At 35.2% G+C, this 72,089-nt stretch overlaps 3 protein-coding genes and 1 pseudogene across 9 annotated transcripts in view; all 4 read left to right on the top strand.

Annotated features, from left to right (window-relative positions):
• The first annotated feature begins 38,086 nt into the window (after positions 1-38,086).
• LOC112733733 (NADH dehydrogenase [ubiquinone] iron-sulfur protein 1, mitochondrial-like) lies at positions 38,087-42,252 on the top strand (annotated as a pseudogene).
• A 384-nt stretch (positions 42,253-42,636) lies between these two features.
• On the top strand, positions 42,637-44,592 carry LOC112733735 (sugar carrier protein C-like). Its single transcript, XM_025782782.2, has 3 exons — positions 42,637-43,095; positions 43,180-43,809; positions 43,916-44,592. Exons 1-3 carry the CDS (start codon positions 42,637-42,639, stop codon positions 44,375-44,377), a joined length of 1,551 nt encoding a protein of 516 aa, XP_025638567.1. The 3' UTR covers positions 44,378-44,592.
• Positions 44,593-44,690: 98 nt separating this feature from the next.
• LOC112733736 (NADH dehydrogenase [ubiquinone] iron-sulfur protein 1, mitochondrial) lies at positions 44,691-46,958 on the top strand. Its single transcript, XM_025782784.3, has 2 exons — positions 44,691-45,670; positions 46,347-46,958. The coding sequence occupies exons 1-2, from the start codon at positions 45,514-45,516 to the stop codon at positions 46,586-46,588; spliced, it is 399 nt and encodes a 132-aa protein (XP_025638569.1). The 5' UTR covers positions 44,691-45,513; the 3' UTR covers positions 46,589-46,958.
• A 24,084-nt stretch (positions 46,959-71,042) lies between these two features.
• Positions 71,043-72,089, top strand: part of LOC112733732 (nucleolin 2) — a 2,368-nt gene continuing 1,321 nt past the window's right edge. For 4 of the 7 annotated variants that reach the window (XM_072212654.1, XM_072212652.1, XM_072212653.1 and 1 more), the window contains exons 1-2: positions 71,043-71,457; positions 71,908-71,996. In XM_072212654.1, coding sequence (XP_072068755.1) covers positions 71,323-71,457; positions 71,908-71,996 — 224 coding nt within the window. In that variant the 5' untranslated portion in view covers positions 71,043-71,322. The remainder of the gene's footprint in view (positions 71,458-71,907; positions 71,997-72,089) is intronic. The other 3 variants (XR_011870023.1, XR_011870024.1, XM_072212650.1) reach the window with 2 other exon arrangements.

Here is a 72,089-nt window from a genome sequence, read left to right as displayed (position 1 = left end):
ACTGAGATGAATAAAACCTTGGCCAAGGAGATTGAATGAATAAAGGAATGAGTTTCTTAAGTCATTCACAGTTCATTATAATAATGGTAACAAGTTAGAATTTGACAATTAAACCATACTCTAAGGGTTAACTAAGAGTTGGAAAGATGGAAGGAATTATACTTTGTTCTTCTAAGGTTCTTAGTAAAAATATATTACTTCATACTATTGGGTCGTTGAGGAGTGTTGCTAGACGCCAACCTTGATTAGTAAATTTAGTATGACTAATTTACTACCCGCTTAGTATTGAACCTATGGGGTCACACACTAACGAGTGTTCTAACCTTTGCTGTAGAATTATTTAATTATTATTTTGATTTGATCAAATAAATAATTATATTAATTCAAATGAAATATTATTATATTCTTTGCTAGCACCAAGAATATAATTGGAGAAATCTTTTTTGAAGGAGATTAATAGTATGATAATTGTGAATATTATATGAGATTTGAGAATAATTAGTTATTCTGTATCTAAACTTGAATTCTAAATTTGGATGAGATCCTAACTGATTTTATTTTAAATTGAGTTATGATATGATTCATAAATTTGAAAGATTCAAGTTTAAAATAACAAGATATGATTTAAATTTGAATTGAGAATCAAATTTAAAATCAGTAACAAATCTCATACTATATATATGTATGCCAAGAGTAGAGGAATGATGAGAAACAGAAGAGAATAACAAGAGTTTTATTCTTTTGCCTCTACACACATAAATGTATGTGAGCGTAATTCTTGGAGAAGAATTTTATGGCGTGCAAAGAGTTGCAAGAGGTTTCTCAATTTAGATCAGATGTCCATTGGTCAAGGAGTTGATGACAGCAAAGGTTGGTCTCGGTGTGGATACGCATAGTGCCTTCGTACCATCGAAGGAGAAAGTGATTTTTTACTAGCGTACATAGGTATGTAGATCTGATCTATATATTATTATTGGAATAAAGTTTAAGCACAAAATAGATCTTTAGGATTACCTTCTTTTCTTCCGCTGCGTGTTATGAGCACATGGTAATCCTTCAGTGGTATCAGAGCTTTGGCTTTTTGTGTTTAAATTTTATTCCTATTTTCTTAAAGTTTGTGAATTAATAGGATTAATTCAAATTATTTTTTAAGCATGTGATGTATTTATTTCTATTAAGATGGTTTTCTAATAAATTAATAGTTAATTTATTTTAATTATTTAATTGTGATTAAATTATCATTCTTTAAATATAATAGTTATATTATAATAAAATATTTTGTTTAGTTCAATTTATTTATTAAATTTTATTGTAATTTTGATCACAATAAAAAGAATAAGATGCAAAATATCTTTTATTTGTTTCTTATATATATAGGTGTATATATAAAGGTCAAATTTGATTTGATAATTTTTAAGGCTAAACGTTAGTACATGAAAAATCAAATTTTGATTTGATTGATGTGTTTTGAACACTATAATTTTAGAAAATAATTTTTCTAATGTTCTTGATTATAAAGAGCGGCCTGACAACCAGGAGTTTTATTTTCAAGATAATAATGAATGTATACATTTGATGTATTAAGGATTTAATTTTATATTTTTACCTAGACAATCTAGGAGTATAAAATTTAATCTGAGTACTAATGAAAAACTCTCTAAACAATTGAGATAAATCTTAAAAGTTAGGAGTTTTGCTAAAAATAAATTTATCTCTTGTTTACAAGAAACAACCTGATAACCAGGAGACTTGTACTCAAAGATAGAATTTATTTATGCATATAATGATGTATAAGGAGAATTAATTTTATACTCGAACCTAGACAACCTAGGGGTATAAAATATAATTCAGTTAAATAATTATCTGACGACCAGATAATTATTTGAGATTATAATTGTATGGGATGCAATTTAATCATACTTATTTAGACTAGGTATGAGTAACAACTTGACAACCAAGATACTCATTCATGATTCTAAATAATTTTGTCAGAAATATAGATTTTTTATTTACTTTCATATTTTAGATTTTTAAATATGTCCATCTTTCGTATGGCATACTTTAAAAGTAATATATTGAGTACAATTTGAGAAATTGTATTTTCAAAGAGTTATCATTGAGATGATAATCCTACTGAAATAATATCCTCTAATAAAATTGGTAATGTACTTGTGAAGTAATTGAAATATTGCTTTACTGCAATATGGGTTGTTTTGACAACCATGAGTTCCAATTTCAAAAGCATATACCCACTATTTATTACTGAACATCTTGAGAAGATGTATGGTGCCCAAAGTAAGATAGTATGACTATTAAAGATTTTATTTAAACTAGTGGGAGTATTGGACAATATACTTTGAATTAAACAACTTTAGAAGATGGAATGCCATTAGCCAAATGGCTTTAGCGAGAATTGTTCTTACAAGCATTTTTAGAGATTTATTTTGTTACAAATAATTTATAATTGGCCTTAATATGATTAATGTTTGTGGTCTTTTTGGAAAAGCTCAATACTCATATTGAGGATGCATATCAAAATTGCTCTTAAGGGTTGGTTTGACCAATAATAAATATATTGAGTATTTTTATTATAAGAGTTTCAAGTAAAATCTCTAATTATCTAATTGATATTCTATTGAATAGAGAATGAGATTCTCTCCGTGCATAAATACTAATACTCTATGTACTCCATCATATTTAAAGAAACATGAAATTCGATTTAGCTGAGGATCACTGTTTATTAAATATTTGGACTACATTTTAGAAATGTTGTTAAATTAACAAATTTTTCACTAAATCAATTTTTACCCATATGAGATATGGAAAAGGCATAAGCTGAAACTCAAGAGAATTAGAGTTTTGAGATGTCTTATATGTGTTAAGAGATTGCATAACAATAGAATTGATATTAGGTCCAATAAATGAGATTTATTGGTTACCTTAAAGAAATAATGAGATTATTTTTATCACTTTTCTTATGACAAAATGTGTGTGATAAGAGGTTAAATTCCTTCTTAGAAAATGGATTCCATCTTAAAGAAAGAGTAGGAGTACAATTACTTTTATTAGAATTGTATACCACTCAATAGAGATATACTTTCTCCTGAAAGTATTAAATGTTTGATCATCAAACTAACTGTTTTAAAAAGTAGCCTATTTGTATAATGATGCAATTCTATAAAGATAGATATAATGGTTACTTAGATTTTTTTTTCATGTTCAACAAGGATTGTCCTTAAAATAAAATTATGCACTATTGTAGTGGGAGATTTCATGTTTTAAGAAAACGTGATAATTATGTAATAGGCATATTTTACAAAAGGTCAAGCACATGTGCTCAAGAGTTAAGGTGTTTAAGGTCAAAAAGAGTTTTGATAAACACAAATGTGCATTAAAATTATATACATGATTGATTGACTCTAGTGCAAGTGGGAGATTATTGAGATAATAGTATGCCCAAGATCCAATCTATCATGATTGGCTCTCGTGCAAGTGGGAGATTGTTGGGAATAAGTAGTATGACCACAATCCAATCAATCATGTGTCAAATAATTTGTTATTGTTATTATATTAAAATGTTAATATAATAACGTCCTTGATTAAATTTAGAGATTTATCATTATGATAGTGATCATAATATTGAGAGATAAATCTTTTATAATTTAATCTAAATTGTTCTTGGTCATAGGATTATTAAAAAGGACATTAATAATCCGAAAAGATCAATATATATATATATATATATATATATAATGGTCTTCATTAGATGAAGATTAATAGATCTCATTTATTAAATTATATATATATATGGTGCATATAGAGATATGACCATTGAACTGACTCACTTTGAGAATTTCTAATGATTATAATTACCGTATATTTGTCAATAGGATATTCTCAAGATGAACATAATAATAGAGTTTCCTTTGACCTGCGACTGTCATAGTAATTAACAATGTATTTATTATACTTTGATTCCGGACACCTAATACCCTAAGGTGCTAGTTGAATGGATATTGGGTATAATTTAAATACTTGTAGAATTAATGATTAGTCAATAAGGAATCCGTCAACTCTCGGTAAAGAGTTTGAGCTCTATGATTATAATGACTGAGATGAATAAAACCTTGGCCAAGGAGATTGAATGAATAAAGGAATGAGTTTCTTAAATCATTCACAGTTCATTATAATAATGGTAACAAGTTAGAGTTTGACAATTAAACCATACTCTAAGGGTTAACCAAGAGTTGGAAAGATGGAAGGAATTATACTTTGTTCTTCTAAGGTTCTTAGTAAAAATATATTACTTCATACTATCGGGTCGTTGAGGAGTGTTGCTAGACGCCAACCTTGATTAGTAAATTTAGTATGACTAATTTACTACCCGCTTAGTATTGAACCTATGGGGTCACACACTAACGAGTGTTCTAACCTTTGCTGTAGAATTATTTAATTATTATTTTAATTTGATCAAATAAATAATTATATTAATTCAAATGAAATATTATTATATTCTTTGCTAGCACCAAGAATATAATAATAGTATGATAATTGTGGATATTATATGAGATTTGAGAATAATTAGTTATTCTGTATCTAAACTTGAATTCTAAATTTGGATGAGATCCTAACTGATTTTATTTTAAATTGAGTTATGATATGATTCATAAATTTGAAAGATTCAAGTTTAAAATAACAAGATATGATTTAAATTTGAATTGAGAATCAAATTTAAAATCAGTAACAAATCTCATACTATATATATGTAAGCAGATGGACGAAAACCCGAACGAAAGAAAGCTGACCAGGAGTGCCACCTTGTGGTGAGATTGTCATGGTTCCACTGCATGCAACTGTTGGAGATTTGAAGCAAGCTCCATCACTCTCATAGGAGTAAGGGCAAGGGAATCATCAATCCAAAAAGGTCGACTGAAGCCTATTGAAAGAATTGTCTTCACATCACACTTTAGGTAAAGTGGAAGTGCCCACTACTAGAACGAGGACAGGCCTCTCGGATGAAGTAAGAGCGCATTCCATGTCCAATTCTTCAAAACCGTACGTGGAGCTTCTGCCTCATACGGCTCCTCTAGGGATGAAAGTAGGCCCAGCCAAGAGTAGAGGAATGATGAGAAACAGAAGAGAATAACAAGAGTTTTATTCCTTTGCCTCTACACACATAAATGTATGTGAGCGTAATTCTTGGAGAAGAATTTTATGGCGTGCAAAGAGTTACAAGAGATTTCTCAATTTAGATCAGATGTCCATTGGTCAAGGAGTTGACAGCAAAGGTTGGTCTCGGTGTGGATACGCATAGTGCCTTCGTACCATCGAAGGAGAAGGTGATTTTTTACTAGCGTACATAGGTATGTAGATCTGATCTATATATTATTATTGGAATAAAGTTTAAGCACAAAATAGATTTTTCGGATTACTTTCTTGTCTTCCGCTGTGTGATATGAACACATAGTAATCCTTTAAGTTTATATCAAATAAGTTTAGAATAAAAATGTACCTATTATTCAAAAGTTGTAATCGAGTAATTTTTAGTTCTATTTTATTTATTTATGTAATTTGTCTTATTTTTTAATTTCTTTAATTAATAAAATATAATTACTAACATTTTCTAAATAATAATAATTTAACAACTTCAAAATAAGTAAATAACATAAAAAAATATGAAATAATAATAATAATCCTACATACGGGTGTTTATCCAAATTAAACAAGTGCGCACAATCACAATTCTTCAAGGGACAAAAGAATTATAATTATAATGATATATAAATAGATAAATAAAAGATGAAAATAGATAATTCAAAATTCAAAAATCAAATCAAAATATATGATTTAAAAAAGATTTGATGATAACTGAATAACCGAAGATAGATATTTAATCAATTGGATCTGCTAAGTAATTCAACTATAAATAAGAGCTATTCTTCTTTAGTATTCACCTGTTTTGACTGATTGCTTGTGTTAGCTAATACAATAATAGCAGGTAGTTTCATAAAGAAGGGATCTTTCGAAAAAATTTAATGATATACTCTATGGGGTATAAAAATTTTAAAATTTATACCTAAACTATCACAAATTATCGTAATTTATACTTATATTAAATTATAAATAAATTGCTAGAGAGTAGAAACTAAAAGAGTTTACATAAAATAAATAGAAAAATATAAAACGTACGTGGAAAGGATCGGAGTCGCAGATTCAAATCCATTATGTAGCTTTTGGAAACTGAACCATAGGCATAGATGATGATTATTTTTAATACGGAGAAGGAGAAAGTGAACCAAATGAGTTTATGAGTCAGTTCTAATTAAATCTATTCATTAATAATTTGATAAGTTGATTGTGAGCCGGTGAATCAAATTTAAATTTAAAATTGAACTCATAAATTAAATGAATCAAATTTAAATTTAAATTAGTTCAGCTCATTATTAATTCATAAATTGATTCGATTATATATATATATATAATTTATATTTTTAATATTATATATATACATATAAAATAATAGTATATAATTTTGGTGAAAACTCATGTGCAGTCGACTTTACGTGAAGTTGATACTTGAGAGCCGTCAGATGATTTGACTGATTTGACTAAATTTTCATCTAACGGCTCTCAGATATAAACTTCACGTGAAGTCGACTTCACCTGAGTTTTCACCATATAATCGTATATATATTAGTGTTCTTATTTAAAATTTTATAATTATTTTTATATAATTTTGATGTAGGATATAAATAAAAAATTTATAATTAATAGATATACAATATATAAAATTATATTTTTTAGTATAAATTATAATTTATTAATATAAAATTATAGATTATGTTCATGATTTAAGTTAGTTCGTGAGCTCGAACCGGTTCATGAATTTTAGATGAGTCAAGTTTAAACTTAAAAAATAAACTCAATTGTTAATGAGCCAAGCTCAATTTTCATAAATCGAATATGAATTTGGTCTAACTCGACCCAACTCAATTCACTTTCGGCCTTATTTTCAACAGCATAATACTACAAGTTATAGTAATAATAACCTTGTTTTCTTCCTTCAATTTCTCATGATAATAATCAACATTCTTTTTTATGACAATCTTATGTTGACGACCATACGAATATTATTTAGTCGACTTTAACTATATATATTTGTTGGATTTATATTTTGAAAATATAATAAATAAATATAATCTAATTACAAAAAATAAAATAAAGTCAACCAATAAACTTTAATTTGAGAAAAAGAGGTATAAAATAAAATAGGATATATAATAATGTTAAAACAATTTTTCCTTTTATTCATTAAATTTTTGGTGAATTCTATTCAACCCTTTCTAAAATAATATGTAAGTTATTCTTCATGAGGTGTCATATTTTAATTGGTCATTATGTTAACCATAGTTAAGTTATTTTGTAATTTATTATTTAAGATGGTAATGATATAATTTCTTAAAATATCAAAACTCCACACTCTTGTTAATCGAAGCACCTTTCCACTCCTCCATTTTTTCTTCATCACGTAGCTACGGTTATTTCAAGCATTGCCGTCGTCGTCGTCGCCGTGGTGACAAGAAGCTCCGACGTGGTCATGATCTACTGTCCTCTCACGCAATCTCTCTTTCTTCCGCGCATCATCTCCCTTAACGACGTCGTTAAATTCCCATCGGCCATAACTTCGCCGTCCTTTTAGCGTCGACGTCATAGCTATCTGTCCTCTCACTCGATCACTCTTTATGCCGTGGATCACTCCTTACCAACACAATTAATAGTTAGTTAATTAGTTTGGTTATTAATTTTTTTTATTAAAAAATATCTTTATTTAATTACATGATGGAACATATATTCATATGTAAAATATAATATAATAAAATAAATCTACTCAGACTACTTAAAAGTATAATCAAAACCATAAACATACAAATATAATAATAAAATTTGTACTCTAAATAAGTAAACCTATTTTTATCATACATAAATTATTTAAAAATAAATATATTATTAAAATTAATAACACAAATTTAAAATGAGAAAATTTAACTTTTTTATCGTATTTTTTATAGTATTTTTATTTTTTTAATTTTTAATTTATTAGTACTTTATTATTTAATTAATAATTAAACAAATTATTTTGATGAGAAATTATTTTTTGTATTATTTTAGAAAAGAGACCAATATAACAATCTAAAAAAAAATTTAAAAATGATATTTTAAATAAAAAATATTTAATATCAAATTTTTTAAATATAAAAATAAATTATATAAATATTTAAGAGATAAATATAAAATATATATCTAAAATAAATAAAACACACAAAATGAGAGTACTATTGAGAATAGAGAATTATTTTTGTTTGTTTTATTTATTTTAGGCATATTTATTTCTTAAATATCTATCCAATTTATTTTTTTATTTAAAAATTTTAATATTAACTATTTTTTATTTAAAATATCATTTTTACATTATTTTTTAAATTGTTATATTGGTCTCTTCTTTGAGATAATACAAAAATAATTTCTCATAAAAATAATTGGTTTAATCATTAATTAAATAATAAAGTACGAATAAATTAAAAATTAAAAGAATAAAAATTCTATAAAAAAGGAATTATAAAAAAGTTGGATTTTATCCTTTTAAATTTGTGTTATTAATTTTAACAATTTATTTATTTTTTTAAATAATTTATGTATGATAAAAGATATATTTACTTGTTTAGAGTACGGATTTTATTATTATATTTATATATTCCTGATTTTAATTATACTTTAAGTACTCTGAATAAATTTATTTTATTATATATTTTACATATGAATATATTCCATCGTGTAATTAAATAAAGATATATTTTTTTAATGAAAAAATTTAATAATTAGACTAACTATTACTTATGTTGGTAAGGAGTGATCTACGGCAGAAGAGGTATTGAGTGAGGACAGGAGATAGCAACAAGTTGACGCTGGCTATATTGAGAAGGACGACAACATTACTAATTATGGAAATTCAAGGACGTCGTTTAAGAGATGATGCATTGAAAAGAGAGATTGTGTGAGAAGATAGTAGATGACGAATTTCGGCGTTTCTTATTACGACGGACATGGCGATGCTTAGAAGGATCGAAGCTACGTGATGAAGAAAGAATGGAGGAGTGAAAAAGTATTTTAATTAACGGGAGTGGGGTTTTGATATTTTAAGAAATTATATCATTGCCCATTTCATAATAAATTATAAAATAACTCAACTATGGTTAAGATAATGACCAATTAGAATGTAACACATCATGAAGGATAACTTACACGTTATTTTAAAGAGGGTTGAGTAGAATTCACCAAAATATATATATAAAGAAAGATGACCTAACCATGATTTTATATGGTAAAGCAATTACTTAAAGTGAAGAGGAACTAAGATTTGAACAATCCAATTTTAAATTATAACGAAATCTTATTATAAATTGTCCCCTCAATGTCACAATGTAATGATATGTCAATATAAAACTAGACACCATTTAATTGTATTGAAGCAACGAGTTAGGAAAATGATAAATTAAACAAGAGACTACTTAATACCTTAGGCTAAACATAAAGCCTTCACTAAAAAACAAGCATAAGCATGGCAATACGATTACTACAGACTATACAGTCTGCAACAGTTAATGCTGGAAGGACCATATGTTTAGTTGGTTTTTCAATTTTGAAAATGACATTTAGAATGTCTTCCTTATTGCATACAGAACCAGAAATATCGGTACAACCTTGCCATAATGCCATATATGATGAGTGTCCATTGCTCCAAATGATGGAAGTATGGAACTGTATTAGGGATATTATAGGTAGAAACGATGTCTTAAACTTTAAACACATGTAGATGGTTTAAGTACAGATATGAACTAGAGTACTAGACCTATGATTTGATTTTTCGCAAATGTGAAATCTTGAATTTGAGCACTTTTAAGTCTTAATAAAAAATAAATTTATTTAAAATGAAAGTAACGTGATTAAGAATAATTTATTTAGATAAAATTAAAAAAAAATATGCATGTATTGTACATTTATAATCTTAACACACAAAAAATATATCATGGATCTGCAATCCACCCAACAAAAAGTAGAATGTCATAAAACCACAAACAGCAACTTAGCCTGAATGTCATAAAGTTTGAAGTAACCTCATGCATAGTCATATGATAATCAAAAAGTAGAAGCCACCAAAGACGAAAATTCAGATGATAAAGAATCTCTTTACATAAGAAATAGAGCAGCTTCCTTGATTATTATATAACCGGAGGCTTTTAGAAGAAGGGAGCTCTGGCAGGGGTTACCTTTTTCTTATTTACCTGCTTGCTGGTTCCAGCTTTCTCCCTTTGATCATCTTTAAGCGAAATGAAGGGAGGAACTGAATGAACAGATTTCTTTAAAACAGCTTGGATCTGAGATTTCAGATGAAATAGTCAGAGTGTGATAATTCAAATCACAATTTTAATGGAAGGAGTTAGGAGATGGTAAATCAAGATTGTGGGTGGTGCTCAGTTTACTACTTTACTATCAGCACTCGTTAGCCTAAAAAAAAAGTAAACACATCATTAAAGTATATGCTTCAAATTAAAGAGATACAAAATCTCATCCCCCTTATTTTTCTTATTAATAATAATAATAATAATAATAATAATAATAATAATAATAATAATAATAATAAATATAGAAAATTTACTATTTATCTTCAATTCTCTGTGTGCCATAGAAGTCAGGTATCCTGTTTGAATGTTGGCATTATAAGGTCAGTAACATAGTTTGTTCATTTGGACAGATGCATCCAAATTCACTTTGTTGCCAAAATAGTGTTGTCTTTTACATTTGAAATTGAAGAAAGCAATACACGTGCAGCAATTAAAATAACGGTATCTATTAATTTTAAGTAAAGTAGACTATAATTTGAGGATCACATTGAAAATAATAATTGCAGCAATTCTTTCTGTCTTTGCTAAAGCACTTTGCTATTTAAATCTGACAACATATAAATTCTCACATTTTAACCCTGGGAAAACTCATAAGACTACAATTTTCAACGAAAATAGAAAATAAAAAATGTTTAGTATTAATTACATTAGGACTGAATCTATGAAAAAATTATGCCTTTAAGAACTAACAGTTTGATATATCTAAATTTCATTCAAGTTTCATTGACCTTTTATTTAACTTTCATTGTGAGCATATAAACTGAGAAACCAAATCTTTATTCTGATCATTTTTAGCTACTCATTTGACTAGCATTCAATTTAAGTGTATATAAAAATAAAATTGGTATACTCTTTCTCTCTGAATGGTTTATCAAGCAGAAAGTGTTTGTACCATATAAATTCTTAATTAAAATAGAAAACCATGAAAAAGTTGTCCTGCAGAAACACTTTGTTTGATTCAATTTTTCTCATGATTGTGGCAAGAATAAATAGGATACCAAAGATAAAGGAGAATTTGCTAAATGCTTCTCAAAAGATTGTGCAAAGAAAACATATATAAGAAAAAAATTTGTACACCTACCTTGGCCACTTTCTTAGATGAAGAGGAACTCATCCGTTCCTACTTTCAGATCGAAATGAAAAATTTGGTTTGCACCCTAGAATAAAAAGAAGCTAATAGAAGAACTTGAGACTCAATTGGATGAATCTTGTTACTCTCTACTGAGCAAGAAGAAAAGAGAGGGAACGGGTTTACCAATTTCTGATCAAAATATGTGTTCTGTAACGCATACTCAGTGCAGATTATGAGATGAAGCATTTTAGAGCATCTTGTTTTTTCATTACTTCAGAATGAAAAGAAGAAAATAGAGAAATTTGAGACTCAATTGGAGAATCTCGCTGATGAACAAGAAGGAAAGGAAGAGGGAAAAGGATTACTCAGTAGACATTATTGTATGAAGCAGCGCATCTTGTTTTCTTTTTTTCCTAATTACTCCTTCTCTCTAAATGGTTTATCAAGCAGAAAGTGTTTGTGCCATATAAATTCTTAATTAAAATATCAAACAATGAACAAGTTGTCCTCCAGAAACACTCCATTTGATTCAATTTTTCTCATGATTGCGGCAAGAATAAATAGGATACTAAAGATAAAGGAGAATTTGCTAAATGCTTCTCAAATGATTGTATAGAGAAAATGTATATAAGGGAAAAAAAATTTCGTACACCTACCTTGGCCGCTTTCTTAGATGAAGAGGAACTCATCCATTCCTACTTTCATATCGAAATAGAAAATTTGGTTTGCACTCTAGAATAAAAAGAAGCCAATAGAAGAACTTGAGACTCAATTGGATGAGTCTCGTTACTCGCTACTGAGCAAGAAGGAAAGAGGGAGAATGGATTCACCAATTTCTGATCAAAATACGTGTTCTGTAATGCATATTCAGTGCAGATTACTGAGATGAAGCGTATCAGAACATCTTGTTTTTTCATTACTTCAGAATGAAAAGAAGACAATAGAGAAATTTGAGACTCAATTGGAGAATCTGACTGACGAACAAGAAGGAAGGGAAGGGAGAAAGGATTACTTAGTAGACATTACTGTACGAAACGGCACATCTTTTTTTTTCCCTAATTATTCTTTCTCTTTGAATGGTTTATCAAGCAGAAAGTGTTTGTGCCATATAAATTCTTGATTAAAATACCAAACCATGAACAAGTTGTCCTCCAGAAATACTCCATTTGATTCAATTTTTCTCATGATTGCGGCAAGAATAAATAGGATACCAAAGATAAAGGAGAATTTGCTAAAAGTTTCTCAAATGATTGTACAAAGAAAATGTATATAAGGAAAAAAAATTTCTATACACCTACCTTGGTCATTTTCTTAGATGAAGAGGAACTCATCCATTCCTACTTTTAGATCTAAATGGAAAATTTGGTTTGCACCCCACAATAAAAAGAAGCCAAGAGAAGGAACTTGAGACTCAATTGGATGAGTCTCGTTACTCGCTACTGAGCAAGAAGGAAAGAGGGGGAACGGATTTACCAATTTCTGATCAAAATATGTTCTATAATGCATACTCAATGCGGATTATTGAGATGAAGCGTATTAGAGCATCTTGTTTTTTCATTACTTCAGAATGAAAAGAAGACAATAGAGAAATTTGAGACTCAATTGGAAAGTCTTGCTAATGAACAAGAAGGAAAGGAAGATGGGGAAAGGATTACTCAGTAGCATTACTGTATGAAGTGCATCTTGTTTTTTTTTTTTTAATTATCTATACCCAGGACATGTGTTTATTTGGCAGTGGTGCTTCCATCTGATTGATCACCAAACACATTGTCATTAGCAAAATTAAGTATTACCTTATATGACTAGAATTGTTTTTTTTCCCCTAATTTTCTAAACCCTGGACAGGTGTTTATTTGGCAGTGGAGCTTTCTTCTGATCGATCACCATGCACATTGTCATTAGCAAAATTAAGTATTACCTCATATGAGTAGAATTATAGTGCTAAAAAATATAGTATATTAATGCAAAAATTGGCTCTGAATATGCCAATTATTAATTGTTGATGGAAAATTGAACAACAAATATTGACTTATATCCCAATTACTCCTTCCCTCTATATTTATTTTTTGCTTCTCTTAACTTTTTCTTCTGGATAAAGAATGTGTTGTTTCTTCTTGAACTCATTTGTTGATACAGTTGAAAGTTGATGAGAAAATTTTCAAGAACAAACAAACACTCCATTTAATTCAATTTTTCTCATGATTGCGGCAAGAATAAATAGGATATGAAAGATAAAGGAGAATTTGCTAAATGCTTCTCAAATGATTGAACAAAGAAAACCTATATAAGGAAAAAAATTTTGTACACCTACCTTGGCCACTTTCTTAGATGAAGAGGAACTCATCCATTTCTACTTTCATATCAAAATGGAAAATTTGGTTTGCATCCCAGAATAAAAAGAAGCCAATAGAAGAACTTGAGACTCAATTGGATGAGTCTCGTTACTCGCTACTGAGCAAGAAAGAGAAAGGGGGAACAGATCCACCAATTTCTGGTCAAAATATGTGTTTTGTAAAGCATACTTTACTGAGATGAAGCGTATCAGAGCATCTTGTTTTTTCATTACTTCAGAATGAAAAGAAGACAATAGAGAAATTTGAGACTCAATTGGAGAATCTCGCTGATGAACAAGAAGGAAAGGAAGAGGGGAAAGGATACTGAAGTGGCACATCTTGTCCCCCCTAATTTTCTAAACCCAAGACAGGTGTTTATTTCAGGAAATTCGGTTTGCCCCCCAAAATAAAAAAGAAGTCAATGGAGGAACTTGAGATTCAATTGGATGAGTCTCGCTACCGAGCAAGAAGGAAAGAGGGGGAATGGATTCACCAATTTCTGATCAAATTATGTGTTCTGTGATGCATAGTTAGTGCAGATTACTGAGATGAAGCGTATCAGAACATTTTGTTTTTTCATTACTTCAGAATGAAAAGAAGACAATAGAGAAATTTGAGACTCAATTGGAGAATCTCGCTGATGAACAAGAAGGAACGGAAGGGGGGAAAGGATTACTCAGTAGACATTACTGTATGAAGCGGTGCATCCTTTTTTTTTCCTAATTACTCTCTCTCTAAATGGTTTATCAAGTAGAAAGTGTTTGTTCCATATAAATTCTTAATTAAAATACCAAACCATGAACAAGTTGTCCTCCATAAACACTCCATTTGATTCAATTTTTCTCATGATTGCTACAAGAATAAATAGGATGACAAAGATAAAGGAGAATTCGCTAAATGCTTCTCAAATGATTGTACAAAGAAAACATATATAAGGAAAAAAAATTATGTACACCTACCTTGGCCATTTTCTTAGATGAAGAGGAACTCATATGTTCCTACTTTCATATCGAAATGGAAAATTTGGTTTGCACCTCACAATAAAAAGAAGCCAATAGAAGAACTTGAGACTCAATTGAATGAGTCTCGTTACTCGCTACTAAGCAAGAAGGAAAGAGGGGAATGAATTTATCAATTTCTGATCAAATTATGTGTTCTGTAATGCATACTCAGTGCAGATTACTGAGATGAAGCGTATCAAAACATCTTGTTTTTTCATTACTTCAGAATGAAAAGAAGACAATAGAGAAATTTGAGACTCAATTGGAGAGTCTCGCTGATGAATAAGAAGGAAAGGAAGAGGGAAAATGATTACTCAGTAGCATTACTGTATGAAGCGCATCTTTTTTTTTCTAATTATCTAAACCCAGGACAGGTGTTTATTTGGTAGTGGTGCTTCCTTCTGATCAATCACCAAGCACATTATCATTAGCAAAATTAAGTATTACCTTATATGACTAGAATTGTTTCTTTTTCCCCTAATTTTCTAAACCCTGGATAGGTGTTTATTTGGCAGTGGAGCTTCCTTCTGATCGATCACCATGCACATTGTCATTAGCAAAATTAAGTATTACCTTATGACTATAATTAGAGTGCAAGAAATATAGTATATTAATGCAGAAATTGGCATCTGAATATGCCAATTATTAATTGTTGATTGAAAATTGAACAAAAGTTGACCTATTCCCCAATTACTCATCCCAATTAGATAAGCCTAACAACTGGCATTGGCCCCCTAGGATTCATGAAATTTTTCTCATCAACTTTCAACTGTATCAACAAATGAGTTCAAGAAAAAACAATGTATTCTTTATTTAGAAGAACAAGTTAAGAGAAGTAATAAATAAATAAAGTCTAAAATATCATTATAAGTTTTAGCACCTTTTGCATCAGTAGAAGTCCAGGATTCCTGGTGAAACCTCAACGGTCCCATAATCAAAATGCAAAAGTTGCAACGATATATTGTCAGCTATATTTTTTTCTTGTTACGTTTCACATGATAGACAATAAAGATTTATCAAAGGCCAAACCTGCTACGACTTCTCCACATAAATTCAGGTAACCAATAGTACGTTAAATAACATCCATAAGATTTGAAAACTACACATGAAATAATATGTTAGAAACTTACATTAAGGTAGGATATTGTACCTGAATTTGTGAGCAGTTAATATGCTCTCTCATAGCATCAATGTGAACAACATCTTTGTAAATATGCCTGTAGATTGTGATCACCTTATGAAGAACATGTTTGGGTCCAGATGCACGATTTTGGAAAATTAAATCGGTACATGTTATGCAGTATTGGTTTAACTATTTCTTAAGCACGGCATGAGTTGCACAGGAAGATTCAAAGAAAGTCCTTTTCAGAAGAGACTTAAGCCACTCTGGCTGAAGAGCTTTCTTCACTTTCTTAGCCTAAAAAGTAAACACATCGTTAAAGTTTATGCTTCAAATTAAAGAGATACAAAATCTCACCCACCTTATTTTTCTTAACAATAATAATAAAAAAAAATTAGAAAACTCACTGTTTATCTTCAATTCTCTGTGTGCCATAAAAGTCAGGTATCCTGCTAGAATGTTTGCATTATGTGGTGAGAAACATAGTTTGTTCATTGGACGCATCAATGCATCCAAATTCACTTTGATACCAAAACAATGTTGTCTTTTATATTTGAAACTGAAGAAAGAAATACACATGCCGCCATTAAAATAACAATATCTATTAATTTTAAGTAAAATAGACTACAATTTGAGGATCACATTGAAAATAATAACTGCAGCAATCCTTTCTGTCTTTGCTGAAGCACTTTGCTACTCAAATCTGACAACATATAAATTCTCACATTTCAATCCTGGGAAAATTCATAAGACTACAATCTTCAACCAAAATAGAAAATAAAAAATGTTTCGTATTAATTACGTTAAGACTGAATCTACGAAAAAAATATGCCTTTAAGAACTAATAGTTTGATATATCTAAAATCCATTCAAGTTTTATTAACCTTTTATTTAACTTCCATCGTGAGCATATAAACTGAGAAACCAAATCTTTATTCTGCTCACTTTTAGCTACTCATTTGACTAGCATTCAATTTAAGTGCATCTGAAAATGAAATTGGTATACTCTTTCTCTCTAAATGGTTTATCAAGCAAAAAGTGTTTGTGCCATATAAATAGCAATCCATGAACAAGTTGTCCTCCAGAAACACTCCATTTGATTCAATTTTTCTCATGATTGCGACAAGAACAAATAGGATACCAAAGATAAAGGAGAATTTGCTTAATGCTTCTCAAAATATTATGCAAAGAAAACATATATAAGAAAAAAAATTATGTACACCTACCTTGGCCACTTTCTTAGAGAAGAGGAACTCATACGTTCCTACTTTCAGATCTAAATGGAAAATTTGGTTTGCGCCCCAGAATAAAAAGAAGACAATAGAAGAACTTGAGACTCAATTGGACGAGTCTCGTTACTCGCTACTGAGCAAGAAGGAAATAGGGGAACGTGTTTACCAATTTCTGATCAAAATATGTGTTCTGTAAGGCATACTCAGTGCAAATTATGAGATGAAGCGTTTCAGAGCATCTTGTCTTTTTATTACTTCAGAATGAAAAGAAGCCAATAAAGAAATTTGAGACTCAATTGGAGAGTCTCGCTGATGAACAAGAAGGAAAGGAAGAGAGGAAAGGATTACTCAGTAGATATTACTCTATGAAATCGCCCATCTTGTTTTTTTTCTTCCTTAATTTTCTAAACCAGGACAGGTGTTTATTTGGCGGTGATGCTTCCTTCTGATCGATCACCAAGCACATTGTGATTAGCAAAATTAAGTGTTACCTTGTATGACTAGAATTAGTGTGCTAAGAAATATAGTATATTAATCTAGAAATTGGCATCTGAATATGAAAATGATTAATTGTTGAGGGAAAATTGAAGAACAAAAGTTGTCTACTACTCCAATTACTCATATTGTCTGATACTCCAATTACTCATGCCAATTAGATAAGTCTAACAACTGGCATTAGCCCCCTAAGATTCCTGCTAATTTTCTCATCAACTTTCAACCTTATCAACAAATGAGTTCAAGAAGAAACAATGGTTTCTTTATTCAGAAGAAAAAAGTTAAGAGAAATAAATAAAGTCTAAAATATCATTATAAGTTTTAGCACCTTTTGCATCAGTAGAAGTCCTGGATTCTTGGTGAAACCTCAACGCTCCCATAATCAAAACGCAAAAGCTGCAACAATATATTGTTCTTCTGCAAAGGATAACATTTACCAAGGTTTGCTCCGGATAAATGTAGATATATCACCACTACTAAGCTTTTTATTATTCTCTCAATCAAATGGCAACCACGGATAAAAGTTGGAACAAAGTTGCAAGCTTTATGAAGTGAAGGCACTTACACATTAGAGAATGGAAGTGCGTTTTGACGGGGAAGCAGAAGCACCAAATTGAGCATGCGCTTATTGCCCTTAGTGGCATCCATTGTTGCAAACGTGCAATGAAGTTATGCCACTGGGTTAGTGTGATCTTATAAATGAATAAAGGTTTTTTTTTTTTTACTTGGCCTTGGGCCAGAGAACTGACCCGACCTAACACCCAAAACCCGAATTCGCCCAGCTACCCAACCCCCTAATGTCCGACCCTAATCGAAGCTCTTCTCTTCTTCCTCGAAGCCAATGTCTCGTCGCTCCGTCGTTGTCATCGAGACCTCCGTGAGAAGCTCGGGGACTTGATGCGTGCGTGGAGCTGCTGACGTAGTCGGTCCTCCTCAGCAATGCCACTAGCCCCAATTCCCAGCTTTTCTGCTTGTGTTCTGCCATAGTCACCCGACGCCGAAGACCTGCCTCGATGCAGCTCCTGGTGGTACACTTAGGTCTGCCTTGAAGTTCCTGGTCTCATAGCCATGATATGGCCACTGCTGCTCCTCTGCCACGCAACCTCCTGCCAAGTAGTAAGTCTGTCGGCATCCCATCTGCTGAGCATTCTCCCTATGTTGATAGTGTCATTGCTGGTGTCATTAATCGGCCGTTGCAAAGTGGTGGGTTGAAACCGCTCTTCCCCTTCAGCTGCGTGCCTGTCACTGGTTTTCGTTTCCATCCTCCCAGGTAACCCCTCTTCTCTTTGGCATCTTTGAAGGCTGGTTGAAACTGAAACCTGATTGTCTTGATTTCGATTGTATTGATTATGCTGAAGAATTGTGAATTCTGCTTCTGTTCTGATTGTATTCCTGACCTGTACAGGCGGAATAACTGTTCACTGCCTCTGTAGCTGATTCCCCACTGCCATCGCTGCCAGTTGGTGAGCTAAATTGTTGCCTTCTCGTGGAGTCCAAGTAGCTCCCACATCCGGAGCCTCCTCCAACAGTTGGAGAATGTCTTTGATGATTGCGTTTGCTTCAGCTAAGGGCGTTCTTGCTTTAATCACTTGAACCATAGGTAAGCAATCTGTTTCAATTATACAATTCCATATCTGAAGATTTTTAATGAGAATGAGAGCCTCTCTGTATGCTTGAGCTTTTGCTGCTAAAGTTGATGTTGTTTTGAATATTGATGTTGTCCTAGTGATGATTTTTTCTTGCCAGTCTCTGACCACCGCTGCTGACGCTGCCATGCCTGTTTCCCTGTGAAATGTCACATCTGTGTTCACTTTCGCCCTGTTTTGTGGCGGAGGCCTCTAGGTAATTCTCCTACTCTCACCATTCCTGCCTATTATAGGTTTGTTATCTCTATTGAGTGCCTTTGTTGCATTATGGTATTCTTCTAGAAGATGCTCTGAATAGATTATTGCCTTTTGTGGATTGATTTTTGTTTGCTGGAATATGTTCTGATTTCCCGCTTTTCAAATGCACCAACAAACACATCCCAAATTGCACAAAATTTTGTCCTGTTCATTTCCTGTCTCAGTCTTGATTTTGTCAATTGTGTTCATCATCCATTTTTCAAAAGATCCCACATTATACGCCATAGGCGCAATTTGAAGGCTAGATCCAAACCACACCGCTCTAGTCCACGGGCACAAAAGTAACGCATGTTTTATTGTCTCATCTTCTTCCTGGCATATGCTACACGTGGGTGAAACTGCACTTTTGCACTGATATAATTTCGTTTTCATTGGCAGAATTCCGTGCACTACTTTCCATAAAAACATTCTAACCTTTCCCGGAACTAGTAATCTCCAAATAGTCTCCCATACCTCCCTCAAATTCTAACTTGTCGATGTTTTGCTGAGTTTTGTCTCTTCCTTTGTGTCTTTCTCTTCCTTCGCAGCATGGTATCCGGTTTTGACTGAGTACTGTCCGTTATTTCTATACGGCCAAACAAAGTGATCCTTTTTATTAATCAAACTAATGGGCGTTCTGGTTATTAGTTCAGCCACATTACCATGAAAAATGTCATGAATTTTGTTTAAGTCCCAGCCCTCGCCCTCTCTTACCAACTCGCTCACTCTTCTATATCGATTTTCTCCGCCTCTCCCCAACTTGTCTATTCCTACCACCCAATTATCTTCCCAAATATCTATCCCTGCTCCACTTCCTACACTCCACCTTCCCTTCCTTCTGAGGAAATCTCTTCCCGCCAACATACTCTTCCATATCCATGATGTGTTTCCTCCTCTTACCGCTTTCCATAGGCTGCAATTAGGGTAGTAACTGGCCTTTAGTATCCGAGCCCATATTGCATCTTCCTCTTTTAGAAGTCTCCAAGCTTGCTTAGCCAAGTGTGCTATGTTTTGGCATTCTAAATCCTTAAACTCCAAGCCTCCGTTTAATTTACTCTTGGTCATTTTTGTTCAGCTCTTCCAATGAATGCTTCTTTCCTTTCCATTGTTTGTCCACCAAAATCTCGCAATTACTGATTCAATTTTCTTGCAGAAGGATTTAGGGAATTTGATGACGTTCATGGCATAGACTGGAATCGCATGTATAACTGCCTTTATCAAAACCTCCTTTCCAGCTTGATTTAATAGTTTCTCTTTCCATCCTTGCATTTTGTATAGAATCTTCTCTTGTATCCACTCCAGCGCCTTGTTCTTGGATCTTTCTCATCTCGCTGGTAACCCTAGGTATCTTCCAGAATCTTTCCACGATGCCATTCCGGTGATCTCTTCAATGTTTACCCTCCTCTGGATAGATACCTGACTTCCAAAAATCAGTCCGAATTTCTCAGTATTAATTCTTTGTCCCGATGCCTCCTTATATTTGTTTATGATCTGAATTAGTTGATAAATCTCCTCTTCTTGCGCACCTGCAAAAATAATACAATCATCAGCGAATAATAGATGAGTTATGACCGGAGCAGTTGGAGCTAACCTTATTCCTGAAATAAGATTATCCCTCAACGCCTTTTCCATGAGAACAGTAAAACTTTCTGCTGCCAAGATAAAGAGATAGGTGATAGAGGATCTCCCTGTCTGAGACCTCTTTGAGGGTAGATCTTGGTTGACAATTTTCCATTAATTTTAAATCTATAAGTAGCACTTTTCACGCAACTTATCATCAACTTCACCCACTCTTTACTAAAACCGAACTTTTCCATGACCCTTTGCAGAAAATTCCATTCCAATCTATCGTATGCCCTATTCATATCCAATTTGATGGCTATGTCATTGCTTCCATAATTTCCTTTTCTATTTAATTTGTGAAACACTTCCGGTACTACTACTATATTATCCTGTATGAGTCTTCCTTTTATAAAAGCGCTCTGAACTGGAGATATGATGACATCTAGCACTTTCCTCAACCTTCCAACCAAGACCCTTGTTACAATCTTATATATGAAATTACAACAGCTGATGGGTCTGAGGTGATTCAGGCTTTCCAGTTGACTCACTTTGGGAATCAAAACAACAATTGTTTCTCCTAAGTCCTCTGGTAAGCTACCGTCTTCAAAAATCTGTCTCACCACACCACACACTTCTTTAATCAGAATATCCCAATGCTGTTGAAAGAATAGTCCGTTTAAACCATCTGGCCCCGGAGCTTTTAAGCTTCCCATACTAAAGACTGTGTCCTTAATTTCCTCGTCTTTGATCTTTGCCATTAGCTCATCATTCATCTCTCTAGTGATTCTCGTTGGTATATCTCTTATGCACTATTCCAGGTTCCTATCCCCTTCAGAAGTAAACAGCTTAGTAAAATGTGTTTCTACTAACCTCATTATGTCTACTTCTCCTTGTATCCAATGTCCTGCCTCATCTTTCAATTTGTCAATTCTATTCCTCATTATTCTCTGTATGGTTGTTGCATGAAAGAAGGCTGTCTTTTTGTCGCCCCATTTTAACCATTTCAACCTTGATCATTGCCCTCAATATTTTTCTTCTTGTTTCCAAATATCTGATATCTGGTTATTCAGTTCTCTCTCTTCTCTTTGATCTCTATCCGTCATATCGCCCTCTTGTATTTGATGTAGCTCACTTTCCTTTTTTTCTATTTCTTTATTTACTCTTTTAAACTTTCTTCTGCTCCACTCCGTCAACTCCCTTTTGCATCTGCTTCTCTTTCTAGTAAATTGATTCCAACAATTTCTGTTTCCATCATCCTGCTGCCAACTCCTCCTAGTTACCTCATTGCACTCCTCATGCTCTGTCCAAAAGGCCTCAAACCTGAATTCTTTTTTTATCCGATCTCGCGGTTGTGTTTCCAAAATTAAGGCATAATGGTCCGAACTTATTGCCGGAGCAGCTTTTAGGATAACATTCTGGTATATATGCAGCCATTTCCAATTTACTAACACCCTATCTAGTCTTTCCCTAGTGATAAAGTTGTTTCTTGGATTGTTGTACCATGTGTACCTACTTCTTTTAAGGTCAATATCCATTAAACCATTATCATCTACAAACCTTCTAAATGTATCTAAATAAATTATTGGTTGTGGATGAATGCCTACCTTTTCGTCTTGACTTAGAATATCGTTAAAGTCCCCCAAATAAGTTTGAGGTTCTTCCCTACTCCTATTACTTACCGTAAGCTCCTGCCATAGTTTCCTTCGCTTTTGGAAAACTGGGTTACCATACACAAAAATGCCCTGCCATTTCAGAACATTATGAATGTTAATACCAGCTTTAATATAGTTATCACACCACTCGTAAACATCGATATTATTATTAGATGTTCATAACAAACATAGTCCACTGGACAAGCCTCGGGATTCTACGCAAAACATCTTGTCAAAATTAAGCATTCTTCTTATCCTATTCATTTTTTCTTGACTGGCCCTAGTTTCCATTAAAAACACTATAAGCGGCTTTACCTTTTTACATAGATTATACAACTCAGAAATTGTCGGGGCAGCCGCTATTCCCCTACAATTCCAGCTAATGATACTCATGGCTGAGGTTGGGGCATGTTAAGATCCGCCTCCTCAACCATTTGTATTCCTTTAATCTGACCAGAGACATGCTTAGTTAACTGATACTCCCCTGTGCCCAGAGCGGTGATGCTGTTCTTTACTTTCTTGGGTTCCCTGTCCTCTTGCTCCTCCTTCCATTCCCTGTATATTAGCAGTGGAACCTGTTTGTTTTCTCGTTTCCTTTTCAAGTTCAGCTTCAATTCCAACTTCTTAGCTAGTCGCGTTTCCCAATCTGTCTGTGCTTCCGTTCCTTTATCTCCATCTTCATCGCTTGCTAACTCTATATAGTAGAAGTTCTCACCTGGCTTGACATGCTGACCCACAAATTTATGTTCTCCATTCTGAGCTTCCTTGGATAGCTTTCTTAAAGCATTCTCCTCCGTTCCACCCTTTAGCAGTTCTTGATTTTCCTTTCCCTCTGTTCTGGCTTCACACGCTTGTTTGTCCCTCGTTCTTGCTAACATAAATCTTTTTAATTCCTGGCCTATGTTTCTTTTTCTTTTTTTTTTCGGGCCCAACTTCCAATCTTCCATTTTATAGCTGTTCACTTCTTCTTCTTCTTCAGTTATATAATTATTCAGCTCATTTCCTTCAACATTCCATGCTTGCTGATGTAAAGCCTTTGTGTTGGGCCCAATATCCCTTATTTGTCCGTTTTCACCTGATTTCTGCACCTCATACCTCCTTTCTCCCTTCTGGGCCTTTTTGTTATTGGCCCACTCATTGTTCCTCTCTCTTATCTCCTTAATGAGATTGCTGAGTTTATAGGCTGCTCCTAAGTCACGCTATGTATCCCTCTCTTCCTGAAAATCAGGGATTTTTATTTAGTACTTCTTCTACCTGCTCTTCTGCATTTGCCATCTCTTCTTCTCTCCTCATTTGGTTTTTCCAGACACTTTCCTCCCGAATTTTCTGCGGCAGTACTCGCTCATCCCTAATCCTACTCTCCTTAGAGCTTTGTTCTTCACCACTCTCTCTATCAGGGTTCAATTGCTCACGCGCCTGCTCCTCCCTTTCCTCTCTCCATCCTTGTTGTTTTGAGATGCCTCCTCCCATGGTTGGACCTGGTCGTCCTTGGCTTACTCCCAGTCCCGGTGAGTATTTCTTCTTTGTTTGATCCTAGCATGCCATGACTGTTGGATTCTTGCATGTTTTCTTCTCATGCCCTAATATACCACAATTGAAACAATAGCTGTCCAGCAGCCTCTCATACTTGAAAAAGACCCACAATTGTGGCAACTTCTCTCTATCTAACCAGAATTTTGTAGGTAGAGCCTTGGTGATATTGATGTTGACCCCGATTCTCAGATATGGTCTCCTAAGGACTCCATCTACTTTTGGATCTTCAGCTTCAGCCAAGACTCCTAACATTTCGCCGATAAGAATATCTGTCTCCTTATCCATGAAGTCATGTGGAATGCCATGCACTTGAATCCAAAATTTCATGAAGTCATGGTCAACTTCGAAAACTGATTCGCCCCCCTCCATAATATGAGATTGACCATGTTTCCTTTGACATTCCATGGTCCATTCCGAATAATCTGCAGCCCTTTTTTTCCTATCTTTAAAGCTGAATAACATCTTCTTCCATCCAATGTCTGTAACTGCAACACCTTGAGGGTTTTCCCACATTTCCAACAAAGCATTCTTACATGTTTTGAAATTTATCTCCTTGTCACTTATTAACTTACCCACCACATTTAAGCATTCTTTCTTATATCCCAGTTCTTCAGGCTTGTTGAGTTTGATGACTTTTCCTTCGATATTGATCATGTTGTAGGTTGTTAAAGAAGAGTTGTTGTGTATTTCAGGTTTCCTTGTTACGTTACAGCCAGTAAAGAAGAAAGCACAACTTCATGGGAAGTTGCCAAAGGGCAGTCCGACGTCTCCTTAAGGTAAGGCAGTTCACTCGTAAGGCCCCAAGGTAGGCTCGGTTCCGGTAGAGCCTGGAGCGACCTGAAGATGGGGCTCCACCCCGGAAGAAGGACCCCCCTTTCCTTTGACCAACGGGTCCTCGAACCAACCTTCCCGTTTTCTTGCTCGTTAGTGCTTTAGTTTTCAATAAGTTTAGACTTTACTAATAGAATAGAAAGGGCTTTTTTCGCTTGTTTAGTATTGCTTTGGCTTTGCCTTTCCCAGTGGTTTTGAAGGTTCAAGTTGAGCGAGGATTATGTGAGAATATAGATTTGGCAATTGAAACAAGGTTGAAAATAACTCCCTTTTTGGAGAAGAACCCGAAGTTCTTAGAAGACTCTCCTATTGAGAGAAAAAGAGCTCCCTAGAGGAGAAAATAACTTTTTTTTTATAAATGAATAAAGGTTAAATATTCAGATTTTATAAAATTATTTTTAGTTTAATTTTTTTTCCATATATAATGATTTTTGTTTTGTACATATATAGATTTTTTTCCTTTGGAATTTGGATTGCACTGAGAAAAACGGTGGAAGCAATCACTGGGCGGGACCCAACTCAACAACCCACGATGGGCATGAGTATTTGTTAAGAACTATTCTATTATTTTCTACAGAGATCATCAAGAACTACTTAAAAGCCTAAAAAAATCAATAAACAAACATATTCCTCCTAAAGAAATAGTTTCCTTCTTAATAGATATGAACGAAGTAAACAAATATTTTATCCCGTTTAGTTACTCTTTTTTTTGGACTTGTTATCCCGTTTAGTTTGAAATTTATTATTTCTTTTTCGTGGGCCTTTAACTCGGTTCATGTATATATAAAAAAAAGGCTCGGTTTATAACCATGTAGATGTAGACCGAAAAAAAGCATGTAGCTGAATTCAGAATTTTGGCTTAACTAAATAGTGAAGCCTGCAAGGCCAAAGAAATGGTAGAGCTTGTGGACGAGTTTGAATTTGAGACATTTTGTATTAGGGCAAGTGGGCAACAGCTAATAACTCTGTCTCCTTTTACCAAAAAAAAAACCTCTATCTCCTCCTAGCTTTAGACAAAATCATAAAAAATTGTACACTAGGAAAAAAAATCATAAAAGATAATTGTTCATACCCTGGGTCGAGTTATCCGACTTGGGATTATTGGAGACAAAGCGATCGACCTCTTCAGGTCAGACTATCCGACCTCTTTAGAAAAGAGGTCGGCCAAATCGACAGGAAGGCCCAAGAAGGCCCAAACAAAGGAACACACCCCAATCCAAAGACAGCCCAAGCCTACAGAGAGAAGGGCGGTTCCGTTGAAGATAAGCTGACCTCACCCAAAGATAAGATAAGATAGGATAAGATAACTAGCTTATCTTATCTAGAAAGGTCACTCTACAACCATTATAAATACACTGGAGCACCCAGGTATAACTCATACTCTGATTCTACTAAAAACCTGTTTAATACCCATGCTAACTTAAGCATCGGAGTCTCTTGTAGGTACCCCCCACCCTCCGGTGACCAGGGATCAGAGGCGCAGTCAGGCCAACAAGTCGAACACAATCGCTCCGGCCGCAACCAGCCAGCCGGACACGTCATCTCCGACCAGTACAGAAGATCTCATCCGAGATCGACCCACAGTTTTAGGTAACCCTCGGAACATTGGCGCCGTTGCCAGGGAACCTGGAAGTCATCCCATCGCCATGGCAGACGACCATGACAACGACCACAACTCAGATCTAGAGGACAGAACGCCGCACAAAAATACGGATGCCACACCAAAGGATACTCCAGAATCTAACGGAGACAAAAACTCATCACATTCGAGAGTAATAGAAGCACTTCAAGATCGCCTAAAGCAACTCGAAAAAGAAAGCCAGTACCAGCAAGAAGTTGGCAAGGATTTACAAAGAGAGGTAAGGCAACGTCGAGAATTAGAAGATAAACTCCTACAACTTGAAACCGATCTCAAAGCAAAGACTACCCCGACCACCCCTGAGGACAACTCTCGCAAGGATCAAGATCCGTTCACTAGGGAAATCATAAAGACTAAAATCCCTAAAGACTTCAAATTTCCGGATATGACTTTGTATGATGGTACCACAGATCCCAACCATCATCTCAGCAACTTCAGAAGCAGAATGTACCTCACTGACGCTTCAGATGCCGTTCGCTGCAAAGCTTTTCCAATGACTCTCACAAAGACAGCAATTAGATGGTTCGACAACCTACCTCCGAAGTCCGTCTCAAACTTTGACGACCTAGCCAGAAAGTTCCTGGCCAGATTCTCCATCCAAAAAGACAAGGCTAAGCACGCTCCCAGTCTACTGGGTATCAAGCAAGGAGATCGGGAAAGTCTTCGCAACTACATGGAAAGATTCAACAAAACATGCCTAGACATACAAAGCTTGCTAACAGAGGCTGCCGTCATGGGCCTCATCAACGGCCTACGAGAGGGACCCTTCAGCTAATCTATATCAAAGAAATACCCCACATCTCTAGACGAGGTGCAAGAGCGGGTAGAGAAGTACATCAACATGGAAGAAAATTTCCGACTTGAAGAAGCCTCGAAATCCGGTTTCACCTACCGAGATAAAGAATCCAAGAAGAAGGAAGATCGAACGGGCGAAAAAATTAAAAAGTATCATAATTACACCCCTCTTCGGGTGTCCCTTGTGGATATTTACAAAGAAGTCTGTAACACAGAAAAGATACCCCCAGCTCGACCACTCAAAGGCAAAAGAGGAGGAGGAGATCGGAACGAATACTGTGAATATCATTGGGTCCGAGGGCATTCCACCAACAAATGTTTCAACTTAAAAAACATCATAGAAAAATTAGTAAGAGAAGGAAAACTAAATCGGTATCTGGCCACCCGAGATGATGAGCAAAGAAAAAGACGAAAAGATGAAAATGTCGGACAAGCTGAGCGATCACCTCGTACGCCAGAAAGACATATCCATATGATACATGGAGGATTTGCAGGAGGTGGAATCTCCAAATCATCCTGCAAAAGATACCTCAAAGAAGTATATCATGTCGAAGGAAAGGAGGAAGCACCCGACATCCCTGCGATCACGTTCACCAAAGAAGACGCATCCGGTATCATCTCAGGACACGACGATCCCATGATCATCACCATCATACTAGCAAACACCAATCTCCACCGCACATTAATAGACCAAGGGAGTTCTGCCGACATCTTATTCAAAACAGCCTTCAACAAACTCGGCTTAGAAGAAAAGGAGCTTAGAGCATACCCGTATAGCCTGTTCGGACTGGGAGATACCCCAGTACAACTACTGGGATACGTGTCACTACATACAACCTTCGGAAAAGGGAACCAATCCAGAACACTCAAGATAGACTACATTGTGGTCGACGTGAGTTCATCCTACAATGCCCTAATAGGTCAGACAACACTAAATCAACTCGGCGCAATAGTCTCGACTCCACATCTATGCATGAAATTCCCAACTACATAGGGGATAGCCACAATAAAAGCAGATCAAAAGATGGCACGCCGCTGTTATAACGAAAGTCTAAGAGGCAGAGGAGAAGAGTTCCATACAATTGAGCTGGGTGGAGTCCAGAGACGAGAAGAACTCCGTCCACAGCCCGAAGGTGAAATAGAGAAAGTTTAGATTGGAGACACCTCGGACAAAACGACTAATATTGGCACGATCCTGAAAGGAAATGCAAAGGAATTACTAGTACAGTTCTTGCAAGATAATGTCGATCTCTTTGCATAGAAAGCTGCAGACATGCCAGACATAGACCTCAAGCTAATGTGTCACAAGTTGGCGATCTATCCAGGAGCCCGGCCGGTACAGCAGAGACGAAGAAAACTTAGGCCAGAGCGATCCCAAGCTGTGGAAGAACAGATACAAGCACTATTGGAGGCAGGATTCATAAGAGAAGTCAAGTACCCACTATGGCTAGCTAATGTCGTCTTGGTAAAAAAATCAAATGGGAAGTGGTGAATGTGCACCGACTACACCGACCTCAACAAAGCCTGCCCAAAAGATCCTTACCCACTCCCAAATATCGACGCTCTGGTAGATGCTTCCTCCGGATATAGATACCTCTCGTTTATGGATGCATATTCCAGATACAACCAAATCCCCATGTATCCACCAGATCAAAAAAAGACCTCGTTTTTGACCCCAAAAGCAAATTACTGCTACATTGTGATACCTTTCGGTCTCAAGAATGTGGGAGCTACTTATCAAAGGCTAATGAATAAAGTCTTCTCAAATCACATCGGAAAAATCATGGAAGTCTATGTGGATGACATGTTGATAAAGACACAAAGCGAAGAGACATTATTGTCCGACCTGGCTCAAGTGTTCGACACTATAAGGAAGCACGACATGCGACTCAATCCCGCAAAATGCACCTTTGCAGTAGAAGCGGGCAAATTCTTAGGTTTCATGCTCACACAAAGAGGAATTGAAGCGAATCCAGACAAATGCCAGGCCATACTCAACATGAAGAGCCCAACTTGTGTCAGAGAGGTACAACAACTCAACGAGAGATTGGCAGCCTTATCCAGATTCTTAGCAGGATCAGCGATAAGATCTCTCCCCTTCTACGCTTCTTTAAGGAAAGGAAAAAATTTCGAATGGACAAAGGAATGTGAGCAAGCCTTCCAGGATTTCAAAAACTTCCTAGGACAACCACATATTCTAACTTGACCACGAAAGGAAGAACCACTCACATTGTACCTTGCGGTAGGAAGTCGGACAGTAGCCTCAGCACTGGTTCGGGAGGACAACAAATGACAACAACCTGTATACTTCATTAGTAAAGCGCTGTAGGGATTCGAGCTAAACTACCAAAAAATAGAAAAGTTTGCCTACACTCTCATACTGACATCTCGACGACTTCGCCCATACTTCCAGGCTCACACCATTAAGGTTCGAACCGACCAGCCCATAAAAGGGATATTGCAGAAAACAGATCTAGCAGGCAGAATTTTACAATGGGCAGTCGAGTTATCTGAGTTCGACCTCCAATATGAAGCTCGGACAGCCATCAAATCACAGGACTTGGCCGACTTCATTACGAAATTCACAGATACCCTGGAAACCCCCACAGAATGGAATCTCTACGTGGACGGTTCCTCGAATAAGACCGGAAGCGGTGCAGGTGTGATAATAGAAAGCAACCAAGGAACCCAAGTTGAGCTTTTCCTCAAATTTGGGTTTCCGGCCTCAAACAACCAGGCGGAATGAGGCGCTACTAGCTGGTTTGAAGCTGGCTAAGGAGGTTGGAGCTCAAAAACTCAACATCTTCAGCGATTCACAAGTAATCACCTCACAAATAACAGGGAGCTACCAAGCCAAAATCCCACCATGAAAAAGTATTTGGATAAAACCAAGGAACAGCTCGGACAACTCGGGGAATATAAGATCTGTCACATACCCCGCGAACAAAATGCCCGAGCTGACGCACTCTCGAAACTAGCTAGCACCAAACTAGGGGGCAACAATAGAAGCCTCATCCAGGAAATGCTACAGAACCCGTCAATCTCGGAAGAGGAAAAAGTCCTAGCCATAACAAGTCAGGACCAAGGATGGATGACCCCCATAATTAACTACCTCAAAGCAGAAACACTCCCCACAGATGAAAAGGAGGCAAAGAGATTAAAGTGGGAGGCTCAGTATTACACTATCATAAACAACACCCTATATAAGAGAGGGATCTCAATACCGTTGTTAAAATGTGTGCCGACCTCTAACACAAGGGAAGTTTTAGAGGAAGTACACAGTGGCATTTGTGGTAATCATCTCGGAACACAAGCTCTCACCAAAAAGGTACTCTGGGCGGGATTTTACTGGCCAACTCTACAAAAGAAGCTACAGAGTTTGTAAAGACATGTCCCCCGTGCCAGAAACATGCCAACTTCCACATTGTCCCGCCAGAAGAACTCATCAGCGTAACTTCACCTTGGCCATTCGCAAAATGGGGACTCGACCTTCTCGGACCCTTTCCTCAGGGATCGGGACAAGTCAAATTCCTCATAGTTGGGATAGACTATTTTACAAAGTGGATCGAGGCAGAGTCCCTAGCCAACGCCACTGCTCAAAGAAGCCGAAAATTCTTATATAGAAATATTGTCACAAGGTTCAGAGTCCCGCACTCTATCACCACAGACAATGGCACTCAATTCACAGATGCATGTTTCAGAAAATTAGCTGCCGACTTGAACATAAAACACCAGTTCACTTCCATCGAACATCCTCAAGCCAATGGACAGGCCGAAGCTGCCAACAAAGTCATATTGGCTGGATTGAAGCGGAGACTGCAAGAAGCAAAGGGAGCTTGGGCCGAAGAACTCCCACAAGTCCTATGGGCATATCGAACAACACCATATTCTACCATAAACGAATTACCATTTTGATTAGCGTACAGAGTGGAGGCAATGATCCCAGTAGAGGTCGAGGAAGGGTCCCCTAGAATGGTCCACTACAATGAACAAGCCAACTCTCAACTTCAAAGAGAAGAGCTCGACTTACTTCCAGAAATCCAAGAAAGAGCTCGGATCAGGGAAGAAGCGCTAAAACGCCGAATGGCTTCAAGATATAATCAAAGGGTAGTGCCAAGAAGTTTTGCTGAGAATGATCTTATCCTAATCCGAAATGATATTGGAACAACTCGACCTGGAGAAGGAAAGCTGGCAGCAAACTGGAAAGGACCCTATCGAGTTACAGAAGTACTTGGAAAGGGCTACTACAGATTGTCCGAACTCGATGGACGAGAGCTTCCCAGATCATGGCACGCATGCAACCTAAGAAGGTACTATAGCTAGAAGGTCTCGTCGTAGGATGCACTCTTTTTCCTGAAAAGGTTTTTTAATGAGGCACCAAGTTGAGATCCATAAATTATTCAACTGAAAGGGATGAAAAACTCCCGCATGTATATATTTGCATTTCCTTTTGAATAAAATATATTTTAGATATTCTACAAATTCTCAAGATGCATTAATCTGAAGCATTCATCGTCCGATTATAAAGCAACAGATCAGCAGAAAGTGAAAAACAGATTCACTGCACGATCAAGATGGAAGACCAATAAAGATGAAAACGCGATTCATCTAAAGGTCGACCAAACAAAGATAGAAACCACCTTCTACAAATCGGCAAAGATGAACACAGAATAATGTAAGAAGTTATCGAAAGTGATCCGAAAAAGAACCTGACGAGGTCTTATGGATTGCTAAATAATAACTTAAAGACTGGCCGACGTTAAGAAGTCGGACCAAGTCAACCCAAGTTATCAGCAAATCCCTGGAAAGAGGTCTGGCCAACCCTATAAAAGAGAAATTGCTATAACTTAGAAGAGATCGACCTAACGAAGTCGGTCTCCTACAAATAAGTTATAAAAGTAATCCTTGAAAGAGACTTGACAAAGGTCCAAGAAAGAGGATTACAAAAATAACTTAAAAGAGATCGACCTAACGAAGTCGGTCCCCTACAAACAAGTTATAAAAGTGATCCCTGAAAGAGACCTGACAAAGGTCCAAGAAATAGGATTATAAAAATAACTTAGAAGAGATCGACCTAACGAAGTCGGTCCCCTACAAACAAGTTATAAAAGTGACCCTGAAAGAGACCTGACAAAGGTCCAAGAAAGAGGATTACAAAAATAACTTAGAAGAGATTGACCTAACGAAGTCGGTCTCCTACAAACAAGTTATAAAAGTAATCCCTGAAAGAGACCTGACAAAGGTCCAAAAAAGAGGATTACAAAAATAACTTGGAAAAGGACGACATAAAGAAGTCGACCTCCTACAAAAAGAGTTATAAAGTAGTCTCTGAAAAAGACCTAACAAAGGTCCAAGATAGAGGACTGCAAAAGTAACTGGAAAGAGGACCAACGCAAAGAAATTGGCTATGGATCGATAGAAATACAAGCAAGAAGCAAGAAAACCAAGAAACGAGTCGGAACCACCCCTTCATGACCACAAAGGATCCAGCCCAATTCAAAGAGGCCGAAGGATCCAACATTTTCAAAAAATGCTAAGACAAGCACAAACAAGCATGATATGAAATACAATACTATAAAGCTTCGGGGTCAGGACCAAAAGCATAAAAGCCACTTGTTGTTTTTTCAAAATAGAAGTTGCTAAACAAGCAACCAAAAGGAATATCAACAGTCAGCAAAATATTCAAACTACAAATAAAGAGTTTCAAAGCCCACAAGCCGGGCCAACTACATAAATATCCAAAGAAAAATCAGCAAAGATCGGGAGTCTTCCCGGCAGCATCAGTACGGGGAGAAGGAGGCCAAGTCTGAATAGGCACAGTATCCACGGTTCCATCATCCCGGTTCAGAATCTGGAAATCCGGGTCAGACACAACTGGAGGAACTGAAGAGGCTGACACTTTGGCAGAAGACACAGGGGGAGGTTCAACATCATCATCATCCTGGTCATCAGGGACAATCATACCATCCCTCACAACATTATCCAGGCTGAAAAGAGTAAGGTTGGCATTGGGAGCAATAATCCAAACCTGCTCCCTCAAGCTCTCATAGGCAGCAATTACGCTGCCAACAAGATGACCTTGGAGCTCGGAGTAATCAGCTCGCGCATTCTCCAACTCCTCCCTCAGGCGCACCACCTCCTGATAAGATGTCACATAACTGTCCTTATGCCTCAATGTCGTGTCCTCGGCCAACCGCACAGAAGCCGCCAGAGCAAGGGAACTCGCCTTTTCGTTCTCCAGATCCTTCTCCAACTTGGCTACCTTTACCTCAAGCTCTTCCTTCAGGCCCTTCATTCGGTCGAACTCCTGTTTAGCCTCCTCCATAAACTCCTTGGTAGCATGGAGAGGAAGATTCTGAGCAGTTCGGTATAGGGCAGCCCCCATATATGCCATTTTAACACTGTTTCAGGTCATAAAATTCAGATGGCGAAGGATTGACACATCATCCATGGGGAGGGTACAGTAGGGACCGATCTGCTGATCTACGAATTCGATTGCATTAAAATCAGGGGCGTCAAGGTTAAAGGCCTCAATTATTTTCTGTTTCTTGTTGGGAGGAGCACCAGAAGCAATGGCAGAAGTCTGTGAAGGATCATTTAGGCGAACTCAAGGAGTGGGGATCACCTTCCTTAGCCCAGGAGAACTTGGCACGGGCGGCTTCACAGGAACTTGAGAAGATCCCTCTCCGGCCGCCTTGGCCGAGATGTTTTGAGCAGCAGTAGCCTTCTTTGCCTTCTTGTAGGCCTTCATGGAATCATTGTTTTTCGACATCTCTGAAAATACAGAATCAACCATAAATGACGAGTTACAACATAGGAGAAGAAAAGCACAAAAACAAGTGTAAAAACAAGTCAGACAGTACCCAAAGCAGTTCGAACCAAAGATGGATCACTCAAGAATCTTTTTGTATCCAGATGGGGTGGTTCCCCCCACAAATCTTCAAGAACAACTACAAAAGCCCGCTCAACCTCATTAAGCATCTCCCATATATAACGTGGCACTCTCACATTCTTTTGCCACTCTAGAGAAAAAGCAGGCTTGTCATTCTCATCAAGAAAAAAGGGGCGGACCCCCTCAACAGCACGGACTCGGAAGAAATAATTCTTAAAATCTTTAAAGGACTCATCATACATGGCAAAAACTTTATGCCCCTGGGCCGATCTGAAAGAAACCCAGGAAGCTTTCTTTTTGGAAGAACCTCCGGGCTTGGCCGAGACAAAAAGATAGAGGAAAAGAGTTTCAGAAGGTGTTACGCCTAACTCTTGGCAAAGCAGTTGAAATATTTTGATAAAACCCCAGGAATTCGGATGAAGCTGGGAAGGAGCAATATTACATGACCACAACAAGTCGGTCTCGAAAGCAGTAAAAGAAAAAGTAACGTCCAACTGGCTGAAGAAATATTCGTAGGCATAGAAGAAAGGACGTTCCCCCTCGACGAAAGTAGGAAAACAAGCCCTCTCATCAGAGTCAGGAGCTACAAGCTCATAATCCCTCTCCCGAGCACTGCTACCCCAAATCCTATGACGTTTCCTCAGCTCTACACAAAATTCAGCATCCACGATAGAGACACACATTAAGACAAGGGAGTCCAGCCAATCGGACATCCCCTCGGGAACTTTGGAAGGCACTTCTACAATGTTATTGCGAGAAGACATGACGCCGACTAATCCTACAAATAAGAAAAGAAGATTGGATTACTAAAAAACATCTCGGACAAGGGACAAAACGACTCGGCTAAAATGACACAGGCGAACAAGCAGAAAAGGAAAACCCCAAGACTCAAACCAAAGTTCTAGGGCATCCTTTGGAGGAAGAAACAAAGCAAGGTTTCAAGAAATTCCTACAGCCTACGTCCCAGCATTCATCAAACAAGAAAAGAAAGGTTTCAAATGAAACAAAGGAAGTAAAAACGCAAAAGTCATCCAAACCACTATCTTTCTATAGTATATCAGCAAAAAGCATCACCAACATCAGACAAGCCAAGCGAAAATCGTCAAAGACACAAACCTTTTTTCAGAATCAAACAAAATCATCATTCCAAAATCATCATCAGAAGCACAAACAGAAATGATGGCAACATGCAAAAAACCCTAAAAAGCATCGAGCAGCAGGGAAGGCGAAAAAACTCACACAAACGGCGAAGAAATTCCAGAACACGCAACAATCAGGCATGGTAAAAAAGCAGAAAAGATCCAAACTTTCTCAAAATCAGACATAAAAAGTGACAGAAGAAGAAAAATCGAACCTGGAAAATAGAAGAAAACCTCGAAAGAAAGCTGAAGAGCAGAAACGACAGAGCTACCCCGCGAAACGGAAAAATTCGAAGAACGGAAAGAGAAATCCAGAATCACCCTTCTTCCACAAAAGCAGTGGCAGAGCAGGCGTCGCAGGAAAGAACTATGAACTCTAGGCAAGAAACAGAAAGCGAGAGAGTAAAGGGAGAAGTTACGAAGAAGAATGAAGAAGAGAAACCGTTTCTGATGGCAAAATTCAAACCAAAGGAAATGGGGCATTTGAAGTCAATTAATGAGGGCATTAAAACCCTCGCACGTTCCCAAAGCGCTGATATAAAAGCGCGCGTTTTTAAAGAAAAACGTTCCACATTCAAAAAAGGCTCTACAAAGAAAGGAATCGACAAAATGCTTGACTTCGGCTTCACTCAAAGACTCGACCTCAACAAAAAACCGACCTCAAGCAGGGGCACTGTTCATACCCTGGGTCGAGTTATCCGACCTGGGATGATTGGAGACAAAGCGACCGACCTCTTCAGGTCAGACTATCCGACCTCTTTACAAAAGAGGTCGGCCAAATCGACAGGAAGGCCCAAGAAGGCCCAAACAAAGGAACACAGCCCAAGCCTACAGAGAGAAGGGCGGTTCCGTTGAAGATAAGCTGACCTCACCCAAAGATAAGATAAGATAGGATAAGATAACTAGCTTATCTTATCTAGAAAGGTCACTCTACAACCATTATAAATACACTGGAGCACCCAGGTATAACTCATACTCTGAGTCTACTAAAAACCTGTTTAATACCCATGCTAACTTAAGCATCGGAGTCTCTTGCAGGTACCCCCCACCCTCCGGTGACCAGGGATCAGAGGCGCAGTCAGTCCAACAAGTCGGACACAACCGCTCCGGCCGCAACCAGCCAGCCGGACACGTCATCTCCGACCAGTACAGAAGATCTCATCCGAGATCAACCCACAGTTTCAGGTAACCCTTGGAACAATAATTACTATAAATATTTGAGATTCATAATATAACATGGAACGATATATTATATACGCGATCTTTGTATACTTATTTTATATGTTTTACCTCTTATATTAAAAATTATAAATTGGGTAAAGTATATTTTTTATTCTTGAAGTTTGGCAAAAGTTTCGAAAATAACTCTAAGTTTTATTTTATTTTAATTTTGTTCTAAAATTTTTTTATTTGCATCAAATATATCCTCGACGGCTAAATTTTTAAAAAATTTAAGACCAATATAACATTAATGTATGAAAATTATGCTTGATTTGTTTGTGTTGAGAGTTGTTCTTATGAAATTGTTGTTGAATTTGTCTTAAATTTTTTGAAAAATTAGCCGTTATGGACATATTTGATACAAATTGAAAACTTTTGGAATAAAATTGAAACAAAATAAAATGTAGGAATATTTTTAAAACTTTTATCAAACTTCAACCACAAAAATGATACTTTACCTTTTTTATTATATTTTTTTTTCGAAGAGGATGAAGACCAAGAGATAACCTCTATGTCTGTGGTGACTAGGCTTTTTATTTCACAACAATTGGGCTTGTGCCCAAAACGAAATCTCATGTATTTTGAGGCAATTGAAAAGATGAGACAGGCCCTCAACGACGGAGTGGTGGCTAGAAGATGAAGAGTGAAGACCTCCTCCTGGTGCCTGGAGAGAAGCTTGAGTGAGATCCGGTTTATTGTCCGGGTAGGGCGGTTTCGGGTCTTTGGGCAGATCAGCCTAGCTGCCATTGGGCCACATCCAAAAAAAAAAAAAAACTGGCGTAGTCACTCACTGCTCACAATTACAAGCATTGGTTGGTGACTAAACGAATGGGCAATGCCCCCAAAAAATGTGGAAAGGAAACTATAAGCGTAAGCAGCATGAAATTGAGAGGCCCATTTGAACAACATTCCACATTCATCATTCATTCACCAACACAATTCGTATACAGACCGGATCAACCCGAATAATAAACCGGAGCATCCCACCATAATTTCTCTTCTTCCCCTTCAACTCCACACACACCAACACTCTCCCCACTCAAATCAATAGACCCAAAGATCAATCGGAGATTCAGATTCCTGCAACGATCCGACAGCACCCCTCAAATCCCACGGGAACGCCGTAACACAATCTAATAGAGAGAGAGAGAGAGAGAGAGAGAGAGAGAGAGAGAGAGAAGAAGAAGAAGAAGAAGAAGAAGAAGAAGAAGGAATCGGAAGAAAAATGGGGCTGGGCTTGTTAGCTTCAAAGGCCATGAGACCCACCTCAAGGCTACCCAATTCTCAAAACCCTAGGAACATCTTCATCCGCACCATTGTCTCCAAGCCCGAGCTGCCCAGGCCCAGGCCCGTCCCCCGGATCTTCCGCCCCGGACCCCCGTTGCCGGCGCTAGGGTACACTTCCCTAACCCGGAGGACGCCATCGAGGTGTTCGTGGATGGGTACCCGGTGAAAATCCCCAAGGGCATGACTGTCCTTCAGGCCTGTGAGGTTGCCGGCGTCGACATTCCCCGCTTCTGTTACCACAGCCGCCTCTCCATTGTCGGTAACTGCCGCATGTGTCTTGTCGAGGTCGGGAAGTCTCCCAAGCCTGTTGCTTCTTGCGCCATGCCTGCTCTTCCTGGTCGGCTTCTTATTCTTCTTCTTTTTCTTTTTGAACGATTAGCTGTTGTAGTTCGTCCTTTTGTTGATTATATGCATAGGATTTCATTTTGGTGTCCCTCTTGTATTGTGATTGCCGGATACGGTTATGACATGTTGGAATTTGATCATGTTCATGATTAGAGGGATTCGGCACATTATGATGATTTCTTTTCTCTTTAATTGATTTCCACTGGCATGTACAAAACTTTGTTATTAACAGTTTATGTCCAAATTTGTGCTTCCTTGAACATATTATGAAGTTTGATCGGGTTACGTTGTTGCCTTGTTGACATGATGTAGTTTGTAGAGGATGGTAATGAAATATCATTTAGCTTTAATCCAGTTATCTTTGGTGCTTTTTTTATTTTATATTTTTTTTAAAAAGAACAAACTTTCAAACCGTTGTTTCTGTGTTTAGTAATTATCCGTGTCAATTGTTAATTTTGCAGATTTCTCACTAGTTCTCCCTTTCTCTCTTTGCACACTGATTTCCCTGTATTGTGTTTCTATAATAGAGAAATTATAAGTTATCATTCGCATTAAGCCGAACACACTAAATGAATACAATGCTTGGATTTTGTTTGGATGGGGTTTTTAACCTTTTATTGATCTGATTCTTGTTAAAGATTTAAGCTAATGAGATATTGATCTGTAGGAATGAAAATTAAGACCGACACTCCTGTTGCAAAGAAAGCTAGAGAAGGAGTGATGGAGTTTTTATTGATGAACCATCCACTAGATTGCCCAATTTGTGATCAAGGTGGGGAATGTGATCTTCAGGATCAGTCAATGGCTTTTGGTTCTGATCGTGGTCGGTTCACTGAAATGAAGAGATCTGTGGTAGATAAGAACCTTGGACCTTTGGTGAAGACCGTGATGACTCATTGCATTCAATGTACAAGGTAAATATTTTGCAAATCTAATTGTGTGAATTTTGGATATAAAGGTGCTATTTCTTTTTGTATCAAAATAAATAAATAAAGGTTCTGTGTAGTGGAAGTCAGGAATGCATTATGTTATACAAGCTATGATTATATTGTTCTAGATAAGTAACTTCCACTTTAATGGTTTATATCATGTTTATTTGTGGAATAATCTTTAAAAAGAATTAAGCATCCCCTTATTCTAAAATGAGTCAGTGGTCGATACCACATTATGGAAGATTTTGAAAAAGATTATGTATTAAACTAATTTACATGGAGTGAAAATTGCCTTCCTTGGAGATATGTTAATCTGATTTTCATTTTGTTCCTGTTTGGGCTGGCTTTGGCTTCTTTTAAGTTGTCTTAAACTAATTTACATGAAGTAAAAATTACCTTCCATTTTATGTTTTCACTTACTCACTTGAATGCTAAATGTTGTGTAAAGCAATGTTATGTGGTTTGCTAAAAGGCTCTTGTGAAATTCCTTCCCCCCCCCCCCCCCCCCAAAACAGGTGTGTTAGGTTTGCAACAGAGGTTGCTGGGATTCAGGATCTTGGCATGTTAGGTCGTGGCAGTGGAGAGGAGACTGGGACATATGTTGAGAAACTTATGACAAGTGAACTTTCTGGAAACGTGATAGATATCTGTCCTGTTGGAGCACTCACGTCGAAACCTTTTGCTTTTAAAGCCCGAAATTAGGAATTGAAGGGAACAGAAAGCATTGATGTTACTGATGCCGTTGGATCCAATATTCGAATTGACAGCAGAGGACCTGAAGTCATGCGTATTCTCCCTCGTCTAAATGAGGTTTGATCTGATGAAAATATTTTACTTAACTGTTTGTGGTTCTTTCTTGTGGTTGCTAAGGCTCCAATTATTTTTGTGGCACTTAAATTTATTTGTTTCTGTAAACAAAAATCATCACTCTGTTGATACACTAAGCTGTTGTTAGTCTGCAGATGTTTAAGGAGCACTTGATCCTCTTGTGGGTGAGATATTGGAGGGACTGTAAGGTTTTAACATGTTAACGTATTTTTGGTGGGGTTGCATTCCCCCATTAGTTTTTCACTCAACAGGATCCTGTGGGGGGGGGGGGGGGAGGAAGGGGAGGGGATGGGAGATTAAGGTGCTTTACCTAGACTCCCTGCATGCCTTATATTGGACCCCACAAACTTTGGCCTGCAAAATTTTTGTTGTTCAACGTATTTTTTCATAGTTCCATGCTTCTTTGTCATTGTTACTGTAGCACCTTTTTTCTTCTGTCTAGAAGGTTCATTTTTATATTTATAGTTTGCCGATATAGTTTATTCTGCATTCCCTTTGCAGGACATAAATGAAGAATGGATTTCAGACAAGACCCGCTTTTGTTATGATGGTTTGAAGAGGCAGAGGTTAAATGAACCTATGATTCGTGGTCCTGATGGACGTTTTAAGTCTGTCAGCTGGGCCGATGCCCTTGCTGTGGTAGCTGAGGTTGCCCACAAAGTTGAACCAGAAGAAATTGTTGGAATAGCTGGCAAACTTTCCGATGCTGAGTCCATGATTGCACTAAAAGATTTTGTAAATAAGATGGGATCAAATAATGTGTGGTGTGAAGGCATTGGTGAAAATACTAGTGCAGATTTGAGATCGGGATATATTATGAATACTAGCATTGCTGGTCTTGAGAATGCAGATGTCTTTCTGTTGGTTGGTACCCAGGTATATCACTAGTCTCTGATTTTAGTGAGTCATTTCTAAATATTCCTTATGTACGTCTTTCTAACTATGCTGATGATCAAATGGTTCTTGTTTTATTCAAATTCCATTTCTTTTTAGTAGTTACCGTGTCCATGCACTTGATTCTATAACTGTTATTTTGGGGTTTATAGGCATGGGTAGGTTTAGAGAATACAAGACTATCAACAACAAAGAATTTTTGTGAAGTATTCTATATTTTTGCTGAGTTCATCTACTATTTACACATTGTGCTTTCTTGGGTGCATTATTTTTTTGTATTTGGTTATCTAATACTATCTTGTGTGTTTAATATCAAATTTGCAGCCAAGGGTGGAAGCTGCTATGGTTAATGCCAGAATACGCACGACTGTCAGAGCAACTCAAGCCAAGGTTGGGTACATCGGTCCTGCTACTGATTTCAACTATGACCACCAACATCTTGGTACTGGCCGTCTGGCCCCCAAACACTACTTGAAATTGCTGAGGGCCACCACCCATTCTCCAAGACTATATCAAATGCCAAAAACCCTGTTATCATTGTTGGTGCTGGAATCTTCGAGAGAAAGGACCAGGATGCAATTTTTGCAGCTATTGAAACCATTGCAAAACAAAGGAAGGTTGTCAGACCTGATTGGAACGGCCTTAATGTATTACTTCTTCATGCTGCCCAGGCTGCTGCACTTGACCTTGGACTTGTGCCTCAATCTGAAAAAAGTCTCGAGTCTGCAAAATTTGTATATTTGATGGGTGCCGATGATATAAACTTGGACAAGATCCCAGCTGATTCTTTTGTTGTTTATCAAGGTCACCATGGTGACAAGAGTGTTTATCGTGCCAACATCATTTTGCCAGCTGCAGCATTCAGTGAGAAGGAAGGAACCTATGAAAATACTGAAGGATGCACTCAACAAACTCTGCCTGCAGTTCCAACAGTGGTGACTCCAGGGATGATTGGAAGATAATTCGGGCTCTGTCTGAGGTGTCTGGAATCGATTTGCCCTATGATTCAGTTGGTGCTGTTCGTGCTCGAATCAAGATTGTAGCCCCAAACCTACTGCGCCAAGATGAGAGAGAACCAGCTACATATATTACAAATTTTTTTTAAACAGGTGCGCACAATCACACTTCCTCAAACAACAAAAGAATTATAATTATAATTATATATAGATGAAAACTCAGATCCACTGTACCTGAGTTTTCACCTTATATATAAAAAGATAAATAAGAGATGAAAATAGATTATTTAAAATTCAAAAATCAAAATATATGATTTTGAAAAAGATTTGATGCTAACTGAATAACCGAAGATAGATATTTAAATTTAAATTTTAAACACTTGGATAAGCTTCATCCGCAAAGTAATTCAGCTACAAAGATAATTAATCGGTTAGATAAACTTCATCCGCTAAGTAATTCAACTATAAATAAGAGCTATTCTTGTTTAGTGTTCATCTGTTTTAACTGATTGCTTGTGTTGGCTAATACGATAATGGCAGGTGGTTTCATAGAGAAGGGGTCTTCCGAAAAGAACTATCCCGGAAAACTCACTTTCAGAGTCTTCATAACATGTGTCACCGCTGCATTTGGAGGTCTTATCTTTGGATATGACTTAGGCATTTCAGGTGGAGTCACCTCCATGGATCCTTTTTTGAAGAAATTCTTCCCTGATGTGTACGCAAAGGAGCACAACATTAAGCCCACTGATAACCAATATTGTAAATTTGATAGCCAAGTGCTCACACTCTTCACTTCCTCTCTCTATTTGGCTGCTCTTGTGGCCTCAATCTTTGCATCCAAGGTCACTCGAGCCTTCGGTAGGCGCCTCACCATGATCTCTGGCGGTGTTCTCTTTCTCGCCGGTGCAGCTTTGAACGGCTTCGCCCAGCAAGTTTGGATGCTTATTGTTGGCCGCATGTTGCTAGGTTTTGGAATCGGATGCGCCAATCAGGTACTACTAATAATAATAATAATTATCTGTATGATGTTTCTTGCTAATTCATAATAATCATTACATGTTTTTATTCGTTGATAGTCTGTGCCGATCTACGTATCCGAGGTTGCTCCATACAAATACAGAGGAGCACTTAACATGTTGTTTCAATTGGCAATCACCATTGGCATTTTTGTTGCCAATATTCTGAACTACCTTTTTGCCAAGATGGAGAACGGCGAAGGGTGGCGCTATAGCTTAGGTTTGGCAGGAGTCCCTGCAATAATGATCATCATCGGTGCAATGTTTCTTCCTGACTCACCAAACTCGTTGATCGAGCGTGGACAAGCTGAGAAGGCCAAGGAGGAACTAATCAAGATTCGTGGAACCAATGATGTTGACGAGGAGTTTAAGGATCTTGTTGCTGCCAGTGAAGCCTCCAAACAGGTCAAGCATCCTTGGTCTTCTTTGCTCAAAAGTGAGTACAGGCCTCACCTCACCATGGCCATAGCCATTCCCTTCTTCCAACAACTCACTGGCATGAATGTCATCACATTCTATGCTCCTGTTTTGTTCAAAACTATTGGCTTTGGTGGAACTGCTTCCCTTATGTCTGCCATGATTACCGGAGGTTGTAACGCCCTTGCCACCCTTGTTTCCATCTTTACCGTTGACAAGGTTGGCAGACGAAAGCTTTTTCTCGAAGGTGGTGCTCAAATGTTTATCTGTCAGGTATATTAGTTACATGTGATTCATCAACTAAAATAAAAATTTCATTATTAATATTATTGTTGGTATATATATAAGTTTAATTTGTTGTGTATGTGTGTATGTATAGCTTGTGATCGCAGCTGCAATAGGTAGCAAATTTGGAACAGATGGAAACCCTGGAGTTCTTCCCAAGTGGTTTGCCTTAACTGTTGTGGTATTCATATGTATCTACGTGGCGGGATTTGCATGGTCGTGGGGTCCACTAGGATGGTTGGTACCCAGTGAAATATTCCCGCTTGAAGTTCGATCGGCGGCTCAGAGCGTCAACGTTTCAGTTAATATGATCTTCACCTTTGCCATTGCCCAAGTTTTCACTGCGATGTTGTGCCATATGAAGTTCGGGCTCTTCATCTTCTTTGCATTCTTTGTGATTGTTATGAGTATCTTTATCTACAAGCTCTTGCCAGAGACAAAGGGTGTTCCCATTGAAGAAATTTCTCTTGTGTGGGAGAATCATCCATATTGGAACAAATTCGTCAAGTCCTCTGCTCAAAAGAACAAAATTGCTGCTCCAGATTCTCAAGTTTAGGATTGCATAAATATTCTTTAAGATCTTATACAAAAAAATGAAAATAATGATTAATTAAATAGTATGTCTTTTTTTTTTTTTATTAAAGATAGGAGACTCGAACCTGTTAATTGAGTATGTGGAGATTATGCCATTCGAACTATAATTAATTGGCTAAATAGTATGTCTATTATCTATTATTTTTAATTAATCAATTAAATAGTATAATTATCATCTATCATTTTCAATTAATTATTGCAATTAGTATATATTCACTATTTATTTATTACTCATTTAAAATTATATAAAAAAATCAATGATCAATTGAATTCGCATTGATGAAGAGTGAAGACCTCCTCCTAGTGCCTGGAGAGAAGCTTGAGTGAGATCCGGTTTATTGTCCGGGTAGGGCGGTTTCGGGTCTTTGGGCAGATCAGCCTAGCTGCCATTGGGCCACATCCAAAAAAAAACACTGGCGTAGTCACTCACTGCTCACAATCACAAGCATAGGTCGGTGACTGAACGAATGGGCAATGCTCCCAAAAAATGTGGAGAGGAAACTATAAGCGTAAGCAGCATGAAATTGAGAGGCCCATTTGAACAACATTCTACATTCATCATTTCATTCACCAACACCATTCGTATACAGACCGTATCAACCCGAATAATAAACCGGAGCAACCCACCATAATTTCTCTTCTTCCCCTTCAACTCCACACACACCAACACTCTCCCCACTCAAATCAATAGACCCAAAGATCAATCGGAGATTCAGATTCCTGCAACGATCCGACAGCACCCCTCAAATCCCACGGGATCGCCGTAACACAATCTCATAGATAGAGAGAGAGAGAGAGAGAGGAAGAAGAAGAAGAAGAAGAAGAAGGAATCGGAAGAAAAATGGGGCTGGGCTTGTTATCTTCAAAGGCCATGAGACCCACCTCAAGGCTACTCAATTCTCAAAACCCTAGGAACATCTTCATCCGCACCATTGTCTCCAAGCCCGAGCTCCAAAAGCCCGAGCTGCCCAGGCCCAGGCCCGTCCCCCGGATCTTCCGCCCCGGTTCCCCGTTGCCGGCGCTAGGGTACACTTCCCTAACCCGGAGGACGCCATCGAGGTGTTCGTGGATGGGTACCCGGTGAAAATCCCCAAGGGCATGACTGTCCTTCAGGCCTGCGAGGTTGCCGGAGTCGACATTCCCCGCTTCTGTTACCACAGCCGCCTCTCCATTGTCGGTAACTGCCGCATGTGTCTTGTCGAGGTCGGGAAGTCTCCCAAGCCTGTTGCTTCTTGCGCCATGCCTGCTCTTCCTGGTCGGCTTCTTATTCTTCTTCTTTTTCTTTTTGAACGATTAGCTGTTGTAGTTCGTCCTTTTGTTGATTATATGCATAGGATTTCATTTTGGTGTCCCTCTTGTATTGTGATTGCCGGATACGGTTATGACATGTTGGAATTTGATCATGTTCATGATTAGAGGGATTCGGCACATTATGATGATTTCTTTTTTCTTTAATTGATTTCCACTGGCATGTACAAAACTTTGTTATTAACAGTTTATGTCCAAATTTGTGCTTCCTTGAACATATTATGAAGTTTGATCGGGTTACGTTGTTGCCTTGTTGACATGATGTAATTTGTAGAGGATGGTAATGAAATATCATTTAGCTTTAATCCAGTTATCTTTGGTGCTTTTTTTTATTTTATATTTTTTTTAAAAAGAACAAACTTTCAAACCGTTGTTTCTGTGTTTAGTAATTATCCGTGTCAATTGTTAATTTTGCAGATTTCTCACTAGTTCTCCCTTTCTCTCTTTGCACACTGATTTCCCTGTATTGTGTTTCTATAATAGAGAAATTATAAGTTATCATTCGCATTAAGCCGAACACACTAAATGAATACAATGCTTGGATTTTGTTTGGATGGGGTTTTTAACCTTTTATTGATCTGATTCTTGTTAAAGATTTAAGCTAATGAGATATTGATCTGTAGGAATGAAAATTAAGACCGACACACCTGTTGCAAAGAAAGCTAGAGAAGGAGTGATGGAGTTTTTATTGATGAACCATCCACTAGATTGCCCAATTTGTGATCAAGGTGGGGAATGTGATCTTCAGGATCAGTCAATGGCTTTTGGTTCTAATCGTGGTCGGTTCACTGAAATGAAGAGATCTGTGGTAGATAAGAACCTTGGACCTTTGGTGAAGACTGTGATGACTCGTTGCATTCAATGAGTAATCTGAAATCTCAGGTCCAAGCTGTTTTAAAGAAATCTGTTCATTCAGTTCCTCCCTTCATTTCGCTTAAAGATGATCAAAGGGAGAAAGCTGGAACCAGCAAGCGGGTAAATAAGAGAAAGGTAACCCCTGCCAGAGCTCCCTTCTTCTAAAGGCCTCCGGTTATGTAATAATCAAGGAAGTTGCTCTATTTCTTATGTAAAGAGATTCTTTATCATCTGAATTTTTGTCTTTGGTGGCTTCTACTTTTTGATTATCATATGACTATGCATGAGGTTACTTCAAACTTTATGACATTCTGGCTAAGTTGCTGTTTGTGGTTTTATGACATTCTACTTTTTGTTGGGTGGATTGCAGATCCATGATATGTTTTTTGTGTGTTAAGATTATAAATGTACAATACATGCATATTTTTTTTAATTTTATCTAAGTAAATTATTCTTAATCACGTTACTTTCATTTTAAATAAATTTATTTTTTATTAAGACTTAAAAGTGCTCAAATTCAAGATTTCACATTTGCGAAAAAATCAAGTCATAGGTCTAGTACTCTAGTTCATATCTGTGCTTAAACCATCTACATGTGTTTAAAGTTTAAAACATCGTTTCTACCTATAATATCCCTAATACAGTTCCATACTTCCATCATTTGGAGCAATGGACACTCATCATATATGGCATTATGGCAAGATTGTACCGATATTTCTGGTTCTGTATACAATAAGGAAGACATTCTAAATGTCATTTTCAAAATTGAAAAACCAACTAAACATATGGTCCTTCCAGCATTAACTGTTGTAGACTGTATAGTCTGTAGTAATCGTATTGCCATGCTTATGCTTGTTTTTTAGTGAAGGCTTTATGTTTAGCCTAAGGTATTAAGTAGTCTCTTGTTTAATTTATCATTTTCCTAACTCGTTGCTTCAATACAATTAAATGGTGTCTAGTTTTATATTGACATATCATTACATTGTGACATTGAGGGGACAATTTATAATAAGATTTCGTTATAATTTAAAATTGGATTGTTCAAATCTTAGTTCCTCTTCACTTTAAGTAATTGCTTTACCATATAAAATCATCGTTAGGTCATCTTTCTTTATATATATATATATATATTGGTGAATTCTACTGAACCCTCTTTAAAATAACGTGTAAGTTATCCTTCATGATGTGTTACATTCTAATTGGTCATTATCTTAACCATAGTTGGGTTATTTTATAATTTATTATTAGATGAGTAATGATATAATTTCTTAAAATATCAAAACCTCACTACCGTTAATTGAAACACTTTTTCACTCTTCCATTCTTTCTTCATCACGTAGCTTCGATCCTTCTAAGCATCGCCATGTCCGTCATAACAAAAAACGCCGAAGTTCGTCATCTACTATCTTCTCACACAATCTCTCTTTTCAATGCATCATCTCTTAAACGACGACGTCGTTGAATTTCCATAATTAGTAATGTTGTCGTCCTTCTCAATATAGCCAACGTCAACTTGTTGCTATCTCCTGTCCTCACTCGATGCCTCTTCTGCCGTAGATCACTCCTTACCAACATAAGTAATAGTTAGTCTAATTATTAAATTTTTTCATTAAAAAAATATATCTTTATTTAATTACACGATGGAACATATATTCATATGTAAAATATAATATAATAAAATAAATTTATTCAGAGTACTTAAAGTATAATTAAAATCAGGAATATATAAATATAATAATAAAATTCGTACTCTAAACAAGCAAATATATCTTTTATCATACATAAATTATTTAAAAAAATAAATAAATTGTTAAAATTAATAACACAAATTTAAAAGGATAAAATCCAACTTTTTATAAGTCTTTTTTTATAGAATTTTTATTCTTTTAATTTTTAATTTATTCGTACTTTATTATTTAATTAATGATTAAACCAATTATTTTTATGAGAAATTATTTTTGTATTATCTTAAAGAATAGACCAATATAACAGTTTAAAAAATAATGTAAAAATGATATTTTAAATAAAAAATAGTTAATATTAAAATTTTTAAATAAAAAAATAAATTGGATAGATATTTAAGAAATAAATATGCCTAAAATAAATAAAACAAACAAAAATAATTCTCTATTCTCAATAGTACTCCCATTTTGTGTGTTTTATTTATTTTAGATATATATTTTATATTTATCTCTTAAATATTTATATAATTTATTTTTATATTTAAAAAATTTGATATTAAATATTTTTTATTTAAAATATCATTTTTAAATTATTTTTTAGATTGTTATATTGGTCTCTTTTCTAAAATAATACAAAAAATAATTTCTCATCAAAATAATTTGTTTAATTATTAATTAAATAATAAAGTACTAATAAATTAAACATTAAAAAAATAAAAATACTATAAAAAATACGATAAAAAAATTGGATTTTCTCATTTTAAATTTGTGTTATTAATTTTAATAATATATTCATTTTTTAAATAATTTATGTATGATAAAAATAGGTTTACTTATTTAGAGTATAAATTTTATTATTATATTTGTATGTTTATGATTTTAATTATACATTTAAGTAGTCTGAGTAGATTTATTTTATTATATTATATTTTACATATCATATGTTCCATCATATAATTAAATAAAGATATTTTTTAATAAAAAAAATTTAATAACCAAACTAATTAACTAACTATTAATTGTGTTGGTAAAGAGTGATCCACGGCATGAAGAGTGAGTGAGAGGACAGATAGCTATGACGTCGATGCTGAAAGGACGGCGAAGTTATGGCCGATGGGAATTTAACGACGTCGTTAAGGGAGATGATGCACGGAAGGAAAGAGAGATTGCGTGAGAGGACAGTAGATCGCGACCACGTCGGAGCTTCTTATGGCAATGCTTGAAATGACCGTAGCTACGTGATGAAGAAAAAATGGAGGAGTGGAAAGGTGCTTCGATTAACAGGACTGTGGAGTTTTGATATTTTAAGAAATGATATCATTACCCATCTTAAATAATAAATTACAAAATAACTTAACTATGGTTAAGATAATGACCAATTAAAATATGACACCTCATGAAGGATAACTTACATATTATTTTAAAGAGGGTTGAATAGAATTCGCCAAAAGTTTAATGAATAAAAGGAAAAATTGTTTTAACATTATTATATATCCTATTTTATTTTATACCTCTTTTTCTCAAATTAAAGTTTATTGTTGACTTTATTTTATTTTTGTAATTAGATTATATTTATTTATTATATTTTCAAAATATAAATCCAACAAATATATATAGTTAAAGTCGACTAAATAATATTCGTATGGTCGTCAACATAAGATTGTCATAAAAAAGAATGTTGATTATTATCATGAGAAATTGAAGGAAGAAAACAAGGTTATTATTACTATTACTTGTAGTATTATGCTGTTGGAAATAAGGCCGAAAGTGAATTGAGTTGGATCGAGTTAGACCAAATTCAGGTTCGATTTATGAAAATTGAGCTTGGCTCATTAACAATTGAGTTTATTTTTTAAGTTTAAACTTGACTCATCTAAAATTCATGAACCGGTTCGATCTCACGAACTAACTTAAATCATGAACATAATCTATAATTTTATATTAATAAATTATAATTTATACTAAAAAATATAATTTATTATTGTATATCTATTAATTATAAATTTTTTATTTATATCATACATCAAAATTATATAAAAAATAATTATAAAATTTTAAATAAGAACACTAATATATATACAATTATATGGTGAAAACTCAGGTGAAGTCGACTTCACGTGAAGTTTATATCTGAGAGCTGTTAGATGAAAATTTAGTCAAATCAGTCAAATCATCTGACGGCTCTCAAATATCAACTTCACGTGAAGTCGACTGCACATGAGTTTTCACCAAAATTATATACTATTATTTTATATGTATATATATAATATTAAAAATATAAATTATATATATATAAAAAATATATGTATTAACATATATATAATGGAATCAGTTTATGAATTAATAATGAGCTGAACTAATTTAAATTTAAATTTGATTCATTTAATTTATGAGTTCAATTTTAAGTTTAAATTTGATTCATCAGCTCACAATCAATTTATCAAATTATTAATGAATAGAGTTAATTAGAACTGACTCATAAACTCACTTGGTTCACTTTTTCCGTTTTAAAAATAATCATCATCTATGCCTATGGTTCAGTTTCCAAAGCTACATAATGGATTTGAATCCGCGACTCGGATCCTTTCCACGTACATTTTATATTTTTCTATTTATTTTATGTAAACTCTTTTAGTCTCTACTCTCTAGCGATTTATTTATAATTTAATATAAGTATAAATTGCGATAATTTGTGATAGTTTAGGTATACATTTTAAAATTTTTATACCCCATAGAGATTTATATCATTAATTTTTTTTTTTCAGAAGACCCCTTCTTTATGAAACCACTTGCTATTATTGTATTAGCTAACACAAGCAATCAATCAAAATAGGTAAACATTAAAGAAGAATAGCTCTTATTTTATAGTTGAATTACTTAGCAGATAAAGCTTATCCAACTGATTAAATATCTATCTTCGATTATTCGGTTATCATCAAATCTTTTTTAAATCATATATTTTGATTTGATTTTTGAATTTTGAATTATCTATTTTCATCTTCTATTTATCTATTTATATATAATTATAATTATAATTCTTTTGTTCCTTGAAGAATTGTGATTGTGCGCACTTGTTTAATTTGGATAAACACCCGTACGTAGGATTATTATTATTATTATTTCATATTTTTTTATGTTATTTACTTATTTTGAAGTTGTTAAATTATTATTATTTAGAAAATGTTAGTAATTATATTTTATTAATTAAAGAAATTAAAAAATTAGACAAATTACATAAATAAATAAAATAGAACTAAAAATTACTCGATTACAACTTTTGAATAATAGGTACATTTTTATTCTAAACTTATTTGATGTAAACCGCTTTTGTTTTGAGGTATAAAAAATTAGAAACTGATACTAAAATTTCAGTTTTTGTTTCTAAAATTTTAGTATTTGAGTATCTTAAAAAGTAGAGACTCAGAATACTAAAATTTTTTAAGATATAGACTAAAACTTTAATAAAATTTTTTACTTAAAATATCCTCATTTCAATTAATTAATTTTAACTTTATTTTTTTTATAAATTAAATTAGAACTTCATTCTTATTTCAATATCTATCTCCTACATTATACCAAATACAACACTGAGACTTATTTCAATCTCTGTCTCTCAGTTTCAATTTCTAAATCTTAATCTTTCAATTTCTGTCTCTCTTCTAAACACTACCTAAACATCTCAATTTATTCATATCTATTATTTCATTTCGTGTAGCTTTGGAAACTGAACTATAAGCATAACTGATGATTATTTCCAACAACATAACACTACATAGTAATAGTCATAATAACCTTATTTTCTTCCTTCAATTTTTTATGATAATTATCAATCTCCTTTTTTATTACAATCTTATATAGATGGGCATATGAATATTTAGTTGACTTTAACTATATATTTTTGTTGGATTTATATTTTAAAAATATAATAAATAAATATAATCTAATTATGAAAATAAAATAAAATCAATCAATAAACTTTAATTTTGTTAGAATATATTAGGATGAATAAGTTTTTATTAGAATTATTTAGCATATTTGAATATTTATTATAGGATATTATATTTTTATTATTTCGATTTTCTTAATACTTATAAATACTTTTTTATATTGTATCATTCTACACAATTTAAATAGATACAAACCTTTTTTTTACTATTTTTTCTTATTTTCTAACAAATTTGATAAAAAGAGATATAAAATAAAGTATGATGTACAATGATGTTAAAACAATTTTTCTTATCCATTAATTTTTTTTATTCAGTTTAATTTGATTATAAAAATAAAAAACATTAATAAACTCAACTATATATATTCTAATTACAAAAATTAAATATTTTTATTTTTGGAAGACAAAAGATTAAAAATAAAAAAAATTAATTATTTTAATTTCACCTCTTATAAAAAAACATTAGATAATAAAATTTTGTCTTATATTTATAAAAGTCAACATAAAAAATCAAATAGGCTTATCAAGTTTATATACATTTGTTTATTTTATTAGAAAATTAAAAAAAAATCGAATAAAACTGATATTAATTTTATTCAAAATATATAGTTGAGTTTTTATTCAAATTAAAGTCAGATAATTAAATTGAATCACAAACACTGCCCAATGTAAACTGAGTTTAATTTAATAAATTTGATCTCGTAACAAAAAATTTAATGAATAAAAAGAAAAATTATTTTAAACTTATTATACATCTTACTTTATTTTATATTTCTTTTTCTCAAATTAAAATTTATTGGTTGACTTTATTTTATTTTCATAATTAGATTATATTTATTTATTTATTATATTTTCAAAATATAAATCAAACAAAAATATATAGTTAAAGTCGACTACATATTCATATGGTCGTCAATATAAGATTGTCATAAAAAAGAATGTTAATTATTATCATGAGAAATTGAAGGAAGAAAATAAGGTTATTATTTCTATTACTTATAGTATTATGTTGTTGAAAATAACATCATCTATTAATCAAAAAAAAAAAAATCATCATCTATGCCCATGGTTCAGTTTCCAAAGCTACATGGATGTGAATCCCCGACTCCCTTACACGTAGTTTTTTATTTTGCTATTTATTTTATGTAAAAACTCTTTTAGTCTCTAACAATTTATTTACAATTTAATATAAGTATAAATTACGATAATTTGTAATAGTTTATGTATAAATTTTAAAATATTTATATTCTATAATAATTTATATAATTAAAATAAGTTTTAATATATGTTTTAAATATTCGTAATATGAAGAATTTAAGTATTATTTAAAAGATATTAATTTATATTTTTAGAATATTTTAATTTAATTTGATGTATTTTTATTTTGATTATTTAATTACTAGATTGGGCTTTATAATTGTGAGTTTAGAGTTTTTTTATATTTTAACATAATAAGAGATTATAAATATCTCATAAACAAAGGTAGTCGTAGTATAGAATGATTTAGAGGTTTAAATTTTTTTTTTGTTTCGTAATGAAACCATTGTGCAAACAATTGAGGTTAAAGAGTCTCTCTTGTTGCATGAAGGAATTGGATAGAAGATTGAGGAGTTATGGCGTTGACAAGTTAGGTTGAGGAATCCTTTCTTGTTGTGTCAAGAAATTGGGTAGAGAATAAAATAATTCTCTTTGTACTCAATTTCAATATATCCTTTTTGTTTTTATTTAAATTTTAATTTATCTTTTTTTATTTTGTTTGAATCTTTATCTTTTTGTTTATCTTTTATTTCTTTATCAAGTTCAAAAAATATAATCATTATCCAAATATTATAATTGAGTAATTTTAAATTCTACTTTATTTATTTATGTAATTTACTTTAAAAAAGGATAAATAATTGTATATTATCAATTAAATTTTAAATATTTAAAATACCCATATATTTAAAAAGTTTTTGCTTTTTATAATAATTTTAAATTTAAAAATTATAAATTCAAATTATTTTATGATTTCAAATATATTAAAATTAAGACACTTATCTTAGAAAATAAAAATTATACAATTAATTTATGATTTGGATTTCATTCAAATCAATTTATTCTTATAAATTAAAAATTCAGATATAAATAATTTTATGTAAAATTAATAATTAAAAATTATTAGATAATAATTTTATTAAATTTATTAAATTATTTAATAACTTTTAATTATTAATTTTATAGGAACTTAATTGTAGTTGGTTCCATACTTTCTCCTAATTCTGAAGTATAGGTGCTGGTTAATTAGCTGGCAAGTGCTTGTTACAAATTACACTATGCTCCCTCAAAATATTCATGTTTGGAGAAAAGAATGGCAAATAATAGCAAATTAGTAACATTAATTTTTTTCTACTTGTTTTGTTAAATAATAATGAATGAAATAGTTTATCAAGGGTAATTTATGTATTTAAATAAACTTTCAAAATAAATTACGTAAATATAATAATTGACATTCTTTATATGCGTGCATTTTTTTAAATTATGTAAATCACGCATTGGCTAATTATATACCATTTCAGTCGAACAGAAATCGCTCTTATACGTATAGCGGTTTATAATAAAAAAAAATGAAGAAAAAACTGCTACAAACAGAAAATATCAAGCGGCTAAAATAGCTTTGAGTTGCAGCAAATTAAGTGAAGTTTGGTTTGAGAAGGAAAAAATAATAATTTATTTATTTATAAGAGATAACAATATTTTTTCACTTTTTTTAACAAATTTATATAAAATATAATACAAAAAAATCATATAAAAAATGATATTATCAATGCAAATTCAATTGATCATTGATTTTTTATATATATAATTTTAAATGAGTAATAAATAAATAGTGAATATATACTAATTGCAATAATTAATTAAAAATAGTCGATGATAGTTATGCTATTTAATTGATTAATTAAAAATAGTAGATAATAGGCATACTATTTTATTAATTATTATAATTATCATTTTTATTTTTTGTATAAGATCTTAAAAGAAAAAATAAAAAAATAAAAATAAAAATAAATAAATTCTATGTTTTTAATCGAAAACTTAATATATCAAATTGTATAAACTTTGCATTTTGGGATTGTTCGTATGTTTGAACTAGTAAATTATCCGGTAATTTTTATAAATTTTATACACTTTCATATATTAAAAAATATTTTAAATTAACAATATAAAGTTTATTTGATTTATATTTTTAATTTTTAATATTTTTTTGCTTTTAAAATCTTATAAAAAGATAAAAATAATAACTACAATGATTAATAGGTTTCGCTAGAAAATCAATTAGAAAAATAGTTAATTAGTTGAAAAATAAAAATTCTATTATAAAAAAATAACTTTTTTTGTCCTAATTTTTTGAGTTAGAACGAGAGAAACTAAAAGATTAATGAGAATTGTAAAAAAGAAAAATGATATCATGGGCTAAAGGCCCAAATAAAAATAATAAAAACACTTCTAACTTTGAAGAAATCAAATCCTATACTATCATAGTGATGCAATGTAGCCTCTAAGCGTAGCATATTATTACCAAAGAAAAGGATGAAGGTTGTGGTAGGCTTAGAGAAGGGGGGGTTGAATCTATGCCTTCCTTTTAATTGTTGTTGTTACCCTTTTAAAACAGATTTGTAATTCTGATTCTGTTTTAACTTAGCAGCGGAAATTTATGAGACAATTTATTTTTGTCTCATGAATATCAGAAAACAGAACACAGCAGAGAAGAGAAAAGCTAACACCAGCATGTATCCTGGTTCGGTTGCCTTGTGCTATGCAACCTACATCCAGTCTCCTCCACAACTATGGAAGAATTTCACTATAGTTAACAGTATTACATACACCAATAACACAGGATTGACCCAATCCTTTCACACTCAAGTTCTAACCTAACTTGACATTGGCTATGCTAATACCTAACTATACCTCTTAGTGCTAACCCAACTAAGAAAGGGATACCTCACAGGTACAAGATACAAGACATAAACACACTTAAAGAAATCTGAAAATAACTTTAGGCTTTTCTCTCAAGTGTTTCACTCAGCCTTTTTCCACTCATGGCTTTTACTTGAGTTTTCTCACAATGCCTTTTCTCACAAGAAATTACAGAAAGATAAACATAGAAAAGTACATTACAATCTGTAAAACATGAAGGAGATTGACTTCATCAACAGCCTCTGTGCTATGCGAAAAACCAGATTAGCAAGCCTCTGATTCAGTTCTTCATACTGGCGGAATGCACCTTTGATTAGGTTACACTGTCCAGTTAGTTGAACTTCTTCAAAGAGCTCTCTCAGAACAATAACCTCTATTCACTGGTTTTCTCTCCTTGCTTCTGAAAGAACAGCAAGCTCCTTTTTATCTTCATGCATGTTCCTTGGTTCTTTATCCAAGGTCAACACCTTGAGCCTTGAGCTTCACCAACCCACAAGCTTACTTTTTCTTTGTTTAACATCAAAGAGGAACCTTTGCTTCTGACTTTTCCAACTTGACCGAAAGCCATGAAGAAGTAACCGGAATTGTTTTCCAATGGTCAACCAAATCTGAACCATAGAGATGCAACTTGGTCCCCAAGTTTTGATTAGGTCTGTAGATACACAGCAGAATGGGGCAGAAAACAACTTTCCCTTCAAAGTCATTTTCGGGTAGTGCAGAGAGTTGGGAAGAAGGGATGAAGATTTGATGCATGCAAGATGAGATGGATTACCTTTCTTAAGCTTGATTTAGCTTGGGATTTCTGTTTTAGCTTCTGTGCTTCAAGCTTCAACTCTCTCTCTCTTGCTTCTTTGGTTATTGGCTTATGGAGGAAGCTTTTTCTCTCTTTCTCTTTCTTACTTTTCTGAACTCTTGATTTGACTTGATTAGAGAGGAGAGGAACGTTGCTTTGGTTGGAGCAAGATGGAGGGAATTGTTTGCTGAAACAAAATTGGGCTTGGATTGTAATTTGCTTGGCCCGTTTTAATTTCTTAAGCTTGCTTCCTTTTGGGCTTTGCTTGATTTACCAGCCCATCAATCTTGTTTTATTTCTCATTCCATTTGGGCTGTAATTCACATTTTGGCCTGCAACATATAATAAATAATTAGCAACATATACTTGTTAATTAAGCCACTTTAATTATTTATTTTGTCAAAAATAATGTTTGTCATCACTAATTAATTTAGTTAATTTCTTAACTCAACAATCTCCCCCTTGATGACAAACATGATTTAAGCAATAATCAAAAGGAAGTAAGTTTGAGTTGGGTTTAGAAAACTCCCTTTGATTTTATGTTGCTCCCCCTGAATCTATGCTTTCCTCTTTGTCCCTGTTTCACATTGTACTTAAAGGAAGCACAATAAAGAGTTATGTACAATATATCTTGTACAAGGGATATCAAATGAGCAACATCACATAATCAGCCCAACATCAAGCTATTACCATCAGCAAACAGATTCAGCATGTGAGAAACAAGTATTAATGCAGCAAAAATAAGTAACAAGTACTAGTACTAGGATCTACTATCCTATCCATCCTATCCTATTGCTATTTTACTCCCCCTTTTGTCATCAAGGGCGGATAAGAGCAACAAAAACAAAGTCTTGTATCCTGCAGAAAAGAGTTAGAGCACAGATCAAAGTACTAATTAAGCTGTCTAAAGAGCATCAATAGTAAGAGTTATTACAGTCATCCAAAAAGAAATAGTTCAAAAGTAGCAAAAGAAGCAGAAATCATGAGACAAAAAGAGAGCAGCAGCAGTTTTTATGAGACAAATCCTAGGTATCAGAACCATTCCCTTCCGAAACAGCATCCTCTTCAACATCAGTGGCAGCATCTTCATCATTGTAAAGGTTATCAATGAAGGTCATCAGTACAGCCACCCTATCTCTTGACTTCTTCAGGAAGTTCTCATGCTTGCTAGCCAGCTTCCTTTTCTCTTTGCTCAATTCAATCAAGTGGTTCGATTGAGAGACAAACTCTTGAGCAACATCCCTGACCACATTCAGCAGAGTGGATTTCTTCCCAGTGGAAATGGAAGTACCCTCAGTGGAAGGAGCAGTGGAATCCTCAGGGACAAAATCCTCATCTTCATCATCTAGGACGACTCGTTCAGATCGAGTGGGTCCTTTGTTCTGTTTCACTGAACCACCCCCCTTTAGGTATGAATGTCTATTCTCATATTTCTCATTGGTCAAGTCAACACCAAAATACTCAAAAATACAAGTTAGAAACATGCCATAAGGTAGAGCTTTGTCCTTTTCACTTCTAACAGAATCAAACATGTATCTTACCATCAAATATGCAAATGAAATTTCAGTTTTGGTGAGAATGGCATATAAAACAAGAGTGTCAGTGTATGAAACCCTTTGATATGAACCACTTTGAGGAAGTATAATGTGGTTGACCATGCGGTGCAACTGAGCACGTTCATATCCTAGGGCTTTGTGTGTGGGTGTAATGCCATTTATCAAGGAGATATGTTCACAAATACTAGCCAGGGCATCATTGTAAGAGACACCAACTCCTTCATCCCACTTAACTGACGTGTAGGCACAGGGCCCAACATCAGTATACTTCAAAGCATCATTGACGGTCTCATTGTTTAAAACGATATCTCGGCTCTTGACATACGAATGAGCAGTGCCCTCATGATAAGTCATGTTTGCATAAAACTCTTTGACCAACAATGGATAAACAGGTTTTTTGATATCAAAAAGGTGATTCCAGTCCAGAAAAATCAAGTTATCAACAAAAGGAAAACCTTTTCTTTTCAAAGATGGCAAATCAGCGAGAAAAGAGGGACATAGGGTACGATACTGGATAACCTTCTCATAAAAATCATTGTTCATGGCAGATTTGAATCTATAAGGGTTATAGTTCGAATGAGAAGTCAAAAAGTGAGCTTTGTGATCAAAAGGTCCAATGTCTGGTTCTTTAACATTCTGGAGAGGGACTTGAGTGTTACCTCGTTGAGATCGCATTGGAACCGACCTGGATTTTGGTTGTGTTGGTTCGGGTATGGGTTCCTCAGTCGCCTGACGTTTGCCTTTGGAGGAGCCAGGCTTTGCTGAACTTGGTTTTGAGGAGCCAGGCTTGGAAGGTGTGGCCTTTGGTGGTGGCGTCGGCTTGGCAGAGGCAGGAAACCTTGGAGTATTTTTGGTCCGAGCCATGGGGTCACAGCGATGAGGAGAGGTAGGAGGAGAAGGAGAAGGGGTAAAGGTGTGGTCTTGAGAGCGAGTGGATGGCTTTGTGGGTAGCTTGAAAACCTTCTCTCGAGGAGCCCTTTTTGCAATGGTTTTCTTCCTCATTTGGTTAGTTTCAATTTAAGAAGAAGAGAGAGCAGTGAGGGTAGTGGTGAAAACCGAAGTGATGGAGAAGGAGTTATGGAGGGAAGAGAGGGAGTGTTGGTAACCGTACCCAAAAGCAAGTTTCCTAAACCATGCAACTGCATCACCATTTGAAAAGACTTGAAAAGACATGACCTCATTCAAGAAAGATTTTATTTGATTTTAAACATTAATTTTAAAATTTTTAAAAACAACAATATTAACCTGAAACACCTTTTTGGGCCAAAATTAAATCCTCTTGAAAACTATTTGGGCCACAAAACATTTATTGAAAACCTTTTATGAAACACACAAGTCATCAAAAAAATAACAAACAAGATTGTAACATTCATGTTAGGGCCTTGAGGTGATTTAGATTTAATGAAACATATAGGACAACCCAGATCCGAATTGAGGTTGGTCCAGATCAATTTTTCACTTGAAGCAAGCCCAGAACACGTTGACATGAGGGAAACGTTCATCACCTGCCCAGAATTGTCTCATACCTGTTTATGAGACAAAAAGCTCCAGCAAATACATTAGCATTTTTCAAACAAGGAATCATAACTCAAAATTCCTAAACAAGTCCTAAGTATGCAGAATCTGTCCTCAGCTAATGGTTTTGTAAAAATATCTGCTAATTGCTCCTCTGATTTAACAAATTGAATACTAATATCCCCCTTTTGGACATGTTCTCTTATTGAGTGAAATTTCACTTCAATATGTTTAGTCCTAGAGTGTAAAACTGAATTTTTAGAAATATTAATGGCACTCATATTATCACACAGCAGGGGAATATTTTCAGCCTTTAATTTGTAATCAGCAAGCTGTGTTTTTAACCATAAAAGCTGAGAACAACAAGAAGAAGCAGCTATATACTCAGCCTCTGCAGTGGAAAGGGCCACTGTTGGTTGCTTCTTACTTGACCATACATTTAAGGACTTCCCAAGGAAGCAACATAAACCAGAAGTGCTCCTTCTATCAACTCTATCACCAGCAAAATCTGCATCACAATAACCAACTGCAGAAAAATCATCAATCTTAGGATACCAAAGACCAAAATTGGATGTGCCATGAACATATCTAATGATCCTTTTAACTGCAGAAAGATGTGACTCTTTTGGTTTGGATTGGAACCTAGAACACAATCCAACGCTTTGCACAATATCGGGTCTAGAGGAAGTTAAGTATATAAGAGAGCCAATCATTCCTCTATACCTAGTCTCATCAACATCTTTCTCAGTTTCTCCCTTATCTAATTTAGAATTAGGATGCATGGGAGTTCCCATGGGTTTGACATTTTTCATACCAAATTTCTTAACTAATTCCTTGGCATACTTCTCTTGATGAATGAAAATACCTTTTTCAGTTTGTTTAATTTGCAGCCCAAGGAAGAAATTAAGTTCACCCATCATACTCATGTCAAATTCGCTTGTCATGAGTTTTCCAAATTCAGAACAAAGGGATTCATTTGCTGATCCAAAAATAATGTCATCAACATATATTTGGACTAGAATAAAAGAATCATTAGAGTTCTTGATGAATAGAGTTGTGTCAGTGGTGCCTCTTTGAAAACCATTTTTCAAAAGAAAAGAGCTAAGTCTCTCATACCAAGCTCTAGGAGCTTGTCTTAAACCATAGAGAGCTTTAGATAGTTTGAAAACATGATCAAAGTGCTCTTTATTTTCAAAACCAGGAGGCTGCTCCACATACACTTCTCTATCTATCACTCCATTCAAAAATGCACATTTCACATCCATTTGGTATAATTTAAAACCACAAAATGCAGCATAAGCTAAGAGAAGTCTTATGGCTTCCATTCGTGCAACAGGGGCAAAGGATTCATCAAAGTCGATTCCTTCTTCTTGGTCAAATCCTTGTGCCACCAGCCTTGCCTTATTCCTTGCAATGCTACCATCTTCTCCCAACTTGTTCCGGAATATCCACTTGGTGCCGGTCACTTTTTTTCCACTTGGCCTTGGAACCAACGTCCACACTTGGTTCTTTTCAAACTTAAGAAGCTCATCCTCCATAGCTTTAACCCAAGAAGGGTCACTAAGTGCTTCCTTGACGTTTTGAGGCTCTATTTGTGAAAGAAGAGCAATGTTTGAACCTTCATTTGCCTTTCTAGTGGAAGACCTGGTTTGAACTCCACGAGAGACGTCCCCAATGACAAATTCCTCAGGATAATTCTTCAAGAATCTCCATTCACGAGGTCTGGTGGACTTGGAGGCAGATTCAGTTACCAAGGGATTCTGTGTGCTGCTGTCTGCAGAATTTCCTTCAGATTCATGAGACAAAATGGGATTGTCTCTTGAATTTTCAGCATTTGCTATTTCTGGTTCAGATTGTCCAGAATTTTCTTTTTCATGATTCTGAGCAGTTTCATCCTCATTTTGAGCTTGATTTCCTGCATCACCATCTTCCAAAATGCTTTGCACCAAGTTAGTATCACAGAATATAACATGTATGGACTCTTCAATAATTCTAGCATCTTGATGATAAACCCTATATGCTTTACTAGTTGTGGAATATCCTACAAACAAACACTCATAAGCTTTTGGATCAAATTTTCCCAAATTTTCTTTGTTATTTAAAACAAAACATTTGCATCCAAAGATGTGCAAGTAATCTAAGTTTGGTGGGTATCCTTTCCAAAGTTCATAAGGGGTTTTCTTCAAAAATTTCCTTATGATTGTTCTATTTAAAATGTGGCAAGCTGTGTTAACCGCTTCAGCCCAAAGGAATTTTGGAACATTGCTCTCACAAAGCATAGCTCTTGTCATCTCTTGTATGCTTCTATTTCTTCTTTCCACAACACCATTTTGTTGTGGTGTTCTTGGACAAGAGAAGTTGTGAGATATTCCAAATTCCTCACAAAAGGATTCAAACAAATTATTTTCAAATTCAGTTCCATGATCACTCCTTATAGAAGAGATTTTCAAATCCTTTTCATTTTGAATTTTCTTGCAAAAAGGTTCAAAGGCCGAAAAGGCTTCATTTTTGTGTGCAAGAAATAAAACCCAACCAAACCTAGTGTAGTCATCCACAATTACTAAACCATAATGTTTACCACCTAGGCTTTGAGTTCTTGTTGGACCAAATAAATCAATGTGTAGCAACTCAAGTGGTCTTTTAGTAGAGATGTCTTCCTTTGGTTTAAAAGAACTTTTTGTTTGTTTTCCCATTTGGCAAGCATCACAAGTGATGTCTTTGTCAAACTTTATCAAAGGAAGACCTCTTACTAATTCTTTCTTTACAAGTTTGTTTATTTGAAACATACTTGCATGGCCCAATCTCTTGTGCCATAACCACTTTTCAGATTCTTTAGAGTGAAGACAAGCTACATTTTGATTCTTTAGTTCATCAAGAGTAAGTCCATACATATTATTGAAACGCTTGGCAACAAACATCACTTCATTTGTCTTTTCATTGACAACACAGCATTCAAGCCTTTTGAAAACAACTAAATATCCCAAATCACACAGCTGACTTATACTTAAAAGATTGTGCTTTAAACCACAAACCAAAAGTACATCATCAATGAAAGTAGATTGCTCATTACCTACTTTTCCAACAGCAATGATTTTACCTTTACCATCATCTCCAAAGGTCACAAAACCTCCATCATACTTATTTAGTTTGATGAAGTAGGTTGACCTTCCAGTCATGTGCCTTGAACATCCACTATCCATGTACCACATGTCCTTTTTGTTCTTGGATGCTAGGCAAATCTCATCAAGATTGTTGTTTCCAGCCATGAAGCAGTCTTTGTCATCTCCTTCAGATTCTTCTTCTTCATTTGAGTCATTCTCAAGATCCTCCCAAGCTGCCATGAGTACTCTCTTCCTTTCCCTCTTGCCTTTGTCCTCCTTTTTGAGCTTTGGACAGTTTGACTTGAAGTGTCCAGCCTCCTTGCAATGATGGCATGTCACCTTACTCAAGTCCATCTTTTGCTCCTTTGAACTTGAACCCTTGTATTTGCCCTTGCTTTTCATCATCCTTCTAAATTTCCTAGCAAAAAACAAAAATTCGTCATCTGAAGTACCATCACTGGACTCACTCTCTTTTGGTTCTATTTGTGACTTGAGGGCTATTCCCTTTTTCTTTGAGTCTGTGTTTGTGTGTGTGGCTTCATAGGCAAGGAGTTTTCCTCTCAGCTCATCATAGGTTATGGGACTTATGTTGTTACTCTCGGTTAGGACAGTGGCAGTGTTTTCCCATTCTTTTGTGAGGCTTCTAAGGAGTTTTCTCACCAAGGTTTGTTCTGCATAGTTTGTACCCATAGCATCAAGGTTGTTGATTATGATTGAGAATCTCTCAAATGCTTCATCAATGCTTTCTCCATCCTTCATGCTAAACATCTCATACTCTTTTCGCAGCATATCAATCCTCGTTTCTTTGACTTGCTTAGTGCCTTCGTGTGTAACCTGGAGTTTTTCCCAGATTTCTTTGGCTGTCTTGCATCTAGACACCTTCCGGTACTCTTCAAAGCTGATAGCACAGTGAAGAAGGTTGATTGCTTTAGCGTTCAGCTCTATCTTCTTCTTATCATCTTCATTCCATTCAGCTTCTTCTTTCGGAGTCACCACTCCATCAGCACTTGTTTTTGTTGGGATCTTGGGACCACTCACAACGATCTTCCATAAGTTGTAGTCAATGGATTGGATGAAGATCCTTATCCTTTCTTTCCAGTAGGAATAGTTCTTTCCGTTAAAGAAAGGTGGCCGGTTGTTTGACTGGCCTTCAGTGAGGGTGTAGGCAATTGTGGTTGTGCCCAGATTGTTCGCCATTGGATCTTTGCTCCAAGCGGTTAAGCTTGATTCTTGAGACCTTAGCTCCTGATACCAATTGAAGGTTGTGGTAGGCTTAGAGAAGGGGGGTTGAATCTATGCCTTCCTTTTAATTGTTGTTGTTACCCTTTTAAAACAGATTTGTAATTCTAATTCTGTTTTAACTTAGCAGCGGAAATTTATGAGACAATTTATTTTTGTCTCATGAATATCAGAAAACAGAACACAGCAGAGAAGAGAAAAGCTAACACCAGCATGTATCCTGGTTCGGTTGCCTTGTGCTATGCAACCTACATCCAGTCTCCTCCACAACTATGGAAGAATTTCACTATAGTTAACAGTATTACATACACCAATAACACAGGATTGACCCAATCCTTTCACACTCAAGTTCTAACCTAACTTGACATTGGCTATGCTAATACCTAACTATACCTCTTAGTGCTAACCCAACTAAGAAAGGGATACCTCACAGGTACAAGATACAAGACATAAACACACTTAAAGAAATCTGAAAATAACTCTAGGCTTTTTTCTCAAGTGTTTCACTCAGCCTTTTTCCACTCATGGCTTTTACTTGAGTTTTCTCACAATGCCTTTTCTCACAAGAAATTACAAAAAGATAAACATAGAAAAGTACATTACAATCTGTAAAACATGAAGGAGATTGACTTCATCAACAGCCTCTGTGCTATGCGAAAAACCAGATTAGCAAGCCTCTGATTCAGTTCTTCATACTGGCGGAATGCACCTTTGATTAGGTTACACTGTCCAGTTAGTTGAACTTCTTCAAAGAGCTCTCTCAGAACAATAACCTCTATTCACTGGTTTTCTCTCCTTGCTTCTGAAAGAACAGCAAGCTCCTTTTTATCTTCATGCATGTTCCTTGGTTCTTTATCCAAGGTCAACACCTTGAGCCTTGAGCTTCACCAACCCACAAGCTTACTTTTTCTTTGTTTAACATCAAAGAGGAACCTTTGCTTCTGACTTTTCCAACTTGACCGAAAGCCATGAAGAAGTAACCGGAATTGTTTTCCAATGGTCAACCAAATCTGAACCATAGAGATGCAACTTGGTCCCCAAGTTTTGATTAGGTCCGTAGATACACAGCAGAATGGGGCAGAAAACAACTTTCCCTTCAAAGCCATTTTCGGGTAGTGCAGAGAGTTGGGAAGAAGGGATGAAGATTTGATGCATGCAAGATGAGATGGATTACCTTTCTTAAGCTTGATTTAGCTTGGGATTTCTGTTTTAGCTTCTGTGCTTCAAGCTTCAACTCTCTCTCTCTCTTGCTTCTTTGGTTATTGGCTTATGGAGGAAGCTTTTTCTCTCTTTCTCTTTCTTACTTTTCTGAACTCTTGATTTGACTTGATTAGAGAGGAGAGGAACGTTGCTTTGGTTGGAGCAAGATGGAGGGAATTGTTTGCTGAAACAAAATTGGGCTTGGATTGTAATTTGCTTGGCCCGTTTTAATTTCTTAAGCTTGCTTCCTTTTGGGCTTTGCTTGATTTACCAGCCCATCAATCTTGTTTTGTTTCTCATTCCATTTGGGCTGTAATTCACATTTTGGCCTGCAACATATAATAAATAATTAGCAACATATACTTGTTAATTAAGCCACTTTAATTATTTATTTTGTCAAAAATAATGTTTGTCATCACTAATTAATTTAGTTAATTTCTTAACTCAACAAAGGAGGACAGAAAAATTAAAGAAGAAAGAAAAGAAGATGTAAGTTGAGGAGCAGGAATGGTTATTAGCAAGGTTTTGAAACTGAATCGGTCATCGAACTGCTCTAGTTACTGATTTATTGGTTTATAAATTTAACTAATTTAACCGTAGTTGAACTGAAAAAATTGTTTTATAATAAAATAATAAATAAAATATAAATAAACAAACAAAAACTATACGATCTTATCAATTTACAAATTTAAAAGATTTTTTAAAATACTTTTAAAATATATATTTTCAAGTACTTTTGTCATTATCATCTTTAATTTTACACTCATCACTCAATTAAAAAAATCCACAACCTTAATCCTTTATGATTTCTTTTGAAAAAATAAAATCCCATTCAAGAAGGAAATCATTTAGGGGTGGCAATGGGGCAGGTTTTTGCTCTACCCGATCCCGCTCCACTTTACAATAATCTGCATAAACCCGTCCCGCTTCTACCTGCGGGTAGTAAATGGTTGAACCCTAATCCGTCCCCGCAGGTATCCGCCCCGCCCCTACCCGCCCCCATAATTATTAAAATCTAATAAATAAAATTAAATTTCAAAATGTATATAACTATCATCACATACATAACATAAATTAAAGTAAAATTTTAAATATAATACAATATTATCAATCATTTTACTAATTATTTTATATATATTATACATATTATATATTAAAATTATATATTATATATATACCGGGACAGGTAGTACCTAAATCCGGCCCCGTCCCGCCCCGCCCGCCCAAAAACCCGCCCCGAGCGGGTAGGGGCAGGGTGGGTACCCGCGGGTTCGGGTGGTGTTGCCATCCCTAAAATCATTGCTGTAAGTAATTGAGAATATTTGTGAGACTCAGCACCAAGACATAGAACAAGCATACATAAAGAGCAGTATCAAATAATCCAGTTCTCAATTCCATGAATCATAAACAAAAAGGTGTCTAAATATCTACAGAATCAATCAAATTTAGCATTAAAAAGTATCAAAAACTAAATTTTGCAATTAAAAAATGGAGTAAAAGACATTAGTAATGAGAGTGGCTTGAACTACCGTCTTCTGCATCAGAAAAATACACTACCATCATCATCATCAATCCCAAGACCTCCAACAACAGCATCATCTTCATGATTTCCTTGCTCTAAATCAATAGCATGGGACATCTGTTGTTTGTTAATTTTTTGAAAGCATCAATTTGGTTTAAAATTAAAACATAGCAACAAATAATCATCCTAAAGTCTGAAACCAACAAATTTATCAACAAAAATTCAAAAATAACATACTTATAAATTTAAAAACAGCAGCAGCAGAGTAAAAAATCCATTTTTAGCAATAATTTTGACAACAACACAAAATCAATTTCTTTGATTGATTTCACATTCAAAAAATCACTAATCAGATTCAGAACAGACTCAAACAGAGCAATAATAGTACAATCCAATTACAATATCATAGCAATCCACTACCCAATAATCTCAACAAACAACATCCAAACAATTAATCATGCTTTAACAATTAATCATTTAATCATGTTTCAAGTAAAAAAATTTTCAACAATTAATCATGCTTCAGCCTTCAAGCAATTAGCTTCAACAATTAATCATACTTAAAGCAATCAGCTTCAACAATTAATCATTTAATAATTCTTTAAATGGGTGTTGACCCGGTCTGTATACGAATGGTGTTGCTGAATGAAGTGATGAATGTAGAACCAATAATTAATCATACTTCAAATAATAACAGCAAGGTTTAGAAGTTAGAACCAACAATTAATCATACTTCAACAATTATTATTACAACAAATTAGACTTATACCTAGGGTTAGTGGAAGACAGAGAAGAATGCAGAGCTGGCGGCGACAGAGACAGTGGCTGGGGTGGAAGGGTCGAATAGAGCTGGCGCCGACGGGAAGACACTCGCGAAAGCAACTGGCACTGGCGGTGGCTGCGATTTCGACGGCTGACAGGAAAGCTGGCTGAAAGGAACTTGCGACGGTGAGTGACTTCCACGGACCTTGCAACAACGGCGATGGCTGAACGGATGTTGCGCCGGAAGCTTGAGGTGGAGACTGGAGACGTGGGAACTGAGAGCGAGAGGTGAGAGTGGAGGGATGGAAGGGAGGCTCGAGAGTGGGTTTGTGCTGTGGGTGTCTAGGGGAAAGACTAGGGTTCCTTTTTTGGAGCCAAGTCAAAACGCTGCGTTTGAAAAAATTTCAAAAACCGGCTAGGTTGCGTTTCAGTTTGACCGACCGGTTTTCGGCCGGTTCGACAGTCTAGTTTCGGTTTTTGAATTTGACGGTTTTACTTTCTATCCGAATCGTGTTTGTTAATGGTATTCAGTTTGATCGGTTCGAACCGATTTTCAGAACATTGGTTATTAGGAGTAATGATGGAGTTATTGTGGCAGCTGATATGAGAATCTCAACCAACTTAAGCGTAGAAGAATGAAGCAGAAACAACGGCTTGCTACTTGGGCTGAAAATTGGCTTTTGAGTTTTGAGCACTGGCTGAGAATCACTACATTGAGGTAGCTCAAGCACAATAACAAATATAACCTTAGAAGAATGTCCCAAAGTTCTGTGAGAGTTACAGTGCACAAACCTAGATTAACACTGAAGCAAGTAATAATTTTCCCATCAGAATCTCGCAGAATACCTCCACAAGCCATTCTTCTATCGTTGGAAAATGAACTATCCGAGTTGAGTTTGATGGACGGATGCTTCGGGAATATTTAGATTGAGCATGATAATAATCTTTGACCAACTGAAAAATAAGATCATGAATTCTGTCTTCTGCTAAAATTTTGTCTTTGTTAAATAAAAGTGTTTTTTCGAGACCAAAGAAAGTTTATAATAGTAGAAAAAAGAAGGGATCATGATACTAATTTTTATATATTATGATACATTCACTACAAGAAAAAAGGTCTATGGCCACGCTTTAAAAGCGTGGCCAAAAGTAGTCAATAGCCACGCTTTTATGAGGGTAGCGACTGAATAGAGATTTGGCCACATTTTTTCTTGCTACGCTTTAAAAGCGTAGCGAAAAGGGTCAATGGCACGCTTTTATGAGAGTGACAATTGATTCGAGATTTGGCCACGCTTTTTTGCTACGCTCAAAAAACGTAGCCATAGAGAAAAACAGGCACGCTTTTAAAGCGTGGCGACAATTTTTGTTATAGGGTCATTTTAAAAGCGTGGCCGTTTCCTCCAACTCTTTTGGCACGCTTCAAAAGCGTGGCCAAAAGGTTCCCCAAAGAAAAAAAATTTTAGAGAACTCCCTTCGAAATTACTAAATTACAATTGCAATACACCATCTACTCTTCCAAACTTTAGCTTTCCCCTTCTTTGAATTGCCTTAGCTCATTCAGATTAAAGAACCCTAAGCCCTCCACGCACGAGGTGATGATTGCTCCTAACCCTAACCTTGTCTTCATTATGCCTCACCCCATCCCACTTTTCATTGTGCCTCACGAAGAACCCCCTGATCGCGATGAAGAGCATCATATCGAAGAACCCTAACCTCTCTTCATTGTGCACTCCGCGAAGAACGTCGCCGGCGCGCGTGATGCTTCTGTCGGCAATCCCTCTTCTGGCACCCGTAACCCTCCTTTGAGTTTCTTCTCTCTTCTCTCGACACTCTCTCCCTCAAGCTCACTGTGGCTCACCTCTCTCACGGCTGGTCTCGCCGTCGACCTCTCTCTCTCTGGTTTCACGCTTCTCTCGCGACTGTTTCAGACTTAAGCTCGTCGCAAGCTCTGTCGCTCTCTGTCACCATCGCAAGCTCGTCTTCTTGCTTAGGCTGTCAACGCTTCCTTTGTCGTGAGTTGGTCCGTGGGTAGGGGAGTTTCAGCTTCCTTCAGCCCTGTTATTTCTTTTTCAGTTTCATTATTATAAGTCATCAGTATATCTTGAATTTGTTGTTGAAAGTTGAGATTGTTGCTGAAATAATGATTCAATTGATTTTGTTTTACTGTAAATCATATTCCGAGAATTTGAATTTAAGTTTTTGTTACTGAAAGCTATTCTACTTAAATTTGTTGTTAAAAATGATCAATGAGCTGAATTTGTTGCTGCTAAGTTGAATTGTTACTGAACATATCGCTGAGCAATTTTTTGTTGTTGGATAACGTCACTGTTCTTTTAAGTAGCAAGTAGGTTTAAACTTCTAATGAAATCAGTGGGATTTATTTTAAAAATTACAGTTTTTAATATACGAATGTTTTAAAAGTGCATGAGTTGGTTATGGCTGTGTTATGTTGAATGTGTTTGTTAAATTGATTTTTATTGTTAAAAAATGAACTAGGTTGCTGTCTTCTTATTAAGGTTGATAAATTAGGAATTGGGAGGATCAAATTGAGTTAGATGGAGAAGTGATTGAATTGAGTTACCGCAGCTCGTAGGGGTTCTATTCCCTGGTGGCAATTGCTGAGAGGAAGCGTAGAGAGAAGCTCAGCCAACGGTTCATTGCTTTATCTGCCCTTGTTCCTGGTATAATGTTTCATTTCAATTAAATAAGCATGACTAATAATTTTATTATTTTCAAGGATTTTTTTTAGTTTATAAGTTTTTGGTTAGATTAGAATTTTCAGTATTTATCTTTTTCTTTTGTAATCTCCATCTGATTGCTCGTGTCATTTATTTCTGGGCCTTAGTTTCCTACTTGTATTATGTAGTGTTAATTGCTATTGTTCTCTCTTCCATTATATTCAACTTGAATTTCTCAATTTAAATATCTGAATTATGTACTATTTTTTTTAAATATTTTATACTATGTGAACCATTGTTTATTATTTTGTTGTGTTCAATTTCTTTTGCTATTCACTGTAGACTGTAAAAGTTTCAAAAGAAGGCAGTTATAGTTCAGATGACAGTGATGAGGAAGAAGAAAAACCTTCTAAAACTCCTCAGAAAAGTGTAAGCATCTCGCTTTGTATTTTAATATCGCTGTTTGAAGGCTTGTTTTGCTTTGTCTTGTGATTGTGCACTAAATGTATTTTCCTCGTGTGAAACAAGCTAAGGATGTCGAGATGGTTGATGCTGACTCAGCAAAGAAAGTTGTATGTTACTGGTCTCATTTTTTTATTCTTTTTAAATGTTCTAATATCTTTGATGGTAATATATCTTTGCTTTGCAGTCTAAAACCCCTTCTACACCTAGTGTTGCAACAGGTGGATCAAAGATACTATTTGTTTGAAACCTGTCATTTAGTTTGCAACGATCTGACTTGTATGTATTGTATATCTTATATTTCCTTGTTTATAGTGTATTTTTTTCTTATGATGTCATGTTACTGTTGTTCAGTGAGGAGTTTTTCAAAGATTGTGGAGAAGTAGTTGATGTTCCTTTTTCAGTTGACGATACTGGGAGGTTTAGACGCTTTAGACATGTTGAGTTTGCTATTCCAGAGGCAGCACAAAGTGTAAGCTATTGCTCCTCAAATATCTACAGAATAATAAGTTATCTGTGGTGGTTGCATAGCTTTTCCTAGCTACTTTTCTAAAACCAGTCAAATATATTAAGTGTTAAAATTAAATAATTTCTTTTTGAGTACTTGTGTTGTTGGAAGTTATTGGCTGCGTTAACTAATTATCATGTTTTTTTTATATGAAGTTAATTTAATTGTTGTAATATCATTCATTTTGAAGCTAATTTTTTTCCAACAACTGCCTTGCTATTTCTATGCTGTTAACTAATTGCTATTGCTTTATTGATTTGTTTTCTCCTCCATAGTGTTGTTTGATATGCATCACTGCAATCTATTTTTTGGTTACCCTCCATCCCTTTTTACTTTGAAAAGATGTTTAAATTATGTATTTGTTGATTTATTGGGGTTGTGTATTAATAATCCTTTTGGTTTTCATACTTGTAGGCTCTTGAATTGAATGAGCATGAGTTGTTGAATCATCCTGTTAGGCTTGATTTAGCTCGTGAAAGAGGTTCATATATCCTTGGTGGCAGGTAATTATTATATCTTCTCCTCTCTCTCTCCTATGCCTCATATCTACTTCTATCACCTTTTTTTCCGCTCCCTTTCATGCCTTGCTTCCACTT

Source organism: Arachis hypogaea, chromosome 13, assembly GCF_003086295.3.
Source record: "Arachis hypogaea cultivar Tifrunner chromosome 13, arahy.Tifrunner.gnm2.J5K5, whole genome shotgun sequence".
Classification (NCBI taxonomy): Eukaryota; Viridiplantae; Streptophyta; class Magnoliopsida; order Fabales; family Fabaceae; genus Arachis; species Arachis hypogaea.
This window is presented reverse-complemented; position numbering and strand designations above follow the sequence as displayed.

Excerpts from the sequence above, each read along its gene's own strand:
- LOC112733735 (XM_025782782.2), top strand. The coding sequence starts at position 42,637 with ATGGCAGGTGGTTTCATAGAGAAGGGGTCTTCCGAAAAGAACTATCCC. Across the intron at positions 43,096-43,179 it reads GAATCGGATGCGCCAATCAG|TCTGTGCCGATCTACGTATC; the intron begins GTACTACTAATA and ends ATTCGTTGATAG. Across the intron at positions 43,810-43,915 it reads CTCAAATGTTTATCTGTCAG|CTTGTGATCGCAGCTGCAAT; the intron begins GTATATTAGTTA and ends GTGTATGTATAG.
- LOC112733736 (XM_025782784.3), top strand. The coding sequence starts at position 45,514 with ATGACTGTCCTTCAGGCCTGCGAGGTTGCCGGAGTCGACATTCCCCGC. Across the intron at positions 45,671-46,346 it reads CGCCATGCCTGCTCTTCCTG|GAATGAAAATTAAGACCGAC; the intron begins GTCGGCTTCTTA and ends ATTGATCTGTAG.